General features: G+C 40.8%; 1 long non-coding RNA gene across 2 annotated transcripts; it reads left to right on the forward strand.

Annotated features, from left to right (window-relative positions):
- The first annotated feature begins 31,344 nt into the window (after positions 1-31,344).
- Positions 31,345-49,895, forward strand: LOC106628373 (uncharacterized). 2 transcript variants are annotated; one of them, XR_015772306.1, is made up of 4 exons: positions 31,345-31,394; positions 44,252-44,306; positions 48,923-49,043; positions 49,810-49,895. It is a non-coding gene; the product is annotated as an uncharacterized LOC106628373 (long non-coding RNA). The 2 variants fall into 2 exon arrangements; XR_001331751.2 differs by lacking the exon at positions 49,810-49,895 and having other exon boundaries at positions 48,923-49,269.
- The last annotated feature ends 22,194 nt before the right edge of the window (positions 49,896-72,089 follow it).

Genomic DNA, 72,089 nt, shown 5'->3' on the forward strand with positions numbered 1-72,089 from the left:
CCTTTGAATGCTCAGTGACAGGCTGATGGGGTTAGGGCAGAGCTTATTTGTGTTATAATCCTTGGAGGTCCCAGTTGGGAACTAGTACACAACTGTGCAAGCCAGCATCATACACTCCCAGATTGATGTCCCCATCCCACACACAAAGGAATAGGCTCTGCCCAGGTGAAAATTTGTCAAAGAATTTCCCCTACTGCAATTACGTATGTCTAAGTAAAGTATCTCTTTCAGCTTCTCACAGTCCAGATCCTGGCAGAGGCACTGTCAATTTTCATGCCTATTGAGCATCATCAGACAGTTTTCCTGATGGCACAAAATAGCTGCTCTCAAAGCACTGCCCTACCTAAATTTGCTCAACTTGTGTCATGAAATGAACTGGTGTACAATGGCTTGTTTCAGCCTTTGTCAGTTAGGGAAAGTTGAATCGTGGCTAAAGCGTATGAACAAGGAGTTGCACAAAACCAAGATAATCCAATATTTGCTGAGTGGTGCTTGTGTGGCTTTTGTTGGGTGGAGTGTGTGCAAAAGGCTTGCAGCCCCAGTGAGATTTTGGAGTAGTTTTGTACTATCAGGAGGGCCACTGGGATCTTGCCTGAGAAACAGAATTTCTGTGTTGTGTTTATCTTCTCTTTGTTTGATAAGCAAACAGAGATATTTTAAACTCTGCTGTATCCATGTGGTTTTCTCATGGCCGTGGTCTTTCATACAGAGCAAAAGGTTCAGCAGACTATTTGTTCCTGCTGTCAGATAACAAGCACGGGCTGGCTGCACACAAGGAGATGGGGCTGGGGTCAGCTTGAACTGATATTTGTACTTGTTAGGTCCCTGAATTAAGACAAACCAAAATCATAACTAGTTTTTTTGGTTATAAAATGGGGAGAAAATAGATCTCTCATTATAAGACTTAAGTTCTAAGTACTGCTAGAAACCATCCTGTCTTGGGAACATTTTTTCACCCTTGGCACTAACTGATTTTTTTTAGTTCCATTTCTTAAAGCAATTTCATGCTTTGATAAAATATAGTAATTTTTCTATGCTGTATGTAGTAACATAGACACTCTTGAGTAGACCAAATATATTTTGTTGCCTCCCTGTCCTTGCTGCAATACAAAATTCCAAAAATAATTAGTCTGCAGTATGGATGAACTGGTTAGCTTTTCAGTTTGGAGAAAGGATACATTTTAAAATGAGAGCCTCTGGAGCCGTATCTCCCTCCCTAGCAAAAAGTTGACTAATACAACAGCACTGTGTTCCAATTTAATTTAATTTAATTTAATTTTATCATTTTATTATTTTATTTTATTTTATTTTATTTTATTTTATTTTATTTTATTTTATTTTATTTTATTTTTGTTTATTTTTTTGTGTGTGTGCATGTCTTTAACTTACAATTTAACAGAGGCATTTAAATGCACTGGATTTGATTTATAATTTTCTCTGTTCCACCTGGGCAAAATAGAACCGTGCAGAGTAGGGATTCATCATACAGTGAATAGATAGCAACCCTTCCTGATGGAGGGGGTGGTGTGGCTTGGGGCAGGAGAGGAATCAGTCATCAGAACCCCCACAGTGTTGATTCTGCACTCCCTGCTCCCTGGCTGCAGTGGCTGCTGAAACAGCTGGATATTGCAGAGCAGCATGAAGAGGCACGAGCAGCCTGTTTGAGAGAGACCCAGGCCAGCTCCTCGCTGGTCCTGCTCTGGACTGAGTGTAAGGGGGAATGAACTTCCCCAGTGTGCTGTGTAGCTTATGTGATGCCTCAGTACTTAAAGATCTTTGGATAAAAGGTACAATTAAGTCCTGGTATTATTCTGTAACTTAAAAATGATTGAAACTCTGTTTAAACCCAAATTTAATTAACTTTGTTTTAAACAAAGATTATTGTAAAACCTTTATCCAGCTGAAGCTTTGTCTGCCAAGTTTCACTGCAGGCTATGCATTTGCATAGCAGAGTTTTACACACTCCTGAAATTTGTGGTTTGCAATGGAAAACCTGGCAGACTTGGTTATATCAGCATTAACAGACATTCAGTATAATTGGAAGTACTGTCCCTTGCCAAAAATTGTACCCTAAGAGCTTAATAGATTTTTTCTTTTTTGCTTCAGGTCCTTGTCAGTACTTTGGTAGCAGAGGTTGCCCCTGAATTTATACCTGTGCCATACATGGCTATGAATTCCACCTCCTGCATCTTCTATCCATGAGCTTGGGATGACAGTGCAGCTCTCCAGTTTAAGAGTAATGCCCAATTTCTGCCCAATTTCCCAGCGTGGCCTTGTGTATGTGAGCAATGGCCAAGGACATTTTAGAACACCCTATTTCTCAGGTCAAGCAGTATGATGCCCTTTGAAAATCCCTATGTCAGGGAAGAAAGGCAGAGGAGAGGTGGGAGGGATACTCATGTTTCACAAAGTCCACAAACTGCAGCCAGACTCAAAAGTGCTTAAGTACAGGCTGACTGCAAAAGGAATTCAATATTCCATTCTCCAGAGTGAATGACGCTGATCAAAGAAGCTGTGTCTGAAAAGACAAACTCTCTCCTGTCCCCTTCACTTCCAGACTTGAAGGAAAAAGTGTAAAAGATCACTATGCCACAGGAGCCGCCAAGCCTCATTTCCGTGGGGAAAATACTTTTTTTTTCCTGCCAACCTTCTTTCCTTATATCAAAATAATGTTTATTTTTATTAAGGGGAATTCTTAACTTTACTTACGCTGTAAAACTGGCTTCAAAAAAGGTAAGACAAATACAGAGTAGAAAAAAACCACTAAGAGCTGCTAAAAAGCTCTAAACAGATCTGCAAATGCAATTTCTGGATAGAGAGGGGAGAATAGAGCACAGAAGTGTGAGTCTGTTCCTGTCTCTGAGCTTCCAACCGTACTTGTGATACCTGTGCTTGTCCCCAGGCAGCTGCTGCTGCTGTTGTCGGAGTCTGGCGAGGCAGACCTCTGGTTTGACAAAGGACAGACATCATGCTGCCTTACCCTGGTAAATGGGAAACAAGATGTTGTTCCTTGTTGCAAGGAAAGTCCAGGTGCACCGTGTCACGGTCCTGCCCATATCACCCCCCTGAGGACTCATCCTGCACACTTGGCTTTCAGCTGGTAAAGCTGTTAGTGCTGAGCACCTTCCCAGGGAGCATCCTGCTTTCCCTGCAGAGCAGCTGCTGCCCGGGAATGCTCTTTGTGGCTGTGGTCACCTCTGTGTGGCTCGAGGTGGATGTTTTCCAACTCCTCATCCCTGCATGAGACAGGAGAGTAGAGGAAATGCTTCTGTGCAGGGAGAGAGATACAATCCTCCAGGCCTTCAGAAAGATCCTCAGAGAGGTTTACATTCGAAACAGCAAAGCTGAAAATATAAAAGTGTAAAACTGCATCAGATCAAATAGTTGTAATTATAGCAAGCATATGAGACAAAACCTATTGTCATTTTATCTCTCTAGGGACTCCACACTTTTTGTTTGAGCCCTATTATTGGTGAAGTATGAAGTCTAAAATTATAATAATTAAAATGGTTATAAAATCTTGGGGATTGTAATTTTTTTTTTTCCTTTTTATAATAGCTGGGAACAGCCTGTTCATTACCGAACCAAAGATTTGGCTTTAAATTCACATCAGTTTAAAAGATAGCAGGAGGGGGAGTGTGTTGATGTGAATGCAGTGAGCACTCCTGAGGGCTGGTTCCCCTTTTACCTCTCTCAGGCATCAAGAAGAAGGGAGCTGTGGTGAAGGACAGTCCTGAGCAACGGGCTGGAAATGTGTCGCTGCTTGACCTTCTGGGAGCCTGCTGGTGACTTCTACTTTGTAAACACTCAGTGGATGGCTCCTGCAGCCCAAGGCTGGCATGTGGGAGCAGGCAATACATTATTTTCATTTTCTGGAAGGGAGGCCGAGGGTAAAATATTGAAGAGAACCACCAGAGGCATCAGCAATTGGAGCACAAGGAGCCCTTAACGTCAAATGCACCTTCACTGTGTTACTTTACATTGTGTGTTTTATGCTGCTTCTTGCTGCAAAGTCCCATTTCATTCTCATGGCAGGAGGTGGGGTGTCTCCTGCTGGGGCAGCAGCCTCTGCCAAATGTGGTTGCAAATCTCGAGTTGACTCTGAACTTTGTAGGTTGCCAGGGCTCAACTGGGTAGCTCTAAGAGAGAACATATTGAATGCCTGATATTCAAAATACTTTTCATTTTCAGATTGGAGCAACTTCTGGGATGAAATGGCCCCAAAATGTCAACCATGTCAGTTCTGTGTCAGAAACAAATGAGAGCTGAGATGAGTGTTAGCTTTGGGCACCCATCCAAAGCTGTGGGAGAGAGGAGGAAATCTATACCATAGATTTCAAAGAGCCCATATGTCTCATTTGGACTCAATGCCTGTCCTTTGCTGGATCAGGCCCACCTCTGTGAAGAAGCGACTAGGCAGCAGCAAGTGGATGGAGGGGAAGGGGAGAAAGGAAAGGGAATCAGAGAAACACTGGTAAATTCTATTTAGTGAATAACACAATACATGTAGCAGCACAATGGCCTTTTCTGCAGGCAGATTATCCCTGCCGGAGTCTTTGCTATATTAAAAAGGGGGGGAAAAATAGAGCACCAAAGAAAAGGAAAGGCAGGCTGTACAGCAGCAATCAATGCTGCCCTTTGTGCTGCCTGACATTTGAGGGACTTGTTATCAACGATTGCTGGCTGCTTTATCTAAATGTATCTCCCCAGCTGCCAGGCACAGCCCTGATAGGCAGCGGGCCGCGCCGATGGCCCCAGCTGATACCGTGGCAGCCCAATTCACCCGCCAGCCTCGCTGCCAGGGGCAGGATGGCTCCTGTCACACCGCTGGCACGCTGCATCTGCTCCCAAAGGGACAGAAGGGCCACTGCTCCCTTCCCCCCGCTCTCCTCCCCATGCTTACCAGCCGCTTTTTTGTCTTTCTAAGGGAGAAGGAAGGAAAACTAGACAGTCCAAACAGGACCAAAATTTAAAAAGGAAAAAAGTCAAGAAACTTGGGATGTTTTGGGGAAAGGAAAATTTATTTATTTTTTTTATTTGTCCCGTAACAGCCCTGTCATCTGCTACTCTGGCAGAAATTCCCATATATGTGCTTGCCTTCTCTCTCCTGCTTTACTGCGAGAGAGTGATAAGAATAATCTAGTGCTTGGCTGCTAGGTTGTCTCTTAGTGGCAAAAATGCCTGTCTAATATTTTTTCTTTGTACAACTTATATACTTGTGTCTGTGTAATGTCAGGAGCTGTATGCACAAGTTTGCCTGCAATTACTATTAATTTTTATGACTGGAAGATGATGAATGGGCATAAAATGAATGTTAGCTTGTGGCATCTCCTAAATCCTGGAGGGTGTATGTATTTAAAAAGAAATAAAAGTGCTGTAGTCCACTTCCATCCAGAAACTATATGGTCTTAAGGTGTAGATGCTGCTTAAAGCCAGTTTAATTATTCCTAAAGTGTAGCCAGTTATTGACACATTCTAAAGTACAAAAGCTCTGAATTTGTGTGGCCTCTTATTCCAAGAGACAGCTTAAATTATTGCCTTTACAGCTAAAAAGGTTTTGAGGTCTGTGTGGAAATGTCAGCTCATAGGTTTGCAAGCATATTTACTCTTGCTGGGTGCTAATGAAGCCATTAAAAATGCAATATGGGGAAGCTGAAGGATTTCTTAAAAATGACCATTTTCTGGTGTCTGTGACTCCTTCTGGTGCAGCATTTGGAAAACAAAGTAACCAAAAGCACAATAATAGAGGGCACTGTATTAAATTATCTACTTTTAATGATTCTTGCCAAAATCTGAAAGTAATTAGAGCTCTCAAAAACCAGATGATTACAAGACAGTAGAATAAATTCTTATCTCTCTCATGTTCAGCTCTCCTATTTTAATGTGGCCACATTGCTACCTTGACCGGAGTTGGAATATGTTTCACGTGCATGTAGTGAAAACTAATGTTGGCAGTGCATTTTGAGGAAATTCAGGCCTATTTGAAGCACAATTTTCTTCTGCAATCACTTACAGCTACTTGCATCAGAAAAATCAAGGGCGAGAAAAGTGAGCATGCATGAGGGGGTGTTGCAGATCATAAAAGTCCCTCAGGAGAGCCAAAGTCCAGGTACCAATATATACAGCCCACGTACCTGTTCAACAGAAGAATAGCAAGATATTAATAAAATACAAGATTTTCCTTTGAAAAATGGCACATTTGAATGTTAGCACTTCAAATGTCTAAGCTGAATATGGAAAATGGTGAGGGGTCTTTGATAAAGCTCGGGCTCAGAAAGCATCATATTAAGAATCTCATTCACAGGTCAGAGCTGGACACCATCACTCACCTCTACAGATTCCAGTTTTGGCTGGGTCATGGAATTCTTTGTGGAGCCAGTGCTATTGTTCTGTAAAAGAAATAGGAACAATTTCACTATGCAGTGTGGAGTGATCTTAAACAGAAGCTGTTCTGCCTAGCTTAATTTATAAGTTATCCAAAATATAGCAGAAGTGCCTTTAATAAATAAATACTCCCCAGCACTGTGTGCCTTTGCCTTTCTGCCTGACAGCACTGAGCTAGGGGAGATCATTCCACACCCCCTGTTACTCCTCAGCCTTTTGCAGGTACAGGCAGCACAAGCTCAATGTGCATGTAGTATAACCTTCCTGAGCATTTCTCTTTCTGTGGCATTAGGAAGCCAATTCCTCCCAAGAGCATGTTTATATCAATCTAAAATTCATTTCAGCTGAAATATTTATGATTTTGTGGGGGGGAGGCAGGAGGTCTGGGTGTTGAGTGCGGTCAGATCAAGTTAGCTTCAGCTGGCAAGGTTGACACAAGTAGTAATCTCTCTGTCCCTCCTCCCGTACCTAAATGAACATTTATTCCAAGCCCTTTCTTAATGCTGTAACATAATTCATTAGGACAGCCTTAATGAGCTGGTAATTAGTCTGGTGGGAGGGGGGTGAGGAGGGGAAATAGAAATGCTAGACAGAGAGAAAGTTGAGCAGGCTGGGACACCTTAAAGAGCCCTGAGAGAGCCTTTTGTCAACAAAATGGATCGGGCTTGCAGGCAGTAAAACTTTCAAATGACCTTCGTGTCAAAATATTAGGCAGCTATTTTTTGCTAGATGGTGGTTTCATAAACATAAAAAGCGCACATATCATTCGGAGTGTCGTAAAATTTGTCTCAAAGATGCGGTGTTTCCTTCCCTCCTTTTTTTTTTTTTTTTTTTTTTATTTGTTGCAAGACAAATATCATCTCTGTGTGGCATGTATGGGGGATGGGGTAAAAGGAATGGCATCTCATATCACAAATTTCTGCTTAGTCTGAGTATAATGTTAATAGCAGCTCATCTTTGTACCAATGGTTTTAAGTACTTGATCTTTCTTTTTATGGGGTGGGGGGAAGTAAAATATATACCATGGTACACATGCTAAAGATAGATATTGAGATGGTGGCATTTTTACTTATAAAATTCAGGAATATTACTTATATATTTATAATTTATGGCAAAAGCCAGATGTTAATATTTCTCTGTGATTTAAAAGACAGATGTGGTATAATAAATACATCAAAGACAACAGCCCATTTCTGCAGAAGTGAAGCATCAAAACAGTTGGCTATTTAAGTGCTTTTTCTTCTGTGAGCTCTTCATTTCCGAGGTTAAATTTTGACATGAAGTTGGAGGGTAAAGGGATGACGGTTTTCCACAAGGCAAGGAAATGATTTCTCAAAGCACCCACTCATTTTGCATTGAGCTTGTCTTTAAGCTCCTTTCCTTTCTGTCCCCTATGTAACAAGCCCCAGAGCAGTGTGACTTCTGTAACTTGGATAAGTAGTAAATGCTGATAAGGAATCACTTGAGTTGAACCATAGGAATGTGCAAGCAGAAATAACTGGGGTAAAAAGCCACGCTAAAGGCAAAAAATGAGATAGCAGAAGGATGGAAAAATTGACTTACTGATCTGTTGTAGGGTTAACTATTTGTTTCTCTGCCATCACATCACACAATGCAGAAATTACAAGCTGTTCCATCTCTGCCTCCTGTCTTTCAACTGTATTTCCCCTTTGACCACCTGAGCCATTTATCACTTGTAAACAGCCATTGCAGGTGATACGCTGGCAGCCAGGCCACTGCTGGGAGACCACATCTTTCCCCAAGAAATGGCCAAGACAGGTCATCACGGAGCTTGAATAAGGGAAAGCCAGGGCTGGGCTTAGTGGACATCTAACCTAGCCAGCCACCAGCTTGTGATTGGGTGTAATTGCTCAGAATTAAACTGATATCACATGAAGTATTTCTTATGTGGCTGGAAGTATCAGGACTGATCCTCCGACTTCCAGGTCCTAGTATTTTCCCACCTCTTTGGTGTGCCAAGCAGACTTGCCTGTGGCCAGTTAGTGGCAGAGGCTGGAGACTGGCTGGGTCTGTGCCTGTGTGCAAAGGCCAGATGGGACTGGCTGCTTCGGGGATCGACAATTTAGTGGGCTTTCCCTTTGAGATCTGAAGGCAGTCTTTCCCCAAATAAAATGTGAAATGTAAAGACACATTTAAACAAGGATGAGATGATGCTTGACTTCTCCTCATACACCACAGCAGCATAGGAAATTTTACATGGACTTGTTTAACCCTGTGTGGTTTCACACTGTTTTTTTATCCACTTTTTCACGTGTGAAAAAGAAAATACTTTGGACTTTCTTTTCCTCCCTTCTACTTTAATTATTCTTAAGTACTTTGTTAGTGTTACAGTGCCCTGTCAGAAATTAATGTGGATCACAATCACCTCTGGAGGACAAGTTCTTGAGTTAATAAATGAGGTTATTTTTAAAATTTATTTTTTAAGCCAACAGAAAATATAGGGATGCTGTAAAATACAGTGTAATATATAAGCATATCATCAGGAAGATTCCAGGTCTGATCAGTTTACCATGGACCAAAACGTTGGTGTTGCCCTCCATTGAATCCTGCTGCCTGGTTATATTAAACCTACCAATGAAACTTTATTCCATGCCTCCTTGCTGTTTTTTATTTATTATTTTATTTTTTTTCTTTCTTATTTTCTTCTTTTTCTCAGCTGTTTACAGAAGAGGCAATTTCTTTCACTCTTTAACATATTCAGGATGATCTGGGCCCACCAATAAAATGCCAAAGCTCAGTAATGATACTGGATCTGTTCATAGGGTGCAATGCAATGTTTCTGATACACAACATATGTATTACATGACCCCCCAAAAATGTCTTAAAAAAAGTGCTTTTTACAGCACAGTTGAGACTTGTAATGTTCTATCACATGGATAACTGGTGACTGGTGAGGCTGTAATCTCTGTTTAGCTCTCCTTATTAGATGGCTTAGGCTTTTTCTTACTTTTTTTTTTTCTTTTTTTGGGAAATTGATTGAAATTTTCTTTGCCAGGTGCCTGTTGCAGAGGGAAGTTCATCATTCTCAGGAAAAACAAATTTTAGCAGGGATAAGGGAAAATTACATGCTAAATTCTGGCTAATCTTTTTTTTTAAAAGACCAGCCAAAACTGAAAGACAGTATTTTAAGATAAGTCTTACATTGCTTTTAGGGGAATAGCTTCTGCATCTTTCTCTCTGCTTTGACAAATTTAGCCAAATTCTTCTGTTTTTGAAAATCTGCAGCATGTATACACTCAATAAACATTTCTCAGGTGACAGGAAGACGTCTTAGGGAGAGGAAAAATAAAGTTGGAGCGGAAAGGAAGGCTGAGAGAAGAGCTCAAAGGAGCTGAATGCTGCTGGGAAGGAGGCTGGGGCAGCACATGTGGGATCAGGCAGGTTTTGAAGAATACACAGGGGATGGAACTGTGGAGCTGGCTTGCCAAACAGGAATTAATTGCCTGTGTTTAAGTGCCTGAGAAATGAAGGAAGGAAGGACCTTGGTGAACAGAGAGGGATTGTGAGGGGGAGGTTGAAAAGATTAGAGCAGATGGTCTTATGATGTGTCGGTAAATACAGTTATCTCTGTCCATCACAGCAAATGCCTCCCTCCCAGCTCCAGAGTACATGGAAAAGCACCTGAGGTCCTTGAATTTCAGGATTTGTCTGCTACCAGCAAATAGCCATTGCATCGATTGACAAAGCCTTCCACCCCCTCTGAAAAATCAAATTGAGTCCCAAATTAGTGGTTCCTTTTAGCTTAATATTCCCGTGACTTGCCTCTATGTACTGTGGAAGTAAATTAACTGTGAATTAGTGCTTGTGCTAGAGCCATAAGGAACTCACACAGAAGTTAATAGTTCTGTCTTCATAGCAGGGACTGAATAATGTGCAGCAAAATAAGAGCTAGGCGAGTACATAGAAGAATACAAACAAAATATTGTAGACATGTGGGCTGTGCTGAGGCAAGAGTTCCCAAGGCAAAATATAGGATTATGTAATTTAAAGTAGTATCCTAATACAGTGGCAGTGAGGAAAGGCTCTGCAAGCATCTATTCATTCCACTGTGTCCTAGCTCTGCTTTGCCCCTGAATAATGACCATTAACTTACCCATTTTGTGAGATATATTTATCATTGCACTTTCCACCTACCTCCTGCACAGGGTTGAGTGTCAGAATTCACTCTCTGCCATCTCTCAGTAGCAATGTTATTTCTCTTGCTCTGGAAATGCCAAAGATAAAGTTGCCCACATAACCACAACTCTGGTCCCCTGTGTAAACACGTTACACGATAGTCTTTAATTACATGAGTTTACATTTATTCATTTTTTCCCTGCTGCATGATGCTCAGAGGCATCTGGCCAGATCATTCAAAGTGTGGCCCAGGCCTTATTTACCTCATATCATCCAAGGAGTGTGCTGAATACAAAATTATCGATTCAGTTTTGGGTGTTTCAGCTGTGCTTCCAGCAGAACATTTTGAGTACTTAATGGACGCATGTGGATTCAAATTCACAGCACCCCTGTGAGACAAGAAGGTGACAGCATTCCTATTTTACAGATGGGGAGCTGAGTCATAGGGAGATTAAGGTCAAAGGACCCACTGATTTTGGGGCCCCAATTTGATGTTTCAGAGTACTTAGTGTTTTTATAGCTCGATATATGTTCAAAGCACAGCTCCCAGAGACTTCAATTACAGCTTCCAGCACTCAGCACTTTGCAAATCAGCCCCCAGGGTTTCAAGTCAGGCATCCAGAAAATGAGGAACACACAGTTAGTGACCACCTGTGGTTTATAACTTCACCAAATGCGTGTGGGTTTTCATGGTAATAGCAAAAGGCACCTCTCTTATTCCTGGGTGATGCTTTTCTCTCAGTCGAGCCAACTGATCCCTGCAGTAAAATAGAGAGTGCTGCTAAGATCTCTCAGTGGAGCAGTCCTGTACCCTGTGGAGGAGAAATGCAAGGGGACCACTGTTATTACTGGCAGAACAATACTGCTCTCTTTCATGTAATTTGTGACAACAGCGGAAATCTCCTCTGTTAAAGTTTTAACATGAGTTTTCACTTCTAAGACATAGTGACTTGCCTTCAAAGTCTTAAGTCTCAAAAGACAAATTGTGGAATTTATGGGAGGCCAAAGTGTGACCTTAGGCTGGGAGGTAGTGGGCATCACACTGCAGGGGTTGATGTCTGGTCTACTTCCAGTGCTCTCTAGCTGTATCCTGAAAGTGAAGGGGTGATACACTGGGGCCAGTGCTCTGCTTCTGCACAGTACTGGTGTTGCAAAAGGAGTCCTTTTAGTTGTGTTCAATCTAGGGCAAATTTTTATGACACTCTGATGAGTCCCCTGAAGTGATAATTTTAATGGAGACCTCTCTGATAGACAAAGATTATAGCTATGCAAGTGGTTTTAATTTAAAAAAAAAATCATTTAAAATTTGAGCAACGTGGAGCTGAAATGCCCCAGTGTGGGTCACTGCCTTTAATACTATTAACAATAGAAAGATAACGGTGATCATGGTAGGGAGGATGAATTTTACGAATGAAATAATAAATATTATTTATTTTCTTAAAATACAGATAGGTGAAATTGAATTAATCTCAGGATTTTATCTACATTCCACACCTTGCTCTCTGTGCTGGCAGATGCTTATTACTGAACAAGGTGAAACAGATGATGAGTTGCAGGTTGCTTCAATTTCACAAGGAAATATTTGAAATACCAGCATATAGAATTGAATATTGTGTGTATGTACAAATGTGTAAATTGGGATGAGCTCTGGTATGGGGAGAACAGAAAGCATGATGCACTGAAGGGTGCAGATGGTTTGGACTGAGAAAAGAAAGCTCTTGAGAATTGGTCCGTAGGAACTCGTGAGATCCTGGAAAAACTCAGAAATTATTTGAAAAGAAGTCAGTAGAGCCGGAAGAAAGACTCAAGACACTAGGAATGGGCCACTAAGAACTTACAAGATGCAATTTCCTTAGAGGAGCAGTACATGTGAAGTAATGGCTGCTCTTAATTTGCTGGGTTTCTTGTTTACTGTGAGTTCACAGTGCTGACAATGAGTCTGTTCCTTAGCAGCAGCATACTTCTCTTGTTAGTTTTTCCACTGTTCCACAAAATGTGAAATGGATTGCTGGTGGACAGAGTCAGATCTCAAGGCAGTGACTCTTCCTGCACTGACAGTACTTAAAATCCTCATGCTTGTCATTACTATCACAGGCCTTTCAAGGCACAATGGACTCCCTAGCACCATATTTATTATCATAAAACTTGGTTATGAGGGGGAAAACTTAGCCCTCAGAAAAAGCAGTAGACAGATTTCTCCCCACTATTCCCAAATAATTCCCTTTTTGTTGGAAGGAATGTTCTGAAGAACAACATGTGAGACCATCCCTTAAAATTATGGAAAAAGTTAAAATATATTCACAAGAAATGGAACAAGGAAAGATCTTCCTTGCTGAGCTCGGCTGAATCCTGCTCATCTTTTGTGAGCAGTGACCTGAAATTATTTGCCCTGGGTAGACAAGCAGAATTTGTTCCCTGGCAATGTTCACAGCACTTGGAAGAGAGGCAGCCAATACCTGAAGGAAATAAACCCAAGCAAAATTAACTTTTTAGCCTCTCTTAACAACAGTCCTTTACAGGTTGCCTTTAATAGGCTTGCATTTATGACATTAATATTCGAGCTTCCTTTCTGTGTAATCTGTGCATGTAGGCTGAAGCAAGACTATGAGTGCCTGAAAAATACAGAGGCTAATTACAGCAGTGTGAAAGCAGAATAATGAGAGCTTGAGAATGTGACTGATAAGCAGTTAGATAATAGACTAACAAGCAGGATGTCTGTAGTCCATCAAAGGGCTAATGAAGGTCTCTATGTCCTCTGTTGTTTCCTGAGGAGAATGTACAGATGGAAAATATCCATATCCAGAAATGGCATATAAGGATGTACACCATGTACTGACTCCAAGGTGATATAACGATTGGATTCAGTGAGTGCTTAACCTATGGATAAAGTAATTACTTAATTATAAGGTACATACTAGATGCTGATAACCAAGTGGGACAAGCTTGAAACAAATGTTTACTAAGGAGGTGGTGTTTGGTTTCACTTTCCCCACCGAGCTGGGCTTGCAGCTTGCAGTGCTGCTTGGGTTTCAGCACCCCAGGAACGTGGCACAGCAACTCTGAGGTGGACTGGTGCCTGGGGGTCCTGTCTCGGGAACAGGAAATTGAGCTGCTGCTCTTAGAGTTAATGGGGACATCTGGCTCCCATGCTCATGTGCAACCCCTCACATGTCGCAGTAATGCAAGAGGACCTCTGCTGATAACAGCTCTGCGAACCTTGATGTCTCTGCTGTATTTTCAAACTCTGTCAGACTGGCTGACTTTTCTTAGTAAACATGCAAATTCTGACCCTTTGGGGTGACCTGTTTCAGACAGGGAAATTGGGGAGCTAAGAACTCTGTCAGGCTCAGAAAATGTCAAGAAAACAAAAGAACAAACAAGGAAACCCATGACCAGAAAAGATTAATAAAAAAAGACATTTTGGCCATTTGGTCATAAATAGTACTGTTCAATAGCACAAGAAATCATGCAGGCTGTGCAGGGAGACATAAAACCACTGAATTATGTATTAATATGTCATATAAAAGGAAAAAGTACTAAAGAAATACTGTTGGAAAAATAAATAAAACCACCATTAAAAGTGAACATGTCCCATTTGGTCAGTTATGCCAAACATAGAACAACAGAAAGTGCTATTTGGAAGTTAACAACACTTTTAATTTTACTACCGACTTTTCCATTATAAACCATACAAAGGTGTGGTTAGACCATAGGCTGAGGAATTGATTTTATGTCTGTGCTCATCTAAATCAGTAGGCTTTCAAAAGATGTATCTAGACCAGTATCTCTCTGTATATATGTGTGAAGAAAGAGAGGAAGAAGGAGTTGGAAAGCTAAGGTTGTGTGAGATGGCCAATGCAAAAATGGAGCTGTTACCCTCTCAAAGGGGCTGTTTTGGGTAAAAGGAGGCAGAGCTGAAATCTGCTGGTGGTGGCCACAAGGCCAGTCCTCTCCAGCCATTTGGTCTGCAGAGATGGGATGCGTGAGCACATGGAAAAGCCATGTCCTGCCTGCAGCAGCCCAGGCTGTCCAGCACAGTGGAGACACTGTTCAAAAGCACCCGGGGGGACGGTGTGGCCTCGCTTGAGTTTCAGCTTGAATTTCACTCTGTCCCTCAAATGTCTCTGGTTTTAACATGAGATGACAGGTGCTGTGGCAGGCCAACCTTGCAGAGCCAGCTACGCAGGAGTGACAGGATCTGGGAAAGGGGCTGCCCACATCTACACAGCTGGGCCTGCTCTGGCAGGGCACCAGGACTGCCCATCTGTCCGTGCAGGAGGGGCAGCTGGGGGTGGCTGTGAGGTGTATCCATCAGGTCCAGCCAGCTCAGGTGGGAAGAGAGCTTTGCCCATTCACCCCCTGCTGTGAAGGGCAGGGCCAGGACCGGCTGAGGAGCCTCCCTGTGAGGGCTGCTGGTCTTGTACATGCACCTCAGGAGGGATCACAATGAAAACAAAAACAGGGATGGGGAAAACATTTTGCTGGCAGAAAGCGCAAATGACATGAAACTGCTGGGCTGCTGCTTCATTAAATGCACTGGCCAGCCAGAACTGCATTGCAGATATCTGCCTAATGTGTTTTGAACAGTAAAACTCCCTTTGGTCAACCCCACTGCTATTTGCTTGCTCTTCTCAGCCCACCTGCCATGGTGCCAGTAGCATCTTTGTTGGGAGAGGAGAGCTTGGGAGCAGCAGCAGGGACAGCTGGGGCTGGGCACAGTGCTCCAACACCTGCCTATTCCTCTTCCCCTGTGCTTTCTGCACTGGTGGAAGACTCTGGACCAACCTGCCAAAGCTCATCCTTCCTTGAGGGACGTGGGGATGCCTGCACAATGCTCCACAGCTCCACAGTGTCGCCTCTGCAGAGGGAGAAGGGCCTGGCTGGGCTGTGGCTTCAGCGTGTGGGTTTTGCAAGATGGTGCTGCACTTTCAGCAGAGCCCATCTCCAACACCAAGAAAACACAGAGCTTTGGTTTTGTTTTGCTTTTGTTTATAAGCTTGGGACAGTGATACAAAGCGTGAGAGGGGAGAGAAAGAAAAAATAGGAGGCAAGTATGTAAATAATCACAATTAATAGGAAGGTCTAATGGCCTGCCTGCCTGCCTTCCTGCTGTAATTTACCATATGCTCTAGTACTTGAGTGAGGTTCCCTGGCTCACGTGTTGTTAGTTTATGTAAGTATGCACAGACCTTTGGCAAATTTGTGTTTTTATTATGTAGAAGCTAACATTTAGCTTTCTTGTTGTGGCTATGTTGTAGCATATGTTACTGTTTATGTTTCAGGGAAAATGAATCTCTTGACTAGAAAATATCTTCTTCTACTATTCTAGTGATTTGTTATTTTGACCTTTTTTGTAATGATGTTTTGTCAATAGCAAAGCTGAGTAGGACGGACCAGGTAAAGGCTAGTCATTTGTGTGTGACACACATGGTATATCGTTTCTTCTGGGTTCTTGAGGGGATAATCACATCCAGATATGATTCAGAAGGTCAACCTGAATTGGAGGGAAATTATTTCTCAGAAGTGGGTATGAAATAGGAAGTAGTTTGATTTTCCTTTTTTTCTTTTTATTCCCCCCCCCCCCCCGTTTAAGTTGGAAAAACCTATGTATGACAGGGAAAAAAAAGGTATGGCATTTTTTCTTAGTTTCCTGTGTATTATGTGTATATATGTGTATATATGTTAACCTCAGCAAATTTTTTCCAAGACAATTTTATTTTTATCTTTTTCATTGAAGAATCTTCAATATTTTCAGTGGGAAATATGTTTACATCATTGATATCTGTTTTCTCCAAGGCCAGTACATAGGATCACAAAATATGTTATTAATGGACCAAGGCCAATATTGATGACATGCTGTGATTTTCCACAATTAGTGAGAAAAAAAGTCTTAATGCTAGCATAAGTTTGAAGTGCTACAAAATTTGGAGTCTATTTTTTTTCCCAAAATCTGTGTGAGAAATGGAAAAATTTCTCTGAGCTCCATGGTATCTGGATTTGGTATAAAGCTCAAGACAGTCAAAATGTCTGGCATGCAACTAAAGAAAGAAGGAAGTCGCTGCACTGGGGTCCTCTTGTGTCCTGAGACTGAAGTGTGTCCTCTGTCGTCCCACGACTGGAGAGAGCGGGCACAGCTCAGAGTAGCTCTCTGACACTGCTCCCATGTCTGGAAAAGACATCTGCAAGCTAAAGGGGAGAGTGGGAGAGGTCTGCCTTTTCCCTCAGTTCTCACTGATTTCATTTTACACCATTCCCACGTGCTCTGACCCTTGGCTTGTTTCTGGAAATATCTCTCCTGTATTCACAGAGAAGTCTGATTTCATTATCTGCAGTCCTGTGACTTTGTATGCTGTGTTCAGGTCAGATCCAGTAATTATTGTCTGTAAGCTAATAGCTGTGGGGTTTTATGACCTCATGTGATGTCTCAGGCAATGCATTTAAATTCAAAATGAGCAGTGATAAAAGGTGCTTTAGCCTGTGTGACTATTTGATTCTGCACTTGAAGCACCATGAGTGATATTGCTTGTGAGTGCCATGCAAACCAGATCAGGAAAAAGTGATGGAATCTTTTCAGTTCAGACATCAAATTTCCTTGGACTCCATGTCTGTATGGGAAATTTTCCCTTTATTTCATGCAACCTAGCTTTTACTGCAACACAGATGCACACATTTAAATCTATGCTCTCTGTCTTGAAAATAATGAGACATTTCATTATGATGAAAATCCAAAATAATTACTACTACAAGGATCAGAAAAGAAAGTGTTGAAATATTCTTTTAAGCTTGATGTGATAGTATTGATGTGAAATATTCTTTTAAGCTTGATGTGACATATGATAGGAAACAAATGTTTCCTGGATCTCTACAAGTCATGTGTTTCAGAACTGCTGAACATAGTATGAAAAGACCCTGACACTTAATGATTTATAGTGCTACAGTGTTTCTGTACAAGCTCCTGCGCAATATCTACCAAGTACAGAACATGACCTGGGCAACAGGGAACCAAAACCTCATTTAGTTATACAGAAGCCTAAATTGAACAGTGATTGAAAAATCAACAGGATCTTAAAATGAGTCTTGTAGCCTGCTCAGCAGCAAGTGAAATATTTTGGATGCGAAGAGTGTGTTTTTGACCAGGTTTAGGCTTTGCTGAAGCTGGGACAGCTGGATTGTATCAGCTCCCACTCCAGGGAAGCATGTGAGAAAAGACATGTCATAAGCTGGTTACTGTCCCTTTTTCCATATTTTGTTGTTTTGTGTCTTTGGATGCATCAGAACATCAGGAACAGGTTTTTGATCCTTTCCAGAGAGTTTAATTGTAGCCACCCCTTCAGTGCTTTCTACCGTGATACTTTCTACTGTGATACTGTGAAATATTGCTTCCAAATGATTTGCCAAAAATTTTGGCAAGAAAAGAGAGAATTTAAAGTTCTCTGGCATAAAGCCACACATGTGGGTTCTCATTAGTTAATATTTGCTGGGTTTTGGTTTTCTGTCCCTTAAAGTGAAAAGTTTGTTGACTCACTGAAAATAAGATGTCACGTAGTTCCCGAACTGACATATGATGGAAATATTGATGTGAACTCTCTGTGCATGATGGGCAAAAACACATGGGAGAAAGTATCTTCACAACTGCAACAACTTTTTGTATGCTGCGTGACTAGCCCTCATTTACACTGTGAAGGCATGAGAGTAAACAGGACGCCTGAATACTTTGCTACAAGAGTTTTCCTACAGTTTTGTTTTTTCTTACTTGGGTGCTCTCTGGCATGCAGCACAAAGAGGGATGTTTACCTAGGAAGTGCTAGTTTATTTTGTGAGTTAAATACAGAGGAAAAAGATCACATCTTCACTGTGGAAATTGTACTGTTCAGTCTCCAGCATCTTCTAAGCACTTACCAGACTTTGCAAGGGAACAGATATTAATAATGAACATATTAATACAGGCTGCTCAGCCTGTCCCTCTTGGATATGCATCAGCACATTCTAGGTGTATCCCCCAAACTGGAGCCTCACACCTTCAAGCTGTCCTCATCAGGGCTTGAGGGATTGGCTCCTTCTCCTACCCGGGTTTCTAGGAGCATTCACTGTGACATGGAGTCTTTGCAGGACTGCTTTATAAGCTGAGATCCTAGAAACATGGAGTTTTGTTTTCCTAACATCTGCAGCCCAGCGTTCTCCATGACCAGCTCTGTTAGTTTTCCTGCAGAAAAAATGGTGCCTTAGAGTACAAACCAATGCCTTCTGATTTCTCTCTGTTGCCTGAGATTTATCTCATCTCCTGCTTTCCCCTGCCCTATCCTTTTCTTCAAAGCTCTTGGAGAAAAATGTTTCTTTATGATTTTGCTCTTCCTAGTCAGGGTCAATGCTGGTGCTGATAGTCCTGACTGAGCAATCTATTCTGAGACAGAGATGTAGACACTACTCAAAATAAAATAAAGGGGGAAAATATACAGGACAAGGAGTTGTAGCAAATATCCACAATGGTTTCAATGTACAAAAATTCTGTGATCTCAAAGAGAATTCACAAGCTGCACCTTGTTTCCTTGATCCATGGCAGAGATACTTATCCTGTGTGTGCACCACAGTAGCTATGTTTTTTTTCAGAAAGCTATATTTGTTGACAGATTATTCTATGCTTTCTAAGCACATATTGAAGAGGCTTTGGGTTGTTCTGAATAACCAGCCAGATCAACAAACCAAACTGTCACACAGATCTCTACTTCTGTGTAAATACAGCACATGCTGGTATGTCTGACCTACTAGGTGTCATTTAATGCAGTTAAAATGTTCTCATATAAGATTTATTCTGTGCAAAATCCAGCTTTATATGGAACACAATGCATTTGAATTGTAACAGATTGTTCCTACCTAGTCTAGCAGTAAAACCATTGCACTGGCTGGAAACAGCTTTCTTTAACATCTTTAAACCAGAAAGATCTGAAGTTGACAAAGTGTTTGTGGCATCTCTTGTTTCTTGCTATTTTTCTCAATAACTAGGCTCTGGGGAAAAGTCTTCAAACCCTTAAACAAGCTGAAGAAAATAATTCCCTCTGATTTGCACTCCTCAGTGGAATCTCTTCACTGCTAGCTCCATACCTGGCAGTGGATGAGCCACACAGGGGGCATCAAGAGCTGTCCTGGTTGCAGGGAGAGCATTCACTAGGGAAAAGGCTTTGTGGCTGCACTGGCTGGAGGAGGGATATTTGTCTCCTTAATGAAGCTTCATTGGCTTGAATGAAGGTATATGTATATTTCAAGAAAAATCTGTAAGGATTCCTGGTCTGAAAATAAAAAATAAAATAAAATAAAATAAAATAAAATAAAATAAAATAAAATAAAATAAAATAAAATAAAATAAAATAAAATAAAATAAAATAAAATAAAATAAAATAAAATAAAATAAAATAAAATAAAATAAAATAAAATAAAGAAAAAGAAGAGCCTTCCAGATTCTGGTTTCTTCCCTTTCCAAGGGAAAAACTGAGGGATCCATATAGTTGATGCTTGACACTTTACATAGCAGTGTCAGACACTGGCAGCTCTTCTCTCTCCAAGAAACTGCTATGATTTAGCACAATGTCACTAAATGTTCCCATTTTTCCTTTTTATGATCCATCTAAACATTCATACCAAATTTGCTACCATGAACTCTGAGTACAAATTTGATTATGGGTCAGATAAGTACAGCACAAATAGCCACTTGGAAACTCCTACTACACTTGTGAAACTCCTTACTGCACTTGTGCTATTAGAAAAAATGAATCACAGTAATATTTTGCATCATGGTTGTACCTGGCAACCAAAGATCTTCAAGCATTTATGAAGTAACTAGGTTTACTCTATATTTTGCCAGGCATCTGTTTTTTCCAATTTGTATAAGTCCGCAGTGAATAATTCTTTTTACAGACTTGAGCTTTTTCTCATTGTGAGGAGTCAGCCCATCACTTCGTGCACTTGCTGGGTGTGTCTTATCTATAGAATTACTGCTGGGCAATTTTTGATCTTTATATTGATTTTGGTGTTTATACTGATCATCTTTACTCAGTGCATGGCAATACCCTGGAACAAGCCTCCCAGAGAAGTTGTGGATGCCCCATCCTGGAAGTGTTGAAGGCCAGGTTGGATGGGCCCCGAGCAACCCAATCCAGTGGGTGGTATCCCTATCCATGGTGGAGAAGTTGAAACTAGATGATCTTTAAGGTCCTTTCCTACCCTATCCACATTATGATTCATATTATAAACACTTGCCTGAAATTTGCCTGAAAATTTAGGAGACATCATGAAAAGGGAATGCAGAAAATGTGCACATTTTGGAGGTGTTTGCATAACAATAATTATGAAATCTGTGTTGAGAAACCTGAGGCCAAATCATGGTACTTCTTTGTTTTTCCCTACATCATTTAATGTCACACAGCACCTTTGTGACAGAGAACCAGAACTGTCTTCAAACTTGAACTCTTATCACTAGATGATAATTCCTCATCTGGTACAGCTTGCAGGAGAACAGATCCATGCAAAAAAATGTGCAAGGAAAGTTTTCCAAATGTTTCTGTGCACATCCAGGTCTAGTGATGTGTTAGGGGCTCTGCAGGGCATGCTCCAGGCAACATTCCTGCTCTACCACTGAGCTGATCCTCCAGCTCTCACTGCTGAAGAATTTCTTTCTTACTGCTTCTCCCCTTTTTTATCTATGGAGAGGCACACTCAAAGGACATCATTAAAAACTCTGGAGGAACTTGAACATTTCTGCAAAAGAAAAGATGCCAGTTAGTAACAATACAATACCTCATGCAAACAGTCGTGTGTGTGTGTGTGTGTGTGTGTGTGTGTGTGTGTGTGTGTGTGCGCCCTTATCATGTATCAGAACCTCAGAAAGCCACTCATACAAATGCATCTCATTTTTCCTAGAGGCAGAGAACATACTGGCAGTTTAGCTTTTACGAATTGCTTTAAGTTGGAAAGAGTCAATGGACCAAGCTGCATTGTACTGTGGGTGGGTAAAGCTCCTATGGAAGAAGCACTCACTCTCTTCATTGATTTTGTTCTTGCAGCAGTGAATTTGTTCCACTGTCCCTAGCTCACAAGAGTCTTTTTACACTCTCTCTCTCTCTCTCTCTCACTTTCCTATTTATGTCTTAATTCACTGCTGTCATGATTTATACTAGCAATACAATGTGCAAGACATGAAAATCTATATATCTATCATACCCCTGTCTGAATGCTGGGATATGACATTTCAAAATTATTTTTTTCCATATACATTTATCATACCTTTTTTTTTTTTTTTTTCCAAAGGAGACACTGTGGATTGAAACAGTCTGAAGATGGCCCAACATCTCTGCTATCCTATTTCATGTACTCCATGTGGTTCATGGGGTAGAAGTAGGGGCAGTGTTGTGGTTTAACCCCAGCCAGCAGCCAAGCTGCACACAGAGACTGGCTCATTCCCCCATCAGTGGGATCAGGGAGAGAATCAGAAGGATAAAAGATACAGAACTTTGGGTCAAGATGAAGACAGTTTAATAGGGGAAGCAAAAGCCATGCACACAAGCAAAGTAAAACATGGAATGAATTCACTGCTTCCTGTGGGCAGCTGTGTGTTCAGCCACTTACAGAAGAGCAGGGCCACATCACATCCGTGACTTGGGAAGACAAATGTCGTCACTCCAAACATTTCCCCCTTCCTCTTTCTCCCCACTTTATACACTGAGCATGATACCATATGGTCTGGAATATCCCTTTGGTCAGTTTGTGTCACCTGTCCTGACTGTGTCTCCTCCCAATCTCTGAACCTCCAAATTCCTCACCAGTGCGGCAGAAAAACAGAGAAGGCCTTGGCTCTGTGCAAGCCCTGCTCAGCAATAATAAAAACATCTCAATATTATCAACACTGTGTTCAGCACAAATCCAAAACCTGGCCCTGTACTAGGCACTGTGAAGAAAACTATCTCTACCCCAGCTGAAATCAGCACGAGGAAGCACTGCTCTGTAGTGGCTCTATGCTCCTTCAGCCAATATTGTGAAGGTAAATATTTTATGATTCTTGTAGAGATTAAGGTAGGTATGTTTAGCATGTTATCCATCAGTGGCAATTTGAGGTTTAGTGTCAAAGTAAATTGTTCTTTAGGGAAGAGTAAGGATCTGTGCTGGCTTGTACCTGCAACTGAGTGATCTTTATCAGCCTTCTGACAGTCCCACAGGGACAACTAGTCGTAGTTAGCTCATTTAATATTGATTAAGTCTTTGGACAATTAATCAGAATTAATTTGGGTTCAGTGGTGTTTTAGAGTTCTGAAAATATGTACATAAGAGATTGGGATTCCTGAGTGTGCAGACAGAAGCATGTCCACACTGTCCCAGGAACTGCATGTAATTTCATCTTTTTTTGAGATTTGAAAAGATGTAGAAACTTTTTAAAGAAATCTTTTGCTTCCTCTCCCTCATCATCACTTCTCTATACAGTATAACTGTGGGAGAGGTTGAGCATAAATAACAAAATACACTGAGACAAACAGTTCTTAAACATTTTTCAGCCCAGTCTTAGATCTTTCTTCTCTGGTCACTCCTGCTAGTGAAGTCCTGCCTCCCAGAAGCTGTAAGGCATTGGAGCCTGAAATTAGGTGTGTGATCTTATTACTGAAGCCCTTGTGCTTTTTTCCATACATCCACATATTGGTAGTTACTCTTGTTCTTTGTAATTTAATTTTAGACATAAGATAATCTTGTTGGAGTAAATGCTTGTGTCTCTTTGTGTGTGTGTGTTTCATTTGTTTTGTTTTTTTTTTTTTTTTGTAATAAAACATGAACTGTAGTGTCTAGATGCTAGGCAAGAAAGTTGTAGTACAAGGACCAGATTGAAATTTGTTGTAAATCCTTTTATGTTTTTAATGTCTGCTAAAAATGGTGAAAATTTTTGAATGGAAAAACGAGCCTTTAATGCAGCTGGAGTCTAGTTAGAAATATTTTTCACATTTTTTGATTTAAATTGTTTTCTCTGTGGATCTTCTGAACACAGTAGATATCTGTATTTTGTTTCCTTACATGTCTGTGTGTTCTAAAAATGAAATTTTTTCAAGTGTACATTGGTTTTTAAATTATGAAAAAAAGTCAACCCTTTTATTTTTGATTTTCTCTTACAAGACTTCATAATGTACATTTTTCATGAAAGAAATCACCTCCTCTTCTCCCCTTTCCCAAGTATTTTTTGACTAAGTTACACTTGGATTGGAAATATTATGAAGAAATAATTTGTGATTTTGCAGGCAGTGTGATAGATAATTGAGAAAGAAAAAAAAAAACAGGCAACTGATCAATACTCTAAAAATAAGATATAGCTAAATGCTGAATATCTCCTGAATTTGAATTAATTCTGTTTATACTAGATCTAAGTAAGTACTAATTTTAGTAGCAGCAGAAAGTCTAAAATTCAAATATATAGTAGTGTGGAGCAAGTAAATGACTTATCAGAACAAGAGTAATTAGGTGAGTAATTAATTGGACTGTGCTTGAGGTTTTTTTTCAGTCAAGGTATTTAAACTAAATATGCTGTTCTCCATCCCATTGCAGTGAATTGTTCACAGAATGTTTATGCTACATTCTGCACTGACATATGGCTTCTGCTTCATGCCATTAATACAGTGGTTAATATTCACAATTAATTAAATACTTTTGGTACACCATCCCCTCCAAGTCAATGAACAGAAATGGATGTAATTTGAAGATTCAGTGCATTCTCTGTGTTTGAATTTTCCTCAGAAGAAGGCGGAGATACCTGAGTTAAGAGGCTGAAGTTTTGTTGAATTTCCTCCATTTTTTGGGTTAAAGTACCCTGACATATAATTAAGAGTGAGGCATTTGTGCATTTTAAGCATTTTGAAATTATTGCCAAAGACATGTTATTTGAGATTCATTTAACCATAGGTCTTATTGTCTGAAAGATTTAAGAGTAACTTTTTAAATTAGAGTCCTAACAATGTATTTAGATTAGATTTAATATGACAGTTATTTGTTCTGCTAATAAAGGTCCCATGGCATATGAAAATCATATTAATTGAGGATTAGCGCAGATGTAGTAAATTTAGAAATCTTTCATGAAAACTTTGAAAAGCATAATTTGTCATTTGTGATTACTGCAAATATACCAACAGCATTAATGTGACCATCTACTTATAAATCTAGCAGATTTTGTCCAGTTCAGAACAGTACGCTTCTGGGGCTATGACCAGCCAAAATAATTCAAGTTTTTTTATGCAGTGTTTGGTTATGGCCATTTCAGAATTGTCTGTAGGTGCTCTTACTACAGACACACAGACTTTCCTGGTCTGCCAATGGAATAGGTAACTGTGCACTGACTGTGGAGATCATGTACATCAGGTGATGCCTCCCTGAAAAGTAAAGGTATCTCAAAACAGACATTTCAGTCTCTTCTGGAAGCCTCCAATGAGAAGGTGTTTGTCTATTTGCACATGAATAGTGACTGTATTGCTCAGCTGAAGTGGTCATATGCAGAAAGTTGCTACAACTTCCTTGCTCAGCCTGGGGAGTCCCACTTCCCTGCTTCAGTGACATCCTCTGTGCTCTGCAGGCAGCACAATTAAACCTTGGGGGAGCTATCAGTGGTGTGTAGCTCATAATTATCTATTAATATTTTATTTAATAAATTTATAATATTTTATAATATAATTTTATAATATAATATTTAATAATTAATAATATTTTATTTAATAAAAACATAATTTTCTATTAATAAAATAAAAGTACCTCCTGGGGAATGCCTGCCCCTGTGCTAATTGACAAGGTAAGGCCAAATGGAACTGTTGGTGGTGTCCCATTTTGGACTGGGCTAAACTGATGCCCGGTACTCCCATTCTCATCTCATTGGACAAGATGATTTATGATGCAACTTGCTCAGGAGAGGCTGAGAAATTTGACCTCTGAGGCCAATCACTGAAGGATGCCTTGGTTTGAAGGCTGCTGGAAGGAAAATAAAAGAAAAAAGAAAAGAAAATAAGATCTCTTCCAAAAGATCTTGTTGTGTAAGACTGGGAATTGGAAGGGGTGGGCCCAATAATTTCCTTCTCTGTGTGTATGTGTAATTGTTTCAGTTGATTGGCTTTTTTGAGAGATGAAAGTCAGAAGAAGGATCTGCTTTGCCAGCACCATAGTCTTCTATTTTAGTATTTTAGGGAGACAAGAGCAGACTTCATAGTTATTCTGCTCTGTGTATCCAGCCAAACTTGTCTTCTGTTTTCTGCCTCAAAAAAAGAGAAGCCCTCTTTGTCTGTGCTGGTCAGTTAATACCTCAGTGATACCCTGTCCTATTATTCTCCTACTATTCCTGCCAATTTCAGGCTCACCAATTTTTTTCTGATGAAAGGAGAATTCCCTAGTGTGCTTCAAGGAACTGGACAGGCAGTACACATGATCTTGCCTTGAGGGCTGTAATGCAGCCTTGTAGTAGGATCTAGTAAGGATGTATTATTGTAAGTCCTTATCATGTTTATTTCACTTTTCATTCACATTCCTTCCAATCTTTTAATATTTAGCCTTGGGGAAGATTCAGCTATATATCCAAGGATGCAACTTTACATTGAATTAATGGCTATCTCTTTTCTGGTTAAGAAGTTAACAAAAAAGGAGTAGGTGTCACTATTTTGCTTATGGTGGGAATTTGACGATGCACTGAACCAAGCACAACACACTTCCAGAATCTTAACTAGTTTGATTGCACCATCGACACTGTTATTTCGACAGTCCCACTCTCCGGCATCTGGCATAATTGGAAGCAGCAGCCAGCAGGTATCAGATGTCAGTATGAATTGTCTCCTGCTGCGTGAGCACTGACTATGAAATTGATTTGCTGTCTTTTTTACGCAGTTTTGTAATGAAAGTAATGTAAAGTCCCAAACAGACAAGTTCTGCATTTGTGTACATACAGTTAAAATAGGCATATGTCTGAAAATTAGAGAGGGGGAAATATATCAACAGAAAAGCAGTATGATACCATCAGGCCATGTTTCTTCACAGGTGGTTGTGGTGGCAGTCCTTGCTATGTTTCTGAAGAAACTGAGCTAAATCAATAGCTGGAAACCAATTTCTTTTGGGTACTTGTATGGATCAAAAGCATAAAACATGAGAAAGAAGAACCCTTCAGTGGGTGAATTTATCTCTCTACTCACTGGCGTTAATAAGGCAAGTGAAAAAGACTGGAAACCAAATCTTCAACCTGGAGCAAATTTTTCCTTTATTTGTCATCAGGATGATCAGGGCCCCTAAGATGAAGAAAACTGGCCTGAGAAAAGTCATTGGTAAACTTCTGTGGGTTTACTATTGCCAGGATGTTGCCTTAGGGCACATCAGAAATAAACTACTGTCAATGTGTTCAAGATGCTGTCATGCAGAATAATTTCATGTGTATAAAGCTAATGTTTCAGTGACTGGGAATCTTGACTACCAAGTTGAAGAACTGTAAGGGAGGATTAGACCAGGTATAAAAGAAGTGCTATCATCCCAAGCCTTGAGAAAAGCTTTTGAGCACTCCTTAGGGTTTGCTGACATCTAGAAGATGGCAGTAGGAGCACAGGATGCTGGGCTTCACTGGCAAGAACTGGTGCCTTTTCTTAAGCTGTGTTACAATTAACTATGAAACAGCCATGCTTATGGGTCTCTTCCTCAGCTTGATTCAATTCTTGGCTTTGAAACCAAAAGGCTTAATCAGCTCCTACTGTAATCAAATTATTCAAGATTTTTCAAAGAGAAAATTGCAGCAAACTCCCATTCCTAAGAAGTCAGGGTCAAAAGCTTGTTTAGAAAAATCAGCTTGACTGTTGATTACTGAGTGTGGCTGCCTTTTAGACAAGCACAATGGAGAAAAACATTCCTGACATCTGGTTCAATGAGACCCAAGACCAGTTTTTAATTGTGTTTTTGCTCTGACACCCAGTTGCATAGCAATAAGAGGGAGCATATGATACAATAATCTATATATAGGATAGGTGGGGCTGAACCTTTGACTTGAAGCCAGCTAGTCTGGTATTCCAATCTTGGTGCTGACATGAAGGCAGCCAGTAACCTTAGGCGGGTTGCTTGAAGTTCTTCCTGAATTTCAGACCCTCCGTTGATGAAAGGACCGCTCTGTAACTGTCTTGGGGTTGACGGTTGTCATAACATGATCCAGCAGGCCATTTCGTACACAGCCAGGGCATGGGTGTCCAGAAAAACTTTCTGCCCGTTCAGGACAGACACCAGGTAATTTACAGACTCAGAGAATAGTTTTCCCACTGAAGCAGTATACTGCAGGCTTCTTCCTTGCAGAAGGAAACCACCCTGGTTTGAATCTGACCACAGGAAAAGATGGAGAGCAGCCACTTGAGCACGCGGTCCTCTTCTTTTTCCCCCATAGCACAAGCAATGGTGCTATGCTTCATCACGATGACTGGACTGCTTCCTTTCCCCAGCCACCTCCTGACCTAGGTAGCACTTTGTTTTCTCTGTTTCTGAGGCTACGAAATAGAAGCTGATTCCAACAGCAAGAAGACAATCAGATGACAGACTTAGGTCCTTTTCCACACAACCAGAATTTCTGTCAGATTTTAGACCTATGCTTTGACCACAAAGATGGGTTGCAATTCCACCTGCAAGAGGGTGTTTTTATATGGATGGTCTCTGCAGCTCATTCCCCAGAGGGATGTGGTAGAAAGAAATTCTCCTACCTCTGCGTTGGAGCACTGTGTAGGCTTGCTCTAACAGATGTTGCTGACTCAGCCAGCCAAATTTGCCATTATTCTTCCCCTTATTTTCTTGGGAAGATGTCCTAAATTGTGCAGGTCTCCAACAGCAAGGAGGAGGAAGAGGATGCTATTCTTCTTACTGCAACAGAGGAAAAATAGATGTTGTACTAGAGAAAAAATTGTGTGTTGTACTAGAGGAGCTGTTGCCTTACTACTCTGTCATTGAAATTAGAAGAACAGGGACCCAAAATCATTTCCTTTCCTTAGTCAAGGAAGAAAAAACCCATCATTTATTTAAAGGGTGCTGTTATTAGAATCCACAAAATTTTTCATGGTGATGCATTCTATGGTGAAGACAAGAATTCCTGCAAGAATGAAATACGAACCTGGATAAATTGAACTGCAGTCTTACAGCAACATATTTTATAATGCCTTTAACAGACTCTTCCAAGCTATGTTCTTCCAGTCTGTTTCCTTCCCTTCATTGTTGTGCTGTGAAGGCAAATGAGCCGTAATGCTGGACATCATGGTTTCTGAGACCCTGCTCCCATGCTCTGCACAGAACATTGTTGTCATTTAACAGGGAATCTTCCTGCTTTCCAATGTTCTCAGACCCTTATGAGGATTCAATGACCTGTGTTTTTCAACAACAGTTGAATAGCTAAATCCAGTATGGTAAGTCAAATCCTTTCCAGAAGTGGCATTTCCTCACTTCTTTCATGTGACTGTTCAACCTTACCTTTTTTCTTCAGTTTCTTTCTCTTAAAAGGAAAAGGCTAGTTCAGCTCTTCTCCTGGATTTTCTTTAAGAGAAATTTCAGGGGGAGTAGTATAAGCAGCATGGTTAAAATCCAGTCTGCTGCTTGCTGGAAACGTAGTCTTCAGCTGTTGTTTTAGTAGCAGTAAAACTTCTGGAGCTGCGTGACTTTTTTGAATGTTTTACTGTTTCTTTTATAGCAAGTGTTACAGCATGCATGTATGATGTCAAATTCCTCTTAAGAGCGTTTGATTTTTAGAGACATGAGTATGACACAGAGGGACATGAGAACCGGCTGTTGACTGAGTCTCTCAGTGCCCTTTTGTTTATGTCTGTGACCTGGTCACATAGTACAAAGAGTTTCCTGCTGAACTGCATGCAGCTGCCTGGCTGAAAAGCATGTGAGAGCTTTATTTGTCCTGCCTGCAGCCCCAGATCTTCTTGGAACAGGCTCCCAGATCCTTCTCAATGTGGAGGTGGGTGATATCACTGTGCAGCCTTCCAAAGGATCCTGTCCTTTCTGGAATACACCATCAAGGATCTGCAGGGTATTAAGGCCTGCATTTTGGTGTACTGCTCCGAATGGACTGCCTGAGTAAGACTCCAGGCTCCCTGGGACTTCAGAGCACAGCCACCTATTTTTGTCAAGGAGAGCAAATCTAAGTGAGGAACATAAACTGAGTCTTGTCTAGTTCATATCCTTTTTTCTAAAATTATTTTAACAGATTTACACACTCCTATACTCCCCCTCCCCCTGCTCCCCCTGGAATCCCTTATGCTGTTATGAAAACTACTCAGGCCTGCTTTTCCATTTTCTCTTTTTTTTTGGTGATAAGAGAGACCTACAGATCTGTATTGATCCACCTATTTCTTGAGATGGCTGCACCACATTGCACCCCACATGCAGCCTGAGACCAGAAGGAGTCAGAAATGTCTGGGTCATTTTCTGGGACACTGGCAGGCTGCTCTATGGTTTTAACTACAAACAAAAGGCACCTTGCTCTGGCACAAGCTAGGGCGCCCAAATGGCATTGGTAAACTACTTAGATGGCACAGAGGTCTGCTTGCATGTCCTGAAGGTGTCTCTGTACCACTGGGTGTCTGTCTGACCATGCTTCTGGGGCCCAGGACTCCCCCTGGTAGCTGAGCAGAATCACAGTCCTTGGTACAGAGTATCAGTGTATGTCCAGGAATAAGAGGAGGCCACAGATACAGACAGAAGAAAACATAAATGCCTCACCAAATCATAAAAACACTCTACATACTTCTCATCAGCCTTAACTGAAGGGATACACTTTTCCAGTACATCCCGTTGTTTTGCATTATCTCTTTGCTTTCTTAAGTGGGAGCCTGATTTTGCATCTCACGTTCTCCTGAAGTCATCCATACCTCCCTTTACCATCTCCTGATGTGTGAAGCACCACTCTTCCACCTCTCATCTTTGGGTTTCTTACATCCCCATTTCAATGCTAGCTAGTGATCACATGAGAATGCAATATTAGGAAATGATTTGGTATATTTTTAGTAAGGCTCAGGCTGAAATAGCAATGAGAATGGAGGAGTGCCAGCCACACATGACCAACCAGCTGTCTGTGGCCCACATTTTGGAAGTCACTGATTCAAGTAGCTGGCAATAGGTTATGGAAAGTTTCCCTTTTAGATTGCTAGTTCAAATTGACCCCAAACTCTACGAAATAGGAAGGTCATCTTGGATGTACACAACTTTATGATGTGTGAGCAGACTTCATCCAGTTTCTTTGCCTTTTAATGCAAGAGAAATATTTCAATTAGAAGTGAAATTTCTACTTTTGTGATTCTTAGCTACAGGGGCTGCCAAAACATGGGTATGACTGGAATGGAGAATCAGTGTGGCTGCAATGTGCTTCTTCCCTACTCTTTGGCACTTGGTCACGCTGTGATAAGTGCTGAGCTCTTCTGTATTGTGTAGAGGGGAAATAATCTAGCAGGTCTAGCTTCATAAATTGTAACGTGACAGCCATGTAACAAAAACCCCCACTTAAAAAATATGAATCTTCTTCCTTTTCCAACCTCTGTCATGCATATCTATTGGCTAGGACTTCTAGCTTACCTCCTTTCCTGTCTTCTTAATCCATGAGTATTTTAGGAGCCAATAACTCCTTGTCAGCTGGTACCTATTGCTATATATGCATCAAAGGCAGCTGCCTACTAGAGTTCTGCATGCTTCTGGGGTTATTTAACTAGACATGAGAGTAGATCTTGCATTCCTTGTATGTCACCCATCTGTGAAATTCCTTGCACCAATTTCAACCAGGCTTGCTTTATCACATTCCCTCCTTGCCAGCCTAACAACCTGCTCTGGTCTGTTTCCTGTCCCAACGGGGAAGAGGGGACTATGTCTTTAATGTAAGTTGCCTGACTTCTTATGGTTTTCAGCTTCATTTCTCTTGCTGACCCTCAGACCATCACTGAGCATAGCAGAAAGTGAGACTGGGACCCTTCCAGGCCCTAGCATGTGCACAGGGTGGAGTGAAGAATGATTTCTATGTACTAACCACCCCCAAATCCTGAGACCGACAACCAGCCAGGTCTGCTTATTTCCCAGATGACTTGGGGAAACAACCAGAGAATCCCAGTGGGTACCCTGCTCCATCCCATTGGGAGATTTAATCTTCCTTGTAGATCTGTGGCCTTTGCCAAGCTCCCTGATCTGCATTGTCTGCCAAGGAGGTGACAGGCACCATACACCAGCTGTGATGGACGCAGTGGAACTGAGTGCTATGTGTTTTGATTGGACCCACTTTGACTCCAAAGAAAAGCCCCCAAAACAAATCTTTCAACCTTTGTTTTTTAGATATGCATTTTGTAAATCACTCAGGTGATGGCAAATTTATGTATTTGTATGGCAAATTTATGTTGTGCTGTTAGTATCAAGGAAATCTAATTGAGTGTGTAGATTTTAGACTCCTGACCTCTAAACAGAATGAATTTTTTTAAAGGGGTGTGAAATTACCTGCTCATCTCCATGAGCTGTACACTCTGTTGAATGAAAATGTCCTCCACAAAGACACAGGAAATATGAGGGGTGGGAACTTCCATTTGTCTCAGTCAGTGGTGCCTCCCTTCCCAATGCCTTGTCAGTGCCTGGGGTACTGTGCTAAGCACTGACCCAGTACATTTTAAATCTTGCACTTCACGATTTGCAGAAGGTACCAGGAAGGTGGAAAGGGCTCCCTTGTTGCTGGTTCCCATGAGGAATGGCAGTCACCATCCCCTGGAGATGGTCTCAGGGCAAGGGTTGCCCAGAGCTCACTGAGGACAAAGAAGAGGCAGGGAGGAAAAAGATGAGTTTGTTTACTAGCCTTGGACCTCGTTAGGACTGGGAGCATGTCTGTGTAACTCCAAGTCTTGTCCCTTTTCTCCTCCTCTTTCACACCATTACCCTTTTCCCAGACCTCCCCTGCCTTCCTACACAGATCCAAACTTCTCCCCCATCCCTGTTATATGTGCTATTTATTTAGCTTCAGTGCAATCTGAGCTTTCTGCTCTGTTGGTTTGATGTCTGTCAAACTGCAAGCTCCTTTGACAGAGGCAGACCATGACAACATGCTTCGTTCCTCTTCCTGTTTTTTCCATGCTTTCTGCCGGCGGTCAGGTTTGAACTGACACTGGCTGGTTGTAGGTCAGGTTCAAAAGCATCAAGCACTGTCTGAACATCCCCTCGAGCTATCAGCTCATGTGAAAACAAGTAGTCTAGGAAAACTCTGTGACTGCACAGAATAATCCCTTTTATGACTGAGCTCTTAGGGTTGGCAGGCTTCTCATTTAGTATGGGTTTTCCCACATTTTAGCTTGAAATCCTGCATCCTGTGGTAAAGGACAGGCTTACTAACTTCCCTGCTCTTTTTTTTTTTTTTTAATAAATCATGTCAATTTTTAGTCTGAAATATGGAAAATAGTCACACCTTACCCTTTTTCTCACAGTTTCCTTGGTTGTCTGAAAGCTGCTACCTTGCCCTGCAAGTGGAAGTGGTTATAAGGTGGCAAGAGGGAAGTGTGTGTACATGAAAGATAAATGGGGATCTGCACAGAGAAGTGCTGTGGCAGTGCAGTGGGAACATCCCATATTTTTAAAATGCCAGTTTTAAGAATACTGATTCCCATTTTATTTCCCCAAAATGAATGGGTGCAACAGAGCATCTTGTGGATTTTTTAAGTGATTAAGACACAAATGTGAAGGGAGAGACAAGAGCTACAGCTACAGTGTGTAGGCACTGAGACTGACCCCCCGCTCTCCCAAATTTGTTGTACAGTCTTCTTAGGAGCCGCTTACATAAGTGTTCCCAAATCTGGTGCACACAGCCTACACCGCTGCCCACAAAGTTCCTAACCTTTGTGAGCATGAGGATTTTAAAGTCTTTGTAGGACTGAATATTTAAACAAAGATGAGCTTCTCTGCTGTAGTTGTGGGGGAAAGATTGTTCTGCTTGAGTCAGGGCACACATCTTTAGCCCATTTAATTCAGCATAAGCTTGAATGAGACTCCGCTAATTGACAGCTGCCAAGGATCTTGCTTTTTTTAAAGGAACTTGTGGGGTAAAAGGAAATGATGGTCAGTGGCTTAGAATTCATAATACCCAGCTCCTGTGTGTTTTCAGTATGCGGTATTCATAAGCCATCACTTGATGAATATGGCCTGAAGTGATGCAGACAACTTATTGTAATTTTTTGCTGTGCTCTGTTTGGATTTATTTCCTAGTCAGTCAGATGGGACACCCTACAGACTTAGCACATGCATTTTGAATTTGTAGACTAGTACTTATGCTGAATTAGGAATTCTTTATATTTCAGAGAAGAAATAGCCTAAATTGCCAGAAATAACTGTAATAACAAACTGCTTGTTTCCTGAATCGGGCACATAGCGCAAACAGCCGTAGCCTTGGTGCACCCTGTTTTTTAATGAAAGTAACAGGGATGGGAAACTGTCCAAGAAGAGTTTGTTCCCTTGGTTTGTCTGATTTTCTTTAAAAAACTGTCTGTTACTATGAAGAAATATAATTACAGAATCACTTTAAAACTGTGGGTCTTCTGAAGAGGAAAGTGGATGGGGCTGTATGTAAACATACATACATACAAACCAAAAAGCATGTGGATGCTGAAATTTCTGTTCGATGGGATGTTTTTGGGTGACTCTCCTAATTTTGTTAAACCTGATATATAGAATAGGACTTTCCAGCTGACAGTCACTCCCTTGCTTGTGTGTCTCTTTCAGACATCCTCCTCCGTTATCCTGTCATTTGCTTCACAAAGAATTTTCAGGGTGCTCTGTTCAGGTCAGCAGCTTGGGTGGGTTTGGAGAAGTCTGCTAGCCTTCTGTAGAAGAGCTCACATCAGATGCTTTTATGGCATTTCTCTCTTCAAAGTCCTCACCTCACAAGAAAGTTCTCTCTGACTGTGCCTTTCCTTTCTTTCCAGGACCTTCTGCTTCTCTTTATCATATTTCACACAGGCTGTGAGACTTCCTTCTTTGAACCACCAAAATGTCTATAGTGGTCTGCTTAGAAAGGCTTGTGAATAATAAAGTGCAGGCATAACTTTTCAGGCCTTAGTCTCTGCTGACAAATGTACAGCCTACAATTGTGACAGCAATGATCGAGATGTGAGCAGTAATGCAGAGGTGTGATGTCACATGTGTTTATCACTGTGGGGTAAGGGCTGTCAAAGCACCACCCAATCCCAGCAGAAGCACGGCAGACCTACCTGCATTCCCTAAGCAGCCTAAGAGTTTCTCAGCGTGCACCTTGTTATGAGGAGATCTTGACTTCACTTGGCTTCTGCCAGCTTGAGACAGAAGTTTTTACTTGCCCTGTGGCAGACTGTAGCAAACAATAAGTCTGATTCCCCATGAACATGAGTTTGTGCCAGGCAAACATACCACAGGCTCCCATGACAAAAGTGGTGGCTCATGTTGACTGAGAGCGAGGGAGGGAGGAACCCCGGGAACGATCCCTCTTGTCAGCTGTCCTGTCAATTGTGATCAGTCAGCTGCTGCTTATGATGAAACCGGTCTTTGGGAGATTTCATTCTGCATGGCTGGCCAGCTGGTATGTGTTTCTGTCTGGGCTCTGCAGCCCTGGCCCTCATTTGAGGAGAGAGGTCTTTGTTCTCTATCAAGCTTAAAATAGTTTGGCATCTGCTGGTTTGTGTTGTCTGCTCGACCATTTGTTGCATTAGAGAGCTTCCTTCCAATCACAGCTCCTAAACAGTCTGTTCCCCTGAATGGTTTCTGCTCTAAAAGGTAAAAGTAGATGTGTGCTGCCTGTAAACACCCAAGCCTGCTCTCATTGGAGAGGTGAGGATATTTGCACACAGGAGATTGAAACCAGCTACGAGGCTTTGCTTCTGATTAACTGTTTGGTCACACTACAATTTCTTACCACCAGGGCATGATAGTGATGAAAAGTACAAGTTGTGTAATCCATACTTCCACTGCTTTGCAGGCATCAGAGCTGACGGACAGAAAAGACTGGTAGCGATTAGATCTGCAGCAGTGATTCACAGCCCAGGATTATAGTTTCTGCAATTTGCTAGACTTTGTACAACCCAAATATCAGATAACAATTTACATTTTCCATGGAATGCTGTCTCAAGAACATATTGATTTATGCTGCATCAGATTACTCAGGGGCTGGAGAAAGCCAAAAGGAGAATTTTACTTTTTTCCTGCTGACATTTGAAGAACAGGATTACACATCTTCACACCTAGCCCTGTGTAACCTTCAGCAACCAGCCTTGGAAAGTCGCTTAAGAATTATAATTTTTTAAGCTTTCTTTAAACAGTTAAGAACTCTCTTCAAATCCCTTGAAGGCAAGCATTAGTCTTTTCCTGCCACCTTTGCTGCAAGCACTATGTGTATTGAGGTGGGGAAAAAGATGGAAAATTTGCCCTCTGGGTTCAGCATCGCTGTCTCTGCCTCAGATGGATCCAAGTGTGCTCATTTGCATCCCTGGACTCAGTGATCAAACCTGGCTAGAAAAGCTGCCATCTTTAGTGTCAGCAAGCTGCCTGGAGAAGTGTGGGTACTGCTCACATGGGCTTTCTGAGATTTGGGTGTGATCAGTCATGCCTTGCCCTCTCTACTGGCGCTATCAGTTGTAGCACTTGGTCTGCACCACATTGATGGGAAAGTGGCCCTGCCATTGCACAGCCTGCTGCTCCCACCCTCTCAGTGTAGTTAATGCTGCAGAAACCAGACTTCCAATGTTTCATTTTTTTTAAATTATTTTTTTTCAATTTTCATTTGCCATTACTCTCAAATGAAACAGTTTCCAGCAGAACAAATTAAACTGAGACATTAAAAATCTTAATGTTCAGGCACCTTCTTGAATGTATCCAATTTTCTGTGTTCCCCAAGAAACAGAGTTTTGAAGCAGCGAAAATCCGTGGGCAGCATCAGTGCTCAGTAACTCCCCAAAATCAGGCCACTCTTGTTTGTGTGCCTAGTTCAGCCATCGGATTTTGGCCTCGAATCTAACATGTGTGTGGGGATGAGTGGGGAGGGGGAAGCTGAGATATTTTTTTTTTTAACTTCTCAGCTGCTTTGCTTAGAAGCCACAGACTGCTCTTTGTAAGCGTGCAGCTGTGGCTAGTCCGTCACACAGTATTTTATTTTAGGATGAGACAAGCACCGAGTCAATGTATCTCCTATTGTTACTTGTCTGTCACCCTATGTTAGCAGAATTCAATGCACGCAGTGCTCACCAAGGAGATGTGGCATTAGAGATGCATATGCAGATTAAGGCTCTCCAGATGTGTTGCACTGAAAAGTTCAGAGCCTGGAGCATGCAGCAGTTACTTTTCCTCCCCTTGGAATCTCTATAATTCAATGAGGCACCACAGACTCGATAATCTCAAAAGAAGTAATAGCCTTTGCCACAGCAGGTCACTCTCTGATGCAATGGGAGGAGACATCTTTGCAGGGCTGTGCCAGGAGTTATGCAATCTAAAATGTCAGCTTGAAACATGTCCAAGCAGTACCCAAGAAATAGCTGCAGCATTGAACACTCAGGTGCTAGAGTTGCTTGGGTACTCGGAGAATATGGAAGCTCAGCAAAATTACTCTTTTCGTGCCTGAGAAAACAATGGCACTTGAAGAAATTGAGCTATTGAGAGATTCACTTTGCAAGGAAGGAGATGGAAATTACCTAATTGTTTCAATGTACTAGAAGAGGAATCTGTATCTTGGTAGGGAAAACTCCTTTTTGTAATTGTGTTGTTAAACCCCAAATCTCTCTTCAAGAAGGGATGCCATGGGTCTGTCTGGGATCAGTGAACTTTCTGCTCACTTCCCAATGTTATTGTGGGGTACATATGCCATCTTTCAAGAAGGACGGTGCTGTGTGGGCTCCTGTAGCATTAATCTTAAGTCCTATCTTGCTTCCCAGTTTCACCTCCTTAGCATACTCCATTGCAAGAGCCAAGCATTGGAACCCTGTGTGAAAAAGGATTTTGGGCTAAGATGTAGATTGTAACGAGCCCAGATTTGATGCTCCCATAATATCAGTCTCAGTTTTGCAGCATAGGCATTTTTCTAGCTACAAAGGATTTGGCAGGGTAATGAAACTGCTCTACGGGGAAAATGTTTCTGTGATACTTGATTCTGTATACCAGATATTACAGAAACATTTCTCACTAGAGAAACTATTCCAATAGTAACTAATCCAAATGTTTCATCTCAGGCATTTGTTACCCTTCACCAGTTCTTTTACAGGGTGCACAGAACTATAGGCAACATTGAACTGCTAGAAAGGAGGGCATGGACAAAACGTCAGTGCAAAGTCAGCAAAAGTAAAGAATTAAAGAAATAATACCAAATTAAACTGGGCTCAGAAAACCAGAAAAAAAAACTCAAAAAAAACTGGACTCTGGCAGCCATTTAGGCGATGCAATGGTGAACCCCAAATATGGTATAGTGAATCTTAGAAATAGTCACCAATTGTGGCTGCTAGTCCATACACTGATGCCTCATTATTGGTAACAGCCATAGCAGAAAGTCTGATTTTCCTTGGCTTATTCAGAAAAATCAGTGGAAGGGCTTCAGCCTGCTCCTGACAGTCTTGCAGACCAGAGAGTTGCCCATCTTTGGAGGAGGTCTGTGTAGCATTGTCTCACATTCAACAGCTCCTTTTTCAGGCTATAATTTAAGACCAAAAGGGAACTCAAGCTATGACAAAACAATTACTAAAGAGGATTTCTGGAGGTGGTAGATGGTGGAGGAGGAAGACCACCCAGGACAGTTTATGCTGTTTATGTGGATCGGTCTGTGGTGCTGCATGGTGTAGAACAGGCAGAGGGAGGTCTTCTAAAATTCATCCAAAGCTCTGGCACAGGAACTTGGGTAATTAAACATGACAGATTAGAGTTAGGTTGCATCATTGGCAGACAGGTACTCAACAACAGAAATGACTTGAGAAAAGAGATGTAAAAGACACTAGTCCATAAATGTGATGTGTCTTTTCTCCCATGATGAGTTATAAAGGGATGCACCAATTGGGGATTGGACTGCAGGTAAGAGGCTGGGTGACAGGGGGCTTTGTGTGGAAGGACGTAAAAAGACATGAAATGACATTTAATTCCTAAACTTTTCTTATGCCTTTTCATTATCCAAAGTGAACCTGAGAGATTCAAAACTCTGGTGGATACTTTTTTTGACTGCAATTCAGGGACTGAATTACAAAGTAGAGATAATTCATATGATTTTTAATGCCAATTGATTGGCAACTCACAGTAGCTAAGCTTTTTGAATGATTAGTTTGTAAATTCATTGTCTGAATTTGTTTTCAGAAACACTCCCTGATGTGATTAGAAACATGGGAATGAATTCATAGTTAGAATGTATAATAATAATAATAGTTAGAATGACCTATTTGCAAATAATTTCTTTAAATAAAAAATTGAGTTGATTTAAAGAGAAAACAACTTTCTTGTAGTGAATTATTTGCTCATATCTGTTTCTGAGGTTTCTCATCTCCTTCTATAGATTTCTAAGCCTTTATGCATGAGTCACTAGTGATATGATGAAACAAGGGATTTGCATTAAATAAAAATTTCCTCCATCTTTTTAAGACACGTTTCATCGCTTCTGTGCTTCTATCTTTTCTCTCTACAGCAAATCAGAATAGAAAAAAACACGTATAGACTTTATACTTAATGATATCCTGTGCAGTTGTTTGTTCCCACCAGACATCCATATTATTCATACTGTTATTTTTGAAGCTGTTACTGATCAAGAGATTTTAAAATATTTTTTTCATCAGCAACATGTACACTGTTTTAGGGACATGTTTTGGAGAGTTTGCTTTCTATGGCAAAGTTCCTCATCAGAGGATCTCTCTGGAAATTCTAATGTGTGATTTTTATTCTTTTCCAAAGTGTCTTTTTTTTTTCCATAGAAGACTGACAGTAACTCAGTCTCCAGTTATCTGTTTATATAGTTTCTAACTGCATTACTTTCATAATGATATGCTGTATGTGCTATGCATGGATCCAAAAATACCACAATACAATAAATTAGAGAAAGATGATGATTGATTTAAGAGACCTACTATTTTTATCACACTCTGCTACTGGCACACTAGGAATGCAGTTTTAACCAGGCATTCCACTCCTATCAATATCTTTTAGATAAGCTTTAAATAACCACTGGAAAAACACTCTGGACAGCTTTATGAAGATAATAACAGCAATTAAATCATGATTCTTTGGGGAGAAACCCTTAGCAAACCACAGATGAAAATTTCTCCATGAGATCTTCTCAGCCATGTGTGCAGAGGCAGAGAAACCCACCACACAGGCAGGATCAATAGAGCCCCTTGTTGGGCTGCAGCTGGCATCACACCCCAGCAGGTGTGCAGGATTTGGGCCACGTGCCTCTGTCAGATCCCTGTGCTCCTGCCTGCCTCTCTCCCCATCCTTCTGGCAGCTGGGGGGGACTGCCCCACTCCTCCCCCTGGCAACCGGCAGCTGTGCAAGGGCTGCAAGGAACCCCACTCCCTCCACACACAAGGATTGCTCTTTATGGCAAAAGCAGGGACTGGCTGCCTGGGCATGGACAGTATCCATGTGCCAAATGCTCTGGGCTGGGCCTTGGGAGTGCCCCCTGTTCAGCCAAGCACTGTACAGAACCTTCCCCAGGTACTGCCTTGCTGACTGCCAGGGTGGATTTTTTGCATAGTTTCTTTCATTCAGGGATGGATTGCAAGTCAAACAGCTACAAATGCCCCACTCTAGTGGTCCATCACTTGTCTTCTGGTGGATTATGCCAGGTTTAAGGCATGAGCAGCTCTGACTTGTAGGCTTGAGGACTCTGCAGTGGGACCCACAGCTTTGCAGGAGGCTTTTTCTTCACAAATTGTAAGGATAGGCACTGTCATTTAGCGCCTTTGGGTTTTCTCCCTCTATCCTCTTTGAAGGGTTGCCCCTACTCAGAGCTAATAGCAGCAAATATGTGATAGTTCCACCCTAGAGACAGAGAATGGACCATCCACAGGAGTCTGTGCTGGCTCTGGCTGGCACAATGGCTATGAGAGAAGCAACATCCCCATACCCTCCACACACAATCCCAGTGGAAGAGCGTTGCTGTGAACAACAGGTGCTGCATGTATCCTAAAATGCCTATTGGACTGACAGTGATGAGACATAGTGGAGTCCTATCTTTGCCTGGGACTAACAATCTGAGAGCCTTACCTCTGGTGAAGTACTTGGCACTGTTCCTCAAGGGATGGGTGAATCCTGTCATTTGCTCTTTATTGTCCCTAGGATAGTGGTGGAAGAGGTACTCACCATCTGGCCAATCTCCCAGGTTTCTTAGTCTCTGGGTTCCCCTTGGGGTTAATGTCCTGCTGTTCTCCAACATTTTATGGGGAGGTTCTGGCTATTCCAGCCAGCAGCTTGGGCTGCAGACCACTTTCTCACTGCTGCCAGTCAGTAGCTAATGAATGGCTGGAATTTGCACAGAGGACAAGTAACAGCACTGGGAGTGCACCCCTGACTTTTCCTCCTCTGGATGCTGCAGCCCCGCAGAAACAGGGAGAGCAATGACAAGTTGCAATCTTGCTTCAGGCCTTACGTGAGCACATATGCAGAACTGTGGAAAGAGACTTTGTGAACCAGAAAAGCTTTGATAGAGAAAGAGGAGAGACCATCATGAGCAGAGTGGGAATACCTCAAAAGCATGAATAGCTGCTCCTGGTGGGTACAATTACCTAAGTCACTGCTTCATTTGTATTCCTCCCCATACCCAGCCAAGTGCTCACCACTTCATGGTGGCCTCCCAAATGTCCTAAAAGTTGTCACTTTGCTAGCTTCCTCCAGGAATAAATAACCTGAGCAACTAACATGGATTTGTGGCTATCTGAGGACTGCTATTTTTGTGGGAAAAAGCTCGGCATTATGCATGTAGACAGTGAGCCAGCAGTGGAGCCAAAGTGAGGAATAATGGTGCCTTTAGAGCTTCTTTTCCTAATGCCTGCCATTAGGGTTTTAAGTTCTGAAAGGAGCTTATTGCTTTCAGGCAGGACTGTTTTACCACAAGAAAACTGGAAAAAGAAGGAAGAAAGAAGAGGGAGGGGAGAGGAAAAAAAGGAGTCTTGCATTGTATAAAAACAATTGAGACAGTGGCAAGTGGAATTGGTTACTAATGATCTGTGGCTAAGAAAGCATTAAACACATTCAGACTCCAGCCTCTGTGATGATAATACTCGGTGGGTGAGAGGAAGGCGACGTGAATGTCAGCGAAGTAGGAAAGAGCTCTAGTCCTGCTGCAGCGTGGTGTGACTCTGCCAGCCCGGTTTCCGCGCTCAGCCGGAGCCTGGCTGCCTCATGCCCGCTGGGTGCCAGTGATGCTGTCCTACATCAGCAATCAGCAACTGCTCTCCTGGCTGCTCCTTTTGGAAAGGCAAACAAACAAGTTTTTGTCTAATATCTGTCCGTTTCCTCTGGAGTCCTGCCGGGAGCTCATTTGAAAGTGGGTTGTAGGGAGCCTCACTGCAGCAGGGAAGAGTAGGTGTTACTGCTGCAGGAGCTGCTGGATAAAATTCTATGGCTTGCCTTACACAGGGGGTCAGGCTACGTGACTGTTGTAGCACTTCTTGCTGCCCTTAAGATCCGTGTCACTGTCTGCTTCGGCAGGGCTGGCTGACAGCCTAGGGGCTATAACACAGGTTGTTTTTTTTGTGAAATGTTGGTGTTTTGTTCTTCCCACTGCCTGTGACTTTAATTTATACTGCTCAGAAGAGTCTATCTTATGCACTAGGTTCATACAAACTCTTTTATTTAACTCTTGTTTTAAATATTTTTGATGACAATACTTTTGTTGCCACAGCCTCTGTGGCCACATGTCTCTCATCCTGTCAGGAGACCCTTTTCCCTGTACAGCTCTTCTGAGTAGCCTGTCCTGAGAGTGTCCCTGCCCTATGCCAGTGTCCCTGCATTGCTCAGCCCTGCAGCTAATAGCAGGGCAGTAGGAAGAGCAATTTTTCTGTGATCTTTTTGTTTTCTGCCAGCAGATGTGTCAGTCAGCAGTGAGGAAGGTGGAGGCAGGGGTGTCTGCTTTCCCAGCTTTGCAGACAGGCATGGCTGCCCTGGAGTTGCACAAGGATAAGTGCAAAATCCGGCTCATGTTTCTGTGTCAGCCACTGCATCCTCAGGTAGGAGAAAAGCTCATAAATAGGTCCCAGTAACACTTCACAGTTCACACAGTGAGGTGCTGCCAGACAGACAGGTTTTGTGTCAAAAACTCAGTCCAGTCCCAAAAACTGAGAACATCTGGATGATTTCCTGTCCAAGGTTCACCCCTGCAAGGTGGCCAGGCTGGCTGTATTTCATGAGCCAAAAGTGAAAGAATACAGTGCTTAGGTAACCAGGCTCCATTTGGAGATACTAGTTTTATTATTTTGCTAAAATATCCTCTAGTTTGATTGCTTCAGTCACAGGCTCCCTTGTTTATTTGCTCTGCTGCTAAACTGTGATTTCTGAAATCACTCCCTGTTGGGCCTTTTATAATTCTCAGCTTCCCTAATAACCTTAATTTTCTGTTACAATTTTCTTTTTCAGTGTTAACACCTACTATTTTGTTCTTCTTTGTAAACTGGAAACTCTTATGGCAAGCCTCTCTTTAGTAAAGTGGTTGTGGTGAACTGACATATCCTAAAAAAATCCTGTGCTCATATGGAGCTGAGATACTGAGGAAATTTGAAAGATGTGTGAAACACTTTTCTATTAAAACAATGAAAAATAATTTGTCTTCAGTAATATTGCGTAGGAAATTTAACAGTTAAAAATGGTATGGTCATTCCAGTCAGACTGCAGCTTTTGACCTTGCTTGTATATCTGAATTATTAAGGAAGAAAATGAGAAATACATTATACATAATTTTTAATGTAATTAATATAAATTTATTTAACTTTTTATGTGGTAAGTAATACAACTATATGACCTAGTATACAGTGGCATGTTCTTCACTCACTAGGAAAGCATTTTTTCTGGGAAATCTTCTCCTTATGCTGTGTGATATGTGAGGCCTAGCTGTGCTAGTTCTTACCATCTCACCAGAATAAAATTTAGTTTTTCTTTAAGAGATGGGACATTTTTTGTGTTGCAGATAAAATCAGCCTCAGCTGTACCATACTACATTTCTGCATGAAATTGTTACCATCTTGGTCTCATTCGCTCCTTTAAATGTAGTGAAAACCACCTGACAGTCCCAGGCACCACTCAGTTTATAGTGAGGGTGCAGCAGTCAGAACTGGCTCCCAAGATGGAATACTGCATCAGTGTAAATCTTGGCATGACACCAGTGGCATGACTCTGGATCTGCCTCAGTGGATGTTAGAGGATATTTCCTTCTTCGGAGAGTTCTCACGGTCTTCAACAGAAGAGCTGTCCTGTGGGACACAGGTTTAACTACTTTTGCTATCTCTTAGGAAAATTATTTCCTTGACAGGGATTTTATCTGGAGTGGATTCCCTCTTCCAGTTGTTTGGTATCATAACCAGCAGAGGAAGAGACTTCCCATGGCATCTTCCATAATAGAAAGATGATACAAGGAATTGGAGTGCAGAGGATAATGCAAAAACAAGACATAATGAAAGCAGTCTTTGTACAGGATGGAAGTCGCTTCTTTCCTAGCAGGCACTCTGAAAACAGCTACCTTCAGCAAAGTTCAAATACTCTTACCTCATGTGCCTTTTCTTCATTTTCACAGGTCCACCATTGATGTAAAAACTGACTCCTAAGAGTGTAATCAACCCAGTTATGAGGTAGGCTGAATGTTCATGATTAATTATTTGTACCAGTGTACCAAGGAGGTCCAATTCAAGGACTGTGGACGTGAAGACACAGATACAGAACAACACAAAGTCCTTGTTCTACAAAACAAACTCTTCATATTTCGAACAAAATATGCTAAGTGGTACAGATCCCTATTCTGAAAAGCTCATCTCTTTTTTATTTAAGTTTACCTCTTTAAGTTTAGCTTTATTTGCCACTTTCTGCTCCTTGCAGTGGATGGACAGTGATCAACCATTTCCTGTCCACTGACTCTACACCATCACAAATTTTCAGAACTGTATAAACCATACCATAGTTTATCATAGCCGGTCTTTCTCTGAGCTCTTGCCACCTCAGATGTGTTCTTTGTGTCCTTTTGTTGGGATGAGGTGATCCTAACTGAAAAAATATCAAAGATGCAGATGAACAGAGTCATAATTATGTTTTGTCTTGTTTTTTTTACTGGCATTTGAGTTGTTTTTTTAAGTGCTTCTGAGCCAAACTGATGCTTCTGTGGAGCTGTCTATTGTAACCTTGAGCGTCTGCTACTGAATGGTAATCGTCACCTCAGAGTCCACAATTTTATTTCACTGTGAAGGGTATTTGTTTTATTGTAAGTGCAGAACCTTTCTGTTTCATGTCTTTTGACCCTTTAGGTGTCCCTGCCAGGTCCTTCCCACTTATGCTATGGCTGCTCAGTTTCTTTAAAAAACATTAATGGGAGAATTTACCCGAAGAATTTTGAACATCCAGTTGTATTTTATTTGACTGGCTCACCTGACCCATATGTTAATTAACTTGAAAAAACTCAAGTGGATTTTACAAGGCACAATGTCCCACTACAGAACTGACATTGGCTCTTTCATATAAGTTGCATTCAGACACATATTTGTCCTTTATTGTAGCCTTTACATATTTGTGCACTGGAGTTACAAGCTTGCAGGTCTGTAGCTCTCCAGATCCTCACTGGCATCATATTTGCTAACTCTCAGTGCTCAGCACCTAAAAATCAACATGGGAAGTTAATTACCCCTATCAGTGATTCAGCCCTTAATTCCTCGAGTTTTCTCAGAACTCTTGATAAATACCATCCAGTCCAGACAACTCATTAACACTTGTGTTAACATCACAACAGCCTCTCCACATTCAGACGGATCCTCTGCAGTATTGCCTTCAAAAAATCTTCTAGTGAGGAAATATGAGCAGTTTCTTCTACAGTGATCCTAGAAGCACAGAATCACAGAATGATTTGGATTTAGACCTTAGAGATTATCTAGTTCCAACCCCCCATGCCATGGGCAGGAGCACATGTCACTAGAGCAGAATGTCCAGAGCCCCATCCAACCTGACCTTGAACACTTCCAGGAGTGGGGCATCCACAGCTTCTCTGGGTAACCTACTTCAGTGCCTCAACACCCTCATGACAAAGAATATTTTTCTAATATATAATCTTAACCTGACATCTTTCAGTCTGAAGCCATTCCTCTTAAGTCCTGTCATAAAAGTCTCTCTCCATCTTTCTTGTAGGCTCCCTTCAGGTACTAGAAGGCCACAGTGATGCAGGTATTCTTATACCCTGAGTATTCAGCCTGTCAGTGGGCTCCACAGACTGCCTGGAGGGCTTTTTTGCTCTGATGTTGATAATTCCTGTGGAAGAGGAATTTAGTATTATGTTTGATTGCTCCAGCCAAATGTTCTTCAAACTTTTTTTTTTTTTTTTTCCCCAGCTTGCCTAATTATATTTTTGCATTTAGTCTGCCAGGTTTTATGATCCTTTTTATTTTCTTCATTTGGATACAGCTTCTGCTTTTTGAATGATGCCTTCTCAATTCTAATCAACTCTTTTACTTCCCAAATCTTTAGTTCACTGCTCCATCACTCCTGTTTTTTTTATTGTTTCTCAAGTTTTTCCTAACAGACAGTGTGTGCTGGAGCTCTGCTTTTAGTAGGATGTTCTTTGGTAGTCCCTGTGCTATCCATAAGCATGCTGTTCTCCCAGATAACTCATTTAGTTTCTTTGTAAACAAGTTTCCTCATTTTCATATACTTCAATTTCTTGAAATTTAGCCCACTTGTAGTGGCTTTTTGATCTTTGTTGCTCCAAAGAGTATATTTGATCTAAGTATATTATGGTCATTGATTTTCAATGATGGTTTTCCTATGAACTTTTGAACCAGAACCTACATAGTCTTTACTGTCATGACACAAAGTATTTTGAAATCCTGAGATGAAAAGATTTTTCAGGTGACAAAGAGACAGCTCAGGTACATGAACCAGTGTCAGTGGGATTGATTTGAAGGTGAAATGGTAGAAGAGGTTTAAGAATATATTTTTTGAAGTATTCAAGTGTTATGGAATTTATCAGAGATCAGCAAAGAGGGCAGTGTGGAAATGGAATGACTTAGGCTAATATCACTGGAGGAGCAGAACTGAGGTCAGTAAGATACCATAGAGTGACTTCAGTATTGAGAACAAGCAGAGGAGAGGAAATGATGGACCAGGAGGGTAATTTTTGGTAGCAGCACTTAGAGTGGACTTGAGGAGTAATCAAGCAATGTTTTGGTTTGATGGTGTGGCATGAGGAGATAATATGACCTTTCTCCATACTAATTTGTTTGTACAAAAACAAAGCTGCTTCTATGCAAACTAGGTGAACATCTTGAAGGCATTTGGACAACTGGGCCCCTGTCTGAAGGGGTTTATATATTAAAAAAAGATTAAAACCTCAGAAAATATTAAAGGATTAATGCATGAGAGAAATTTGGGATCAGGAGTTGTGAGTGGTGCTAATGGTCTTGAAAATATACCAGAGTCCTGCCATACTATATTACTTGTGCCATACTGCTTAGAAGATCCTCTAGGAAAATTAGCAGAACCTCAGGTCAAGATGGTAGCAAAAGGCTAATCCTTCAATTAATCAAATCATTGCAGATGAACTTTTTATGCAAAGGGAGCAGGGAGTTTTGCATTACTGTTTTGAACATGTAGGCTTTATTCACTGAGGAAATGTAATCATCAGTCCAGGCAGTGCTTTTCTCCTTGCCTCCCAGCCACTAGCTTAGAAATAAATGTGTGCAGAATGGATGTGTGTGGTAGTAGCTATATTCTTTCCCTCTGATTTATTTGGTCCCATACACGCTGAATACATCAGGCATTTGTTTAAGTGTATCTTTCTGGGTAACTGTGGACTGGAGGAATATTGAACTTGGTATAATACGAATCTCTCAATAAATAAAAAGTCTCCCACTAAATCTCCCTTTATAAAGGCTGAGAAGAGAGATCTGTAGCATTCCACCTGCGTATGAATCGATTTCAATCAGCCTTTAGGAGGTTTCAGGCTGTGTTAGCTGTAGGATAGCACAGCACAGCAGCGAAACTGCCCTCACATCCCTTATTGACAGGTTTGTTATGAAACATGGAATATTTAGATTGAGGAGATTCATCCCAGTACTGCAGATGCCCAGCCCTGTTATCTTCATTTCAAGTCTTCTCTAATGCTATCCGCAAGCACACCAGCTTCCCCATCATATGCAAAAGGATACTAACTTCTCCAGACAGGCCTTTTCTGCAAATTAACTAGCTCTTTAAGAGAGGGAGACTGAGGGGGATATTTTCTGGTTACTTTTTTTTAAGGACAGTTTCTGTATTTAGGAAAATGGGCCAACCTTCCCATTTCAGAATCCTCTGACTCAGATATGGGCGAGGTGAGAGGTTAGAGGCCTCGTTGTTAATGAGTGAGGCAGCCTCTGATTTTTACACTAATTGAAGCATTTACATTTTTCAGCAGAACTAAAATGCAAAACTAACACATTCCTTGGAGATTTATAACCCCACAATGGATTCTCCTATCCTCTCTCCCTTAATTATGCCAAATTATCTGAACTCTCATGAAGAAGAAAGAAATTAATATTAATATTCCATTTAGAATATACTCTAAAATGCAGTAGAAAATGGAGGCAATAATAATGATAAAGAGGGTAGCTAAGATGATTTGGAATGTATAATCTTTCTTCTCTTCATTGCAGCTTTCTTACACTAGAGCAAGCCAGGAAAACTAGGTCTTGCATTCATTTAGCAAAGCAATTTTTTTCTGCATTAACTTCCAGAATATAAGTAAAAGCTTAGTAAAATATTATTCTGTCTGTTAAACATAATATTTTGGCCCTGTGCCTTGATCAGAAAAAATAATAGGGATAAAAGAAATTGGATAACTTTTTTTGAATAGTGTTTGTATATGGAGGGGCAAATATACAGGTGTGACTCATCACTGGAGAGTAGACAGGAAAAATAGCTAGAAGAAAAGAGCAGCTATAAACTGGACATGAGAGATTATAGTTTAAATTGAAAGAAAGGAGGAAATTACAGTTACCAGAAGAGGAAACAGTGGGGTCAAACTAATAAAAAACTGCAAATGTTGAATTTGTGTCTATGACCTCTCCACTGTAGGTCAGTGAGAGAGAGAGTCTACTTGCATGAAATTGGCAGAGAGGTGCCACAGAGAAGGGTGGAAATGGGAAAGGTGAATGTCTCTTCCTTTGGATGGTAGGGTCAAAGTACCTGGTAAATGTCTGATTGGCCACTGACTGACTTCTCTTGTGTGTTACAGGTTTGTAATTGGCCTTTCCTGCTCCGAGATGGCCCCAGCTGCTGTGCCATGTTCCTGGCTCCCAGCTCTGAGGTGCTGACTACAGGTCTCCCGCTGCCCTGGAAGTTTGTAGTTACAGGATGTGAGTGGAGGATTGGTTTATTTTAGGTTTACAAGTATCCTAGGATGAAAACCGGCCTTGAGAAATGGTTCTTGATAGTGGGATACCATTCACACTGAACACAAAAGTAAGCCCAGCTTCAGATTTAAAATTCAGAGCATATTACATATCCGAGTCCCATAACCACTTCTACATTTTGTGCTGTGTAAATTTGTTCAGTGTTTCCATTCACTGAGAGAAGTCAGGGACTTCCAAAGAACCCACCACTTGTCAGGATGCTGGCTTACATACACCTGCTTTGTCGCTTCACTGTGGGCTATGATTAAAGCTATGTTATCCCATGAAGTAATGTTTGATTCCTCGGACAGTATTTTGTGTCAAGACTGTAACTTTTTAAAGGTGGGAGGGATATGGAGTAATTCTACTCTCCTGTGCTTATAAACCCCTTTTTTCTCACTGCTTTAGTACAATGTTTGCAAGTTGTTGTAAGGGTGGAAGACATCAATTACAGTGGTGCCCACTTGCTTCCCTGCAAAGCTGTTGCACAGGGCATCACATATTGGGCCTGAGGATAGATTGTGGGTGACAAGACTGTCATATTAAAAAGAACCCCAACACAACCAACCAAACAAACAAAAAAAACAAACAATAGAGAATGATACTAAAAATAGTGAACAGACTTGAGCTCAGCTGTGAATTAAAAAGCACTTTTTACTGTTTCTTTTTAGCTTGAAAACAGCCTTTACTGTTTTTGTAACAATTTTCCTGCTCTGTTTTGTTTGATCAGATTTCAGAGGCTCAAGACATGTCTGTAAGAAGTATTGAGGCATGGAGAAATGTATAGAAACTGGTCATGGTCTACATACAATCCAGCTGCTCAGGACTGTGCATCACTGCACAGAGTGGTGTGTACAATTCTGGTGTAGCTGGGGTAAACCGTGTGTTGGATATTTTGGGTTCATTTTCCAAATAGAGCTTCTGTGGAAGGAATTTGTGTTTCTCAGCCTTCTCCAACAAGACAAAATATTTGGGAAGGAACACTAGCTCCCAATGAAGTGTTTTGTTGTTCTGTTCAATATAGCAACATTCAGTCTCAGGAAAAGCAATTTTGTGATTCTGCCTCCTTGGTTTTATTTAAAAGTCGGAAAAAAACCCCAAATCAAACCAAAACGCATGGCTAAAGACGTTAGTAGCAGCTACAGGTTTTTTGTGTGAATGTGTGTTTAGAATAGTTACTAGTGAATATGTGACCTTTAAACATAATGGAATGGGGAAACTAGATTTTATTTCTATTAGTCAGATGTAACAATCAAGAACAGTTGCAATCCACCCTTGAGAAACAGCAATGTGATAGATAAAGCATTGGACTGGGATTTTAATCTAGATATTGCTGTAGAATTTCTGCATCAATTTGTCCAAGAAAATTAACCAGAACACTTAGTCTGGCATTTGTTATCTGTGAAATGAATATGATAATCCCACATTACCAGTCTGTGACAAATTCCATGAATACTACTTGTATTTACTGAACAGTTTCAGATTAATTTTTACTTTTCTTCAATTATTTCAAAAAATAACTTTTAAAAAACCTGACTAAAGATATGAAAGCCATTACATTACACACCTAATATAAATTGGCTGACACATGTTAGACTGTCAAATGTCCCCGGATGGGAAATTAAGATAATTTGTTTAAATTATTGAACAACTGGTTGCCCAAACTATCATATGTCCAAGGATATCTTTTACTGACTTCATGATCACTGAAAATTTTTGCAGCAGTCATAAAAAATTATGCATCTTAGTTACATTCCTCATTATTTTTTTTTCATTAAGAGGTATGAGACTAAAATGACACAATTTTATTATTAAAACTAGAATTTGATTTCCAATTATATTTTTTATGCAGCAAAAATTTTATGGATTGTTTTCTTGCTCATCATTTAATGAGAAGCAAAATATTCTTCAAACTGCCACAGAAGAAAATAATACATACAAAAGGATGGAGAAGGAAATAGAACAGCACATGCTATAAATTGAATAAAATTAATACAAGGTATCTGTGCATGTTTTTTATACATGCCTTTTCTTTATTACTTTGGGTAGAAAGAAATACTCTGCATTTCTCCATGGGAACTAGGATAAGGCACTGAATTCCAGACACTGCTTGGTACCTTTTCTTAATTTGGAAAAACAAGAAATGTGGGGTTTTTCCATTCTTATATCCATTTCCTTACAGTTGTCTCCTGTGCATCACATATCAAATCTGCAGTGGTGCTCATTTGCAAGAAGAGTGCCACATGTGAGTGCATGATGGTCTGATTGTGAAAGACTTGCCTTCCCTCCCTTTTCTGGAGATCCCAAAGGCCACATTTGTCTTACAGTCTCTTTGTTACGGGTGTAGCTAAATGTAAAGGACTTTGGGATGTTCAGCTGTATAAAGAATTGCCACTGAAATGCAAGCTGTTTTTCTGCAGAAAAACACAAGAGGAAAAAACCCAAATAAACAGCAACACAAGCAAATGAAAAGGTTTCCAGGGATAAAAATATGAACACTGTTAGATAAATAAAACATTAGAAAGAAGGGAAAATACTTCCGGAAAACAAATCAATTGGATTAAAAAAAAATATTTATTTGAGAAAGTTGACAGGCTTGCAGAAATTTCTAGCTTCCAAGGTATTTGCAGAGAGAAAATATGATTAATCAAGACACTATCATCAAAGTAAAAACTCTAAGTATTAAAATTTTAACTCTAACTTGTAGAGAGTCCAAATCTTTTCCTCTGTGACATAAATTTACACAGGCAGTAGAAGCTTCCAATTACAGAATTTCTTCTGTATTTCACATCCTTGGAGATAGTGTTTGTCCTTTTGTAAAATGAATGTGAGATTCTGTCCTTCCCAATTTATGACTTCTACGTGACACATTGCAAACTGGAATTATTTATAAAAACAGAAAAAAAAATAAAGCTTAACAAGCTCATTGTTGGATAGTCCTACTTATTCACTGCAAAAGGACACTTTTGCCATGGTGAAACAGTGACAGGACTTACCCTGAGTTGTCATTCAGCCATGGACTAGACCCTAGGTATTGAATACTTCAGGTAAATGCCCTGACAACAAGGCTGTAGAAGTATAGGAATAATCATGTATTTTTTTTTTCTCACCATTGATTCTAGTGGTTTGTGTCCAATGCAACAGAATAGGGAGCTGCATGGAGGTCTCCCCTTCTGGGGCAGCAACCCAGCCCTCACATTGCTAAATAGCAGTCCAAGAACAAGTATCACCCTATCCAGCTCCTCTTTGCTCTTTTTGGAAAGGTAGCCTCTGTCTAAATCCAGGAATACTCACCTGCTCCTCCTTCCATCCAGGTAGTTTTAGGAAATCATGGCTCTACCTCCTTGTAATCTTCCTCATAAAAGGTTCCTATCCCCACATAATCTTCTGAGGGAGCTTCTCTTTAGGGAAGGCACTGTTTGAGCAGGGTGGAAGCACATGTTGTCTTCTAGCTCCAGTTGTGCTGAGCAACTCTTTTTCAAATTTTTTTTTCAATTGAAAGTTTCTGGAAAGGAAGTGAAACTCTGACCAAAAGAGTTTTGCTTTGCTAGAGATCTGATTTTTGCTATACACATATTTTCCTGATAACTTAATAGACCCACAAAAAAAATATAAATCAATAAATGTTCTCTATTAGACTTCTAACTTTGTTTCAGTCTTTAGTGATGGCTTCTCATTAAAATTCATGTTCTGAAAGTCCTGGGTTTGAGTTGGCTTTTATAGCTTTCCCATACCAGATCAGATTAACTCCTGTTATAATCTACCAGTCTATACTGAACTGAAACTAATGTGCCGATGGCTCTCTCTTTACAAAATGTTTAGGCTCCTCAGGTTTGGATTGTTATATGTTGAAGGACAAGGAAGAACAGAATGTGAACTGCCTTTTAAATTTGCAGTTATCCTCTGCATTTTAGTTATAAATGCTTAAATGTCTCGAAGGTGTTGATTCACTTTGTCTTAGAAGTATAATTTGATGAAAATTGGGTTTTCTCCCTGGTTTAAAGGGTACATATCAACAAACATTTCCATGCCAGATGTACTTCAGAGTGAGAAGTTGGACTGCTCTTTAAAATTGGACAACTTTTTCATGTTTTGCTTAAACCTTACTCAGTTTGGGGTAAACTAACTCTCCTGACATTTGATAGTTTGCTTTGGTAAAACTGTGCCCTCCCACTTTTTGACTGGGTGGGTGAAATGCTTTAGGTAAGACTTGACAAATTCTGAATGTTAGTTTTGCATTTCCCTTTGTTTGGAGAAATAGCCTGATGTATTTTATTTCCTGAAGCATATGTTAAGAAAACATGTCTCGCACAGTTGCTTTATTTCTGCTCTAGAGTGAAACGCTGTTGGAAGGTGGGAGAAGGCCTTAGCTGAGTTGAAACTAAAGCAAAAAAAAAAAAAAAAAAAAAAAAAGCACATGCACCATGGAAATCCGGATCCACAGAAGGTAGTTTTCACGGCAGCTTTATTTTTGTGAGTTTCTAACAACCTTATTTAGGTAACAACCTTATTTAATCTGATTGTGAATAAGGAGAGAAGAGGGACTGCCATGAGTGCTAGCGCGTGATCTAAGATCCAGCTTTCTTTATTACTTGCATTATCACAATGGACCGTCATTGGCCTGAATTGCTAACATCCTTATTGGAATGATAAGGCTAAAATTGTTCTACCTGTCACTCACTGATGCGTGAATTGACAATCAAATGATTGATCAATTTCTCCATGCTTCAATAGCTACTTTCATCCTGATTTGCTGTATAAAATGGTGCAGTTTCAGTTAAGTTTTCTAAGGGGTAGGTAAAGTAAATTAGGCAATTAGAATAATCTTAGATTTAAAAATTGAAAACCCATCAGCATCTCTGTCTTGCAAGGAAAATACATTTCAACCTCTGAAAATACAAAACCTTTTGTAAGGAAGAAATATCCTTACAAAAGAAAACTCCTGTAGTCCTGAAAGTTTGTGTGTGAATGACTTTCATGAATTTCTGATATATTTTTCTTTTGTTCATTTTTTCAAAAAACTTTGGACTCTAGAAGCTTTTTTAAAGGAGAAGTTTTAAAAGTGGAGCAATAGGAAGTGCTAAATATTTTATTAGTGATTTGCAATAACATGCTTTTCCTTTATTCCTTTAATAGCAAAAAAATCATGACAGTTAGTGAAATGATGAGGATTAATGTATGAAAATGTATTGCATGGCAGCCTCTGAGTAATGTATTTATAAACAGTTTCCTTAAAAAAGAAACTATGTCAAAATAGATTACAAGAAGACTAGGAAATTGTTGTAGTCACATCAAACAGAATACACAGTCCAGGAGTGTTTTTTCTGTAACATCTGCTGCGTCCTGACTGAGATCACCCAGTCTTCATCTGCTTCCCTCTCTCACAGGAATGTCATGTTTTTTTTTTTTTGTTCACCTCCTTGGTTTAAAACAGAGTAAACTGAGGGATTCGCTCAAGAGTTTAATATAGGAAAAATGCTTCATGATTTAAGAGAGGTTTCATCCCAAATCACTTTTCAGTTTATTTAGTCCTTTTTGCTGTTGTTGATAAACCTGTGCCCTTCATGGTCTACAGGAAAGCATTCACTTTTAAACATTAATATGACCAGAGCTATATGTTCTACATAATCTGTCGAAACTAAGGAACAATGAAAAGCTGCAGAAACAAACAAAAAAAAAAACCCAAAGCCAAACACCCAAATATAAAGATAAAAACTGAGACAGAAACCATCAAAATAGAAAAGTTGAGGCAGACAAAGGCTGAGTAATAGTTTTGACAGGCTGACTGGAAACCACTGTGCTTTAGGCTGTAAGGGCTTCATCCAAGTTTCACTGGTGGCAGTAGAATGACTTCAGCAGGCTTTGATTCAAATCCAATTCAGCCAATTTATTGAATGATTTCTTCATTTTTGTCACACCAGTCTTGTTGCTGAGCAGGAAAGAGGAGGAAGGGGACAAGAGGAGGCCAAAGGAAAGTTGACCACACAAATGTAATGTTGGAAGCATTAGACCGCATGGGGTTGTTCAGCCTCCACAAAGAACCAAACTTATTCCCATGGAAACCAATGTTCAAAGATGAATAAGTAGCCTGGCTCTCAGCAGCTCCCTTTCCTTTTTTCTCTTTTATTCTCTCGGGATGTTTTGTTGTTGTTTTTGGTAAAGGGAAATAAAGAGTCTCTTCACCTCCAAACAGCTTGAGAAAAGACTGGCAACATTCATTCCACTAATAAGGTGTCAATTAATGCAAAGAGGAATGTCCTGGATTTCTCAAAGAGATGTATTTTTCAATAGGAGCTAGTCAAGATGTTGATGAGGTTTTGTTTCTCTCCCTTTTTTTGTTTTGTTTTGTTTAAATGGAACATACACTTTCTCAGAAAAGGGGGCTGCTAAACTAATGTTGTAAGTCTGCCCTCACGTGTTGGATTTTAACTCTTCAGGAGAGAAAGTGTTAAGAGAGCTCAAAGGAATCCAGCAGATCTATCGTGGCACCACCCAATACAGATACTCAGGTCTGCCTTTTTTTTAGTTTTGAGGTTTAGATACTGATGTAGGTGTAGCAATGGGTTACATACACAGGAAATACACAGAGGTATGCACTGTCCATTTAATGCAGCAGATATGGGTCATTGTAATTCCTACACTAAGTAGATAATGGATTCAAAGGGAATGTTACAGAGCAGTTGCTGATGGTATCAATGTTATAATGTATTGCAATTGATTGATTTAAAAAAAGGTGAAAAGTGGGCTTAAAAGCACAAGAATTATCAACCAACTTTTAATAAGTAAGGAAGATAGTCTCAGAAATCTGAAGGAAATCCTTTCCGTTTGGCTTCTTGCAAGGAGAGTTTCTGAGAATAGGAAATGCCGTAGGATATAATATCATATGGGAAATGTCCAGTGTGAGTCAGCATGAATCAGTGCTTAGATGGGGCACAAGTGCTTCTGTAGTCTTTGGAACCAATGAAGCCAGGTCTCCTGCAGGTTTCCACCTCTGGCCAACTGGCTCTGATGTCTCTAAAAGTGTCAGTGCCCACTGAATTTTTGGTGTCATAAGCATCTACAGAAGAGCTTTTCCATCCAAAGGAGGACCTCTTGTGTGAGGATCCTCTGATACCCAAATGATGATCTCACACCTCAGCCTTTCCTTTAGTAGGGAATAAATTTTAGTTGTTCTCCCTTTCCCCTCTCCAGACATCTGTCTCTGTAAAATTTATAACAACATAATGTCTGCCTGTCTATTCCACTTGGCTGACATCAACAAGTAGGCTCAAAATTATTGGGGAAACCAGCCAGAAAAAATGATTGCCTAAGCCTCATTTCCCTAGGAAATTCAGCTAAAAAGTTAATATTAGCAATAACTTGTGGATTGAAGCTACCACTGGGGGAATGCAGTGTGCCACTGAAGCTGTGTATGCCCAAGTGCAGTCTGGTGCATTGCTCCCATTGCACTTTTGCTGTAAACTTTCTCCTGGACCCTGTTGGCAAACAAACCTTCCTCCAACTGCTGTGTGGGTGAATGGTCACAGCAGAGTCCTTGGCAGGGGGGAGTCAGAGCCCCGTTGTTTCTTGGTTTACCCACTGCTTTTGGGGTGTGGACAGCTGCTCCCCAGATAAGGATAGACACCACACGTCCATTTAATCTGGGTTTTCCATGGCCTTCTGCACATTTGGGGTCTGCACTCAGATCAGCAGCTTGCAGTGGGTTGCAACTCCTGTTACCGAGTAATTAATTTCAATGGCGCTTTTTTTAAAAGTCTTTGAAAAGACCTGCATGTTCTCCTCCTGAATATATGAACGTCAATTTGGTTTAATGAATCTGTCTGGAGTCCTTAAATTGTTTTTTAATATGCTCTTTTAAAGTTGCATCTTTTCTTTCTAGATAATGATTCATGGATGTGGAGTGTGAGAAATGTGTTTTCTGCTACAGTGGGTAGAAACCAGGGTCTCCATTTCTTCAGTGCTCTCTAGGGTCTTCATTTTTACCTGCATGGTGTTGTTCTTGCTGTATATCCTCCTTTCCCTCCTTTCCCTTTCTCTGAACAGTGCTTAATAAATTGCATTTATCTTTTCAGGACACTGAAATGATAATGTCTGTTAAAAAAATCCTTAAAAACCCATCACATTTTACAGCAATTCACAGCAAATTTCCTTCTCCATCTCCATCACATATTGTCACTGATAGTTACCTCACTGTGATCCCTTCAGTTCCCAGTGTGTTTAAGAAGTTCCTTATATGTAAGAAGGGCACGCAGCCAAAGCTGCTTGTGCTGAGATTTTTTTCTGTGTGAATATGAAGCAGGGCAATGGCATTGTAACTGCTTTGCAGCCTGAGCTCATTTTCAGTATTCCCTTTTATCCTGAGGCGATGACCTTTCTATTACCAGCCTCTCTGAAAGGAAGGAGTACAACTACGTGTTGTCTGTGTCTTCCTGTTTATAGCTTAAATGTGGCTCAAAGTTCTGCCAGAAACTTAATGCCATTTTACTGCCTGGTTTTACATTCTGCCTGTGATGTACTAATTATCAGGGTGTGACAGAGCACTTATTTCCTATCATAAACCAGGGCTGTTACCCAGGAAGGAAATTTTGTTTGAGTCATGAAAGGATGTAACAATATGAAATATTCTCTGAGGACCATATTCTGATCCTGTTGACATTGATGGGAATGTTGGTTTTGTCTGCACTATGACAGACACATAATGAAAGACAAGGCATTTCTGTGCCTGCTTCTATTTTATTTGTTGAGGTCCAATTCCCCACAGTACTGTCAGCACTGGACAGTTGTATACCTCATCTGAATACCTGGTGCAGCACTAGCACAGGATACTCAGTATGCTAGAGAGCCACAGTCTTTGTGGATGTAAATTAGTGTAGCTCCTTTCACATCAGGGGCAGTGTGCTGCTTTATGTTATGGGGAAGGCTTGCTCTCAGCTTCAAACTGCCATTTCCTCCCCTTTTTAGAAGGGAAAAAACAGAGTCTGCACTTTCAATCCATTTCTACTAAGGGGAGGATAGGAGGAAAGAAATAAAACAATTTGGAGACTGTGTAGCAGTTTCCTAGTTCTCTACTTGTAATACACAGTTAATGCCCATGACTTAATGGGAATACACTTGCACTCAGCCACACTTGCCTAGGGCAAAAGACACAATGAAGTATTTCTGCTTATACCATCACAAGGCTTCACTTGAGCAGCAGAAGCACAAGTAGAAACCAGATTCAAACCAAGAGCAAGGGTGAACAGAGGGCAGCCTCCAGCCTGGCCAGGGCTCTGAATGCTGTGCTCAGCAACACTGGTTGTTGGGCACTTGTGCATCAGGTTCGAGCCTTGTGCTGCTGTTGCTATCAGTTTTTCATACATTCACTGGCTGATGGCCATTTCTTCCTCCTCTGTGGAAGAGATGGCAAAATTTAAGCACAAGTAAAAGAGTTGGTCTTTTCAGACAATTCCAGCAGACTATACAACCCAGGGTGTTCAGAACATGTGCAATATTATATAATAGACATTCCTGGTTGTAAGAGCAGAATTCAGCCCTGAACTAATTTACATGATTTACATGAAGACAAAATGTCCCACCATACTTTTATAGCACTGGAATGCAAATTTTGATTTACATTCCAACTCAGTTTTCTGACTGATATCCTCCCCCTTCTTATCCTCCTCCTGAAAAAAATGAAAAAAAAAGAAAAAAAGAAAAAAAGAAGCATTTTCATCTTTAACTTTTACCTTAAGTATCTCTTTCTGATCTTCTGCAGACTGAACCTTGACAGATCTCAATGAAATAGATGGCCCCTTCTCTTCCACATATCCCATAATTTATTGGTGTCTTGCACCTGTCAAATGCCACATTTCCTCCCTCTGGGAGCATGCCCCTGTTCACGTAACCCTTCTTTCCTTGTAACTAGAGAGAGAGCTACAGGTGTCAGTTAAGCCATGAGTATTTCTTTGATCTTTCCTAGATATTTTTTAATTGGAATTTTTTTCTTCCTAAGGGTTTTTCCTGTGTAACTCTACTTTCAAATAGAGTAGCATTTGTTTTGTTTTCAGTAAGCCTGGAGCCCAAATTCTGCTCATGCATCAGTGGAAAACGGAAGTGACTCCCCTAATTTCAGCAGATCACTCTGTGTTAAACCTTATCCACAAAATAGTTTTGGTCTCTGTTTCATCTTTTATTTCTTGTTCAGAAACAAGATCTCTATTTATGAATAGCCCTTCAATGAGTGTTTCAAACCCACCCCTTCTTTGAGAAAGCACTCAGTTTCCCAAATGAGGAATATAGAAGATATTAGCTTATATAGAAAATACTCACTTCTCTATCTGGAAAATTTCATGATAAAAAAAAATAAAAATAAGGCATACTAAAGAAAAAACAGATACTAATTTTCTCTGGAACTGGTATGCCCTTTGTCAGGACAGCAACACTTTCTAACTGGTGTTCTGCAGCTGAAATGGAAGATGAGAGTCTAAAGCACACATTTCTGGGGAGACCATTTCCTTGTGGTATCCAAGAGGCTGGATGTATCCACTGCTGGCTTTCTCAGCACCACTGAAATTCAGACTGAAATTGGCCTCATCTGTGTGTCTTTACAAGATTTAAGTAGTAATAAATCCTAAAAAGCACGTTTTAAAAACTAACGCCATCAGCCATAGCTGGCATTTTAAGCAGCTCAATCTGGATATCTAACCTGACCACTTTCATTTTTGATTCCAACCCTTCCTTCTCCCTCTGGTTCTCCTGTCTTCTCAGAAAGTCTCTGTGCCTGAGTGAAATGGTTGGAGTGTATCTGTGTTTCTAAAATAATCCAGTACCTGTGAGGTTTCCAAAAACTCTGAAACCATTTCTGCATATATCTTTTTTTATTTCTTGGTCACGATTTCCTTTCTATGTTAGAGCATTCATACTGGGGCAGAGCCCAGACCATCCTTTTCCAGGCTTTCTTGTGCTGCAGCTAGACATCCTTGTACTCTCTGCCCTGCCTAAAATGCCCCTGGTCAGTTCTGCAGACACAGAAAAAGCCCCCTGGGCTCCCCCCCAGCCCCTAGTCCCACATCCCTTACCCAGGCCGCTCCAGCCCTTGTCCTTCCATGAGTCAGGGGGACCACACAGCTATGGTATATATCAGGTACATCTATGTATGTGTGTGTGTTTAGATATATGCATGAATATTTGAACTCTCTGTGTAATAAATTTCTGTCTCCTTTCAGTGTGACATGATAGAATTTAGAAAAGTTAGAAATTAGTGCAACTGTATTTCCTTATACTTTACTACTTCTCATACATCAGGCAAGGTTCCTGGTAGCATTTGTTTTCTCATCTCAGCCTATTGAACTATTGTCTTTAATATATTTCTTGCAACATCTCTTTGGAAGTACATTTTAAAAATGTAAGGAGGATGCGTGAGCTTTCTGCTATGTTTATTCAATTCTCAAGCCTCCAAACACTTGAGAATTCGAATTATTCAGCTAGGCTTAATGAGGCTGACTCGGAGTGAAGTTATGTGCATAAAAGTCAAGGATAGGAGGCCTTGATGTTATGCGTTTTTAGCTGGTTATGGGGTTTTCAATATTAATGTTTATTACTGAATAATCTGAAGGAGAACTCAGGCTGTACCTTTTCATCAGTGTTTGCTACTAGTTACCTTGCTGCAAAGGAGTTCCTTGGGGGGTGTCTGGAATGTGGAGGTTTGTTTGTGGAAGCACTGCCATCTGTCAGTGCAGATCTAGGGCTTCATGTCAGCCACTCCAGCCTCGAACCTTGCCAACAGCTAAAGCTGCAAGCTCTGTGTATGTTTGTGACGCTAACCTCTAAGCTCTCAGATTGATGACTTTCCCTTTGCCTCCATTTCCCAATTAGCTGAATGGGAAAAACAATTTTGGATGTTCAAAATGACCAGCATGAAGTATCGCTGTGCTGTACTTTGTTCCCTAGCACAAACCACAAAGAAATGAGTAAGAAAATTGGGCTAATCTAAAAGCCTGGCCATTTTCCCATCCCAGCTTGTTTGGGCATTGAAGCTGGTTTAAGTTTCTTTTATTCTCTTAAATTGTTTTTGACCCTGTTTTTTTATGATCCCAAAGAATGTGAGAAGGCAAATTTACTTGTGGCCCTAGCAGCTCTGGGCAATGGCACTGCAGGAAGGCCTTCTGGCTTCAGGCTGGAGACCTGAAGAAGACAGGATCCCATTTAGCTCTGGAGAAGAGATTGTTCAGATGGTCTGGCACAAAGATGCACATAAACATGGGGATATTTTAGTGCTGGTCTACATTAAACAGCCAGGGACTCCTCACAACTAACCTTACAAGCTTCTCTGGGGCTTTATCCTTAACTCATCCCTGCTCCCATTCATAAGTACAGTAAGAAAAATTCCTGTTGAGTCACCCTAAGGAAATGTTTAGAAGAAAACTCATCTTTTTTTTTCCTAGATGTGCCCTTTGCTCTGCCAAAGCAGCTGTGGAGTAAGGCCAAGTGCAATCCTAGCCTTTCTAAGTAGCAGATTTTGCTGAATGCAGCTGTGAGAGCAGAGGAGCAGGTACCTTTTATTTTTGTAATGATTCTTATTATGATTTTACTCAGACCTTCAGATATGCGTATTTGCATATCTGTCTTTACAATTTTGAGCTGGTAAAGGGATTTGGTCAGAACATGCTGACTGTAGGAAATGGAAGCCTTTTTCAGAAATATCTCACTTTATTGAAGTAAATATCGTGTTATACTCAGATTACTCCCACAAAGTTGAGTATTTCTCCTCTACAGCACTGTTTTGGGTTTTACACCATGTTGCAATATTCATACTACAATTATGAAAAATGCATAGCCATAGAATTGCTTTTGGAATAGTCTATTTCACAGTAAAGGTATGAAATTTTTGATTTTTTTATCCTCATTCTACTTGAAGGAATATTGAAGAGTCTGAGAATTCCCCACAAAATAAAAATTGCAACTTTACTAAAATAAACGTCATCCACACCTAGTGCTATATGATTTTGAAAGTAAAGTCCTACCTGTTTCTTCAGAGCATTTTGGGGAAGAATGAGAAGTGGAGGTACAGGAGAGGGAGGTATGCCTGTCGGTGATTTGAAACATAAGCAGAACCCTCCATTCCAATTTTATCTCTAAAACCCTCCCTGGTGTGAGACAGCTGATGCCTCTGAAGCCTTCTACATATCTCTCAGAATCCCAAGGGTCTTTCTTTTTTTAACCTGTATTGTATCCCCACTGCCCTTGAGATCCTATATTACAGCTGCTTTCCTCAGAACGATTTGATAAGAATATCTGTTTTGGACCATGTCAGTGTTAGAGAATTGCTGTCAAGCATCAAGAGATGCTCTCTCTCTCCCCCTGGGGCTTTAAAGATGCTATTCTAAAATTAAAGTGTTTGGTACAGATACGATGCTTAGGGTTATAATGAGGTCAAGAGTTGCTGGCAGTTTCCAACAAGATTTTTTTAAAATAAGTTGATCAGATCTCTTGCTGTGGTTATTTCCCTTTTTCAACAGAGAAATATAGACAGATCAGGTAAAGAAACAGTCAGGAGCAGAAAAGTTTAGAAAAATATTTGAGAATTATTCTGATTGCATTGCCTAATTCAAGTTTCCCCATTTTATTATGCTGGCATCCTCTGCAATGCAATGTGACATGGAATATGTGATGTAATGAGATATGCCCGCCAAAATGCAATGTGCTTTATTTTAGTCAGAATATATTAATCCACTTACTGAATAATTGACCCAAAGAGATTCTGTCAAACAGTATTAAATTATTCACTGGATTTCCAAACCAGCAGGCAGTGTCCTTTAAATATTTAAGAATAATGTCAAATAATTTTCCACACCAAAATTATTCTTTTTTTTTTTTCTTTTGTGTTTGTTGAGATTCCCTGGCTGTTCACTGTTGTTTAAGGAGGCAGGATAATTAAATAAAATCCAGAGTGCCCTTTAGGTGCTTTCTCACATACCAGCACACCTGAAGGGGAAGGAAATGCTCACCTGGTTCATCTGTCAGACCCAGTCAGATCCATAAGCACTTTTTATGCCTCACCCAAGCGTTTTTAAGGAGATCCCAAACTCTCCACATACCTATACCTATACCTATACCTATACCTATACCTATACCTATACCTATACCTATACCTATACCTATACCTATACCTATACCTATACCTATACCTATACCTATACCTAATTTCACCACTCAGCCTGTTGCCTCTCAGTGAGCTCTCCCAGAGAGGGTGCAGCACAGAGGATGTGAAGTGTCCTGCTATTTCCTACCCTCAGGCCTCATAGTACCTCTCTAGGTGTGCATTATGAGATAACAACCTTGCCGGATCAATTTTGGTGTGGAAAATAGGTTTCCTTAAAAAAGGGACACCAGTACAGCAGCATTCAAGTTCTACCAATTACAGTGTCTGACACCTTTCCCCTTGAAGGTTGCATGCTGAATGAGTGCAGGGTATATTTCTGGCTTGTTTAAAAAGGATGAGGACAGGCATCTGATAGCTTACCTTAATTATTCCATTTCCTCCTCCCTATATACATTTCCAAAATCTAATTATAGTGCTCATGGCCCCTGCTATCAGCCAGTACCCAGATTAATATAAAGCCACAGGAAGGACAGCTACCTCCCTTCACGCTTTCCACAACATTGCAAATCTATTCCAGCAGTCTTTTGAAACTAATATTTTGATACATTCATCATTGTGTTAGCATCAGCAGTGAGCAATATTTACAGTCTATAAGCTCTTCCAGGACCAACTGTTCATATTACTCCTGTTAAGTCCATTCAATTTTCCAACCTGAAATACCACATTTATCTAGTCAGAGTTTGACATCTATTTTCGGGGGGGGGGGGGGGAGTGGGGGGGAGGTTGCTTTTAATAACAAGTTTTATTTAATTGTATGTTTTGCTTCTCCTGAAGAATAAACTAAGGCAATCTGTTATGTATTGTCAATCAAGTAAGATGCACTTGGCTGCATCCTCGTGTTTATTATCTAGGTCCTGATATGGGGACGTTTTTGTGCATATGCATCTGTGTGTGTTGAGGTGAAATTGCTTATCTGTTCTGTAGCTTCATTTGGACTGGAATTTGCTGCAGTGTCCTCATGAGCACAGGAATGCTGTCCAGGGTTGTGGTCTGTGTGCAGTCAGGGGACAGGGCAGCCCTGCTTGATAAGGTTGCTATTGCCAGACACAAGTATTGTCACTCTCTGCTTTTTTTAGTAAACAGTCAGACTCCAAACACACTAAATATTCTTCATTTGTCAAAATAAAGTAATGGTTATTTTGCAACTGCTCTACCTTAAAGGCATTTAAATCTGGCTTTAGGAGACGGCAAACCCTGTGACTCTGCTCTGCTACAGTGTAACTAAAGCCCACATGGAACAAAAATATATACAAAGTTCTTATCATCATCATCATCATCATCATCATCATCATCATCATCATCTTTGTCTTCTTCTTCATCTTCTACTTCGTCGTCTTCTTCGTCTTCTTCTTCATCTTCTTCTTCTTCTTTCTCTGACAAGGGAGAAAATTACAGCAGTATTAAAAATATACTTTGCACCTCCTGCAAAGACTTACATAGGTCTCTGAACTTCAAATTCCAAGATTGCTACGGACATAATGGATTTCAATGTTCTGGCACTCTGGAACAGCAACAGCAAACCATGATGTGGCCAAAGAATGCACTGTTCCATTATTTTGCCTGATGGACTCCCTTGCTATAATCCCCATGGATTCCCCTGCTATAATCCCTATTCACTGCACAGGAATATTTACCCCCAGAGCAAGACCTTATGAGAGACTTCTTTTGGTATAAAACAGACATCTTTGCCCCGTACTTCCTGTGTGCAGAAACATCAGGGTCTGTGCATGGTACTGGAGTGAAAAGAGCATGTCCAAGACTCCTGCTAGCAGAGGTGATGGATGGAGCTAATTGGGAAGGAAGTCACTGTTTTATGATAAATTCTACATTAAATTCTGTTAAATGGAACAGGAACAAAGAAACCCATAGTAATTTCCAGGAAAAAGAAAATAAATTAAGGTCATACTAAAGGCTTAGGAGAATCAAAATCTTTGATCTTATTTTTAGCCTTTTAAAAAATTTGTTTAATAAATGTACACATATAGAAGAATTAAAAACCATAAATGGAAGGAGAAACTTTAAATCTTCCTTTATAGACATTCCATGCTAGAGCACTGTGATCTTCCTTGGATGGTTAATTTCTCTGTGCTCCAGGTTTCACTTTTTGCAACCTCTTCCCTTGTTGGTCTATGATAACTCAGGTGGGTCAAGCCCAGATTTTTTCCCCCAACATGCCTGTTGAACAGGGCAGCAGAGAGCAATGGCTGCTGTTTTGAGAGGCAATTCCTCAAGCAGAATCCACCACTGTGGAAGATCAAGAAGCCAGGACAGGAGGTGACTGTGTCCCAGGGACCTGCCCCAAAGGATATATCTTCCTGCAGGATCTTGTCAGGCTGGAGACTCTCCTGCAGCCACAGCAAGGAGAAAAGTAAAGGAGAAAATGAAGAGAAGGGATGGTGAAGGTCTGGATATTTTTGCACTTACTGTTCCTTTGGGTAGAGGATTACAGGTGCTGTGCAGACACCCTGTCCCACCAACAGAATGGAAGGGGAATTTCTCCTCTTCAGCACTGAGGGAAAGCCCTGGGGCTAACAGACCCTATAGCCTTGCCTTGGTGGCTTTCTTACAAGTGAAATTTTGTCTTTGTCTGAACACAGACAGGTGGAATGCTTTCCCCAGGTATGCAGCTAATGGCTATTAGAGCTAGGGTAGAAACCTTTTCCTTCACCTTCCAGTCTGAAGCAAGACTAAGTTTCCCCCTGTTACAGTGGATGTGGCAGTGTCTGTGGTGTGCCACTCTACTGGTAACATTCCCAGTGCTGATGGATGTTCCTGTACAGCTCACAGAAAGCCAATGAAATGAGTGTGGAGGGTTTGCTGTGCCTTGGCTGCCGTGCTAGCAGGATGCTGATACGTTGCTGACTGTGTGCAGTCCTGCAAGCCAAGCTTTTTGGGAGGAAGGCTGCCAAAGCTTTACAGAAAAGCATCTTAAACCTCAGGTGCTGCAGCATCAGAGGGTAGGGCAGTGATGTGTTGGGATGTGCTCTGTGTGTGTGTGCTGGGGGCTAACACCAGTGTGAAGCAAACGTCTTTTGAGCGAATTGGTGCCAGAGGGGACATGCACAGCATCCCGAGGCAGCCTCAGCGAGACATCCAACTGATTAGATATTGAGGTCAGGCACTGAGATACCAAGGTCGTGCCACGTCCTGCTTTCCTCATCCAGCTGGGCCCTGATAAAATAGCAGCTGGTAAGACCACCAATCAGATAAGGTGGCAATTTTCAACGGTCTCAAATTATTGCTGCAGCCAGGGAGGTCTAGATAGGATCAATCAGATGCTGGAATGATTTAGCCATTTCTGATTTCTCCCCCACCCCTTCCTTTTCCTATTCTTCTTTCTGAAGACAGACTGTCATGTGAATGTGAATACAGGGAGAACTCAGAGTCCCTCACCATCCTCAGAACAAAATGCGCAGGTTGATTTATGGGATGGATTACTCGGAAATGGTAATTCTTTGCTCTTTATGATGTTTTGTCGGAAGGTGCAGTACCCTCCGGTCAGAGCAGCTGGATTGCACTGAGGATTTTACAAAAGGGGTGAGAGAAGGGGGGTGGTGGTGAGTACAGAAGCTCCTCCAACACAGCAGTTAATAAGATCTGCACATTAATCATGTGACAGATACTGAATCTAACAAGGAAAGGCAATAGTTTTTAAAAACAGCCAGTTAAGCTGCTACCTGGTAGAAAAAGGCTGACTGAACAGCACAGATTTTATGCCACTATTTGCAATTAGAGTTATTTTTTATTACTTTTTTATTTTCTCTCTCTGTTTGAAAGTTTTAAAATGCCTTTTTGGACCTGTAAGAAAATATGAGATAAACCATTCAGGGCTGTAACAGAGGGCTGCAGTCCTTTCTCCCTCGACCTGCCATACCCTGGGCTACACCTCCAGTGTGTACACAGGACCCTGCTGTGGTCCCTCTCCTGAGCTGTGATGCCAGGGCTTGACATGGGTGAAAGACTGCTGAGGGTCATGGCACAGAATAAAGTCCCTGATGCTGTGATACAGCCAGGACAGACTCCTGATTAAAAGAGAGAGACATGACTATCAACTGCAGCCTAGAGATGTGGCTCCCTTCTTTTATGTGGCTCTCCAGGCAGCTTTATCCTTTCAGACCATGTATACCTTGGCCTCTTTTATGACCTCCTGCCTGACTAGAAGTGGCAAAGTGGGGGAAGAACTGGGGTAATTTTGGTGCACAGCTACAGATGAGCCCACACCTCCTTGGTGTCCTTTATTTAAAGGAGCTTTAGTCATTTTAATGCTGTGGTTACTGATGTTATAGTGAAACTTTTTTCATCGCTAAACACAGTTTGTTTTCAGAAACACTATAATATAAAACAAAGGAAAGAAACCTTACTAAAAGAACCACTCACATGAGTTTTTAGACTTTCAGCATGTGCATATGGCCTTCCTTTTGAGCTTTGCTCAAACTGCTTACCATGATAATTTGGGAGCACTGGGCAAGACCTAAGCAGACAGAGTAGTCATAAATAGAACCATAGATTTGTCAAAGTTTGAAAAGACCTTTAAGATCTTCTAGTCCAACTGTCAACCCAGCTGTACCACCCTGTTCACAATTAAACTCTATCACTTCCCTTGGCAGTCTGACTAGGTAAAGTTTTGTCTTGCTTCTCATATGACAAATATAGATTTCCAGGGACATGCCTCTTAGCCACTACTGTATGATGAAATGGGCCCTTAACGTAGGATGCAAACAGATGTCACCACTGTAAATGTATCATAAGAATTGCCTTCCCAGAGGACATCTCATGTCCATCTTGCTCATTAATCAGTCCCTGACAGTGATCAAAGCCTGATGTTACAAGGGAAGATAAAAAAATAATTTCGATAAACAGAGACAAAAATGTTTCAAGCCAGTGCTATGGGAAAAAAATGTTCTCTTGACTCTGAACAAATCATTAGCAAATGCCAAGCGACAAAATGTGATTAGGTGGTTCTGCTGCTGAGAATCATAAAATGGAGTTTCAGTCAGTGTTGGCAATAGCTACAGTGAGTGCAGCTTCCAGGGCTGGCTGTGTTTTTAAGATGAAGTCCATAAATTTTGGGGGTAGATCATTTAGGTAAGACACCTGAATTTCCTGAGAATCACCAGTTCCAGGAAGGCTTGTGAGGAGCTCCCTTTATTTCAGTGAATATTATTACTGGTGAAACTCATTACAGCTTTTTGTGGTTGATGTGTGGGAACTTTGCTTTGCTGGACTCAGGGAAACCACAGTGTTTCTCAACAGCTGAACACCTGACCCACAGTTCTCAGATGTGGTTTAGTTTTGTTTTGCTTTTTAAAGGTCACAGATTGCATTTAGAGGTCTTTGTGTTTTATGGGCTTAAGAAGATACTTGATTCATTATTCAGTGTTGAATAATGTCTGCATGGATTTCCTGTTGCTAATCAGATTAACCCTTTTTCTTTTTATCATAATTTTTGAGCTAAAGAGGTGAGCTGAGACTAGGAAAGATATGCATAGGAGATAATTTCTATAGCAAGTTCTGATATATTTTTCTGAAAAATAACTTTAAATTTATCTTATGGTTTCCCAGCTGTTTGCTCTCTGAAATTTCTCATCAAGTCATAGCATTACAATATACTGCAGGTTACAAGGTAGCTGAGGGAGATGCCTGAGCTAGTTCTGAGTGTAAGTTTGAAATAATGCTGCTGCAGATGTATTTCTTCTGCTATCTAAGCCAGTTTAGTGTGGTTGGCTATCTTCACACTGCTGTAGATATATGCTTCCAATCCTTAGTCAATTAACAGAAAATATTGACAAACACTCTCGCACTTTAATATTGTTTCTCAGTGAAAAATCCTTCCCTAAGTACATTACAGTGTAATTTCACTTGTAGCTGACTAAATGCAAATATAACTCATGCAGATGTGTTTGCCACCCACCTCTGTCTCTGTGGAGCTTTGTGGACAAATCCAGGGACACACCAGCTCAAAAGCGAGGCGTGGTTGGCTGAAGCTGCTGCTGCTGCTGGCCAAAGGAAAAATCTTTGCCCCATTGAACTCACTGGCAAAACTTTCATTGACTGTTCTTGGGACCAAAATATGTACTGCAGCGAACACTGAACACATAAAGAACAAGGCTGCCTGTTTTCTCTCACAGAAGCCACTGAACTTGGCAGCTGGACTGGCACTTTGAGCATCAATGCTAAAAAAATGACCTCCTGTGAAGAAGATTTTCCTCTAGAGTGAAAATCTTCTCACTCTAGAGGAAAACAGGTCTTTTTTCACTCTGTTGTTCTAGCACATGATGTAATTACCAGCACTAAGGTAGGTTTTGTTTCTTTTCCTCCACACTTGGCACTGGGATTGCATTTTCTTTCAGGTGTTTGGGGTTTTTTCCCCAACACAGTACAGAAACACAGGGAAGCATGAGGTTGCTTTATAGTTGCCATAACACAACTTGAAGAGTTGAAGCCCACTAAAGTCCCACCCATAGAGTCTGCATCTCATCTAGAATCCCTGTCTGTGGTCCAGCATTGACTTCCTAGGGGTCCTTACCCTGCAGACATTTGCAAGTGTTAGATAACTTCCTAATTATCCTGATTGCACTATGATGGCTCCATTATAGTTGCATATCTACTCTTGGAGGCAGATGCTCTGGGGCAACAAGGTCTTCCTGTGAGCCAGAGCTGTGGGGCAGTGAAAACAGTGATGGACAGGCAGCTCACTTCCACCTCCTTCCCCAGGGGTACCTGTGACGCTTCCTGAAGGACCATGCTGTGATGCCAGGTGGGAAGGCAGAGCCCACTGCTTCAGAACTGAACACAAAAGGCCATCAGGCACACACTAGCTGCTGCTCCTTCAGTCTGTTCTCTTTTGCAGACGAATATTTGTGGCTTAAGCCTCAGGAGTAGAGTGAAGACTGCACTGATGATTAAGTTATATGGATAGATCACCCTCACCTATGAAGATATTTAATTATTTGTAGAAATAATTAATTTTCTTGCTAGAAAATGTAGCAGTCATCTAACAACAGAAACCTAAAATTTTCAGGGTCAGCATCTAAACAGGACAGTCAGAGTAGATGGACTGGGTTCTGCTTTTGGTTAGTAGGTTAACAAAGGGTCTATAAAGAAATAATAATAACAATAAGAGATAATAGCAATAATAAAATAAAAATTAGAAAAGAAAAAGAGAAAAATTAAATCTTCTAGCAACAAAAGCAACTTTTGTCTTTTTTTTATTCTCATGCCTTTGAAAATGCCTCAGACTTTCTTTCAGTAATTGCTATGAAACCATTTTTGAAGTCTGTGCAAAAACATCTGGAAGCTTACAGTGGCATCTGGACATAAATATTAAAAGATCAACAAAAACATGATGTGAATTAGCCATGTGGATAGCCATAAAAACCACAACCACAAAACCCTCCTCCACATCTTTGGCTGCAAACGTGGGTGCTTTCTCACTCGGTTTTAATGTGTTTATGAGCTGACATTCAGAAAGTGAGTGGTCATGACTAATGATTTGGTTTCCTTTCATTTTGACCACTCTTTATCACACTAGTAATTACCTTGCCTGATTTAATAGGAAATAGGATGGGGAATGTCCCCCATTCCTCTTCCAAGCCCTCTTCTAAATGTTTGGTGTTCTATATGGAAGTTTTGGTTCAGTCTGCAAGACGTGTGCTTGCAAGGCTCCTTCTCTTGCAGGACACAGTCTAGACTTGCACTGATTTCTTTCTGTGGTGGGCAGAGATACCTGAGAGTAGTTGCTGTGGGCTGCTCTGTGTTAACAAGGACTCCTGTTCCAGTGTACTCAGGTCTTACGCTAGCGTGCCTCTGGAGAGATGTGCTCTGATGAAGGAAAGGTGACTCACACAGGGCAGCTGAAGGAAAAGTACGACCTCCATCCAGCTCTCACAAAGTCAAAAAGCAAGCTAAAGTGCTAATTCCATGGTTATTTTTCAGCTTATGCAGTCTAGTCTCACAACTTTTGAGCCCTTCAGACTGGCAGCGTTGCGAGTCACTTTTTCAAAAGTGGCAAGGACATGAAGGCTCACAAATCTCTTTGCTTTTTAATGAGTCTGCGGTGCAGATAATCAAAGGTTTTAGAAGCTGACACAAGCCAAGCACACATGGATTTGATAACTCAGGTCTTACTACCTTGATTTTCTCTTGGTAAAAACATACATAATAACTTTCTGCCTCCAGAAATGAGTACATGAAAGATTGACCAGTGCTGGTACAATAGAAGTCCTTTAAATTTTCCAAAGAGAACTGGAAAATGCAGAGTACAGTGATGTGGATCAGCTAAGCAATGCTGTGTCTTCTAGGTGCCACCACTTGCTCCTATCTCATCTTTTTCTCATTCTTGTTGTTTTCTTCCTGGTTTTTAACATTGTCTGTTCATTCATTGTAGACTTCAGTGCTATTCACCTCATTCTAAGGAGTAGATATTTTCATTCAGATACAGGTCGTATATATCCTACTACCCAATCTGGACTGCATATGGAGTGGACTTGTTTTTAAATTATACTTCTGTTTCTTAATTATCTAAAGACATGCATAGTATTTCATGATGGAAACAGCAATACTGTAATTGGCTGTTGGCCTCTCCAGTTGCTAACCCGCCGGGATATTCTGGATTGGACCAACTGCAAGGTGAACAAACTGCTCTAAAAGACTCTCAAGAATGGAAACACACAGATGTTTATATTTGATTTCTGCCCTAATATTTAGTGAGGGCTCTATAATTTAAATAAAAGGGCTCATTTTTCCCCAATTTAATCTCCTTTAAACAGTGTGGGAGTTATAAACATTATAATAATGTTACCACTTTCATATTTAAAAATATGCCCTCTAAGCATTTACATTCAAGATTTGTTTTTCTTCAGATGTGTAAA

This window comes from Pseudopodoces humilis, chromosome 3 (genome assembly GCF_049639895.1).
Source record: "Pseudopodoces humilis isolate 2021_Gansu_Grassland_sample_001 chromosome 3, ASM4963989v1, whole genome shotgun sequence".
Classification (NCBI taxonomy): domain Eukaryota; kingdom Metazoa; phylum Chordata; class Aves; order Passeriformes; family Paridae; genus Pseudopodoces; species Pseudopodoces humilis.